The following is a 72089-nucleotide window of genomic DNA, read 5'->3' on the forward strand; positions in this document are numbered from 1 at the left end:
TGTAGGGTATCTGGTATGTGGCCCCTGTGAAAGTGTCATTCGACCCCAAGGTCTCGACCCACAGGTTGAGAACTGCTTATCTAAAGCTCTCCTTCCTCAAGTCGGTCCCTGACCTTGTCCAGCCACAGGCATATTTTAATCCGATGGTTAAGGCAGACAAGCCTTCCAACATTAGCATGCAGGACCAGAGGCAGCCAGAGCACACTTGCAAAGATGTCATGATTTTCCACTTTGGAAAGCAAGAGGTCAGTGTGCTTATGTGAGTCAATGCTGCTTCTCCAAGGCAACGTGCTCAGGAAGATAACGGCACCAGCTCCATCTGCAGAACGGACTAGCAGCTTGGGAGAAGTCAGGGCAGAAGCAACTGAGTCTCAGTCCTGCTGGGGACTGGCTTAAGCGAATGGCAGATATCTGTCATTTATTATAATGTAAGAGTAAAACATGGTCCAGCTCCTAGGTTTCTAGCCAAGAGAAAAGGAAATATGTGTCTGCACAAAGATGTGAGCATGAAGGTCTACGTCGGTAGTTTTTAGTAACCCCAAACTAAAAGCAACTCAAGTATGCATCAATACACAAGGGATAAAGAAACTAAGTCCCGCCGGGCGGTGGTGGCGCACGCCTTTAATCCCAGCACTCGGGAGGCAGAGCCAGGTGGATCTCTGTGAGTTCAAGGCCAGCCTGGGCTACCAAGTGAGTTCCAGGAAAAGGCGCAAAGCTACACAGAGAAACCCTGTCTCGAAAAACCAAAAAAAAAAAAAGAAACTAAGTCCCACCCAATGGAATAATCCTCAGGGGGGCTAACTTTTGATATAGGTAGCCATGTTGATGACTTTATTTTTATTTTCTTAATTAATTTTACTATTATTTATTTTCATTTTATATATGATTTAATTTTTTTATTTTTATGTTTAAGTGTTTTGCCTACATGGGCATATTGTGCACCATATGTAAGCCTGGTACCTGAAGAGGTCAGAAGAGGGCATCAGATCCCCTGGAACTAGAGCTATGGATGCCTGTATGCCACCATGGTGGTGCTAGGAATTGAACTTGGGTCCTCTGTGTAGTAGAATGTTTATTTAACTCTGGGAAGCTGTGTTACTGTGCCTGTCTAAAACACCGGATGGTCTAATAAAGACCTGGCCAATAGCAAGGCAGGAGAAAGGATAGGTGGGGCTGGCAGGTAAAGAGACTATATAGAGGGAGTAATCTGGGAGGGAATGGAAGATCTAGCAGCCAGAGAAGGAGAAGAACCCAGAGCCAACCACCCAGCTACACAGCAAGCCACAGAGTAAGATTAAGATTTATAGAAGTAAGAGAACGGGAAAAGCCCAGAGGAAAAAGGTAGTCAGGATAATTTAAAATAAGGAAACTAAACCAAGCTAAGGCCAGATTCATAATTAAGTATAAGCCTCTGTGTGTGATTTATTTGGGAGCTGGGCAGTGGGCCACCCCAAAAAAGAGCCAAAAAACACCACCACCTCTGGAAGAACAACTGCGTTGTTGTTGTTGTTGTTGTTTGTTTGTTTGTTTGTTTGTTTTCTGAGACAGGGTTTCTCTGTGTAGTTTTGGTGCCTGTCCTGGATCTCACTCTGTAGCCCAGGCTGGCCTCGAACTCACAGAGATCTGCCTGTCTCTGCCTTCTGAGTGCTGGGATTAAAGGCGTGTACCACCACTGCCCGGCTTAGAACAACTGCTGATTGGCACTCAACCATCTCTCCAGCCCTGGCATGAATGTTTTGCCTGTATGTATGTCTGTGCACATGCAAGCAGTGCCCATGGGGGCCAGAAGAGGATGTGGGATCCTATAGAAGTGGAGTTACAGACAGTTGTGAACCATTATGAGAGTGCTGGAATCGAACCCTGGTCCTCTGGAATAGTGGCCAATGTTCTTGACTACTAAGCCATCTGTCCCCTATTTTTCTTTTTGTTGTTGTTGTTGAACTTTATGTATTTTCATATGGGTGGGTGCACATATGCCACAGTGGGCAGGTGGGTTCCAAGGATCAAATTCAGGTTCTCAGGCTTGCAGTGAGAACTTCTACCCACTGGGTCATCTTACTGGCTCCATATCAGCAATTTTAAAAATTATGCAGAGTTAGAAAAAAGGGGGATCTTATATGCTTCCATGTATATAAACCTTCAGGGCAGGAGAGAAAGCAGCTAAGAGCACTTTATAAGAGGGAACCTTTATAATCCCAGCACTTTGGAGGCTGACCCAGAGGGTCTCAAGTTCAAGGCCAGCCTGGGCTACATAGCAAGATCCTGTCTCAAAAAACAATAGTGGCGAAGGCCTTTGATCCTAGCAGAGGCAGGAGGATCTCTGTGAGTTCCAGGCCAGCCTGGGCTACAGAGCGAACTCCAAAGCTACACAGAGAAATCATGTCTCGAAAAAACAAAACAATAGGGTTGGGGAGGTAACCCAGTGGGGGAAATGTTTGCAACACAACAAAAGGAGCCATGTTAGATCACTGGATCCACATTACAGTCAGGCATGGTGGCATGAGCTTGTGATTGTAGCCCTGGGGAGGCAGAGACAGGAGGATCCCAGGGTCTCACTACCTAGCCAGACTAGCTTTTTGTTGAGTTCCAGACTAGTGAAAGATCCTGTCTCAACAGCAAACAAACAAACAAACAAAAACCATGAATGACACCCACCAAAGGTTGACCTCTGGTCTCTACATGCACACGTGCATCTGAACACAAATTATTGAAAACCACTTCATTACTAAGTATTTTCCTTTTATTTCTCTCTTAAATTTGTAGACTTTTAATCCTAAATTTATGACTCACCCACTCATCTAACTCCCAAACAATCCTGGGTAGACAATGTCACCAACCGGATTTCATAGGCAAAGAAACTGAGCACTGCCCGGGTCATCTGGCTGGCTCACAAGCAGCAGGGCAGGAACTCAAACCCAAGAGTTCACTCCAGCATTCACACTGTCAGAGACTCCCAGGGTCTACCGTACAGCGAGCCTCCCACAGGATAGAAGATGCTCCTGGATATCGGTGGACCCTGAAGGTGCCATAGAGTGCATGTTTTGCAATCATCTCAGGAAATCTTTCTTTTCTTGGTTTTTTGAGACAGGGTTTCTCTGTAGCTTTGGAGCCTGTCCTGGATCTCACTTTGTAGACCAGGCTGGCCTCGAACTTACAGAGATCCGAGATCTGCCTGGCTCTGCCTCCCAAGTGCTGGGATTAAAGGCATGGACCACCACTGTCCGGCAGGAAATCTTTCTGAAGGAAATACTTTTATTGTGGTAAGATAAAGTACATTTTAACCTTTTTGTGTGTGTGTGGTTTTTCAAGACAGGGTTTCTCCTTATAACAGTCTTGGCTGTCCTGAAACTCACAGAGATCTGCCTGCCTCTGCCTCCCACATGCTGGTAAGATTAATGCCACCTCCGCCTGGCATCATTTTAACCTTTTAAAGCATGCAGTCCGGCAGTGCTTAGCATATCCAGCATGTTGCATAACCATAGCCACCATCTATTTCCAGAACATTTCATCATCCCAAAAGGAAAACCTACATTCCTCATCCCCACTGCCTTCAGCCTCCGCAAACACCTGTTCTCTCTCTGACTTCTCTCCTGGACAGTTTATATAACTGGAATCACATCCGACCTGAGACTGGCTTCCCTTAACTCTGCACATTTCCAAGGCTCATCTGCATTCTAGCATCTTATCGATTCATTCCTTTTTATTGCTCTTAATTTTTTTTAACTTTCTTTTGATTTATTGTGTCTTTCACATCATGCCTCCCGATCCCACCCATCTCCCCACTTCAAAAATAAAATAAAATTTAAGAGAAAAAAGGGAAGAGGGAAAAATAAAGTAAGGGGAAAGATCTCATCATGGCGGCTGCAGTGTGACGCTGAGAGTCACAGTAAATCCCGTTATCCATACCTTTTTACATGCAGCTGCTCATCGAGGCTCCTGGTCTCCGCAACACCATTGACACTGGGTCCCCACTGGGACTCTTCCTGGACATCCCATTGCTGTCCTGTGTCCTGGAGATCCTGCAGCCCCGGGTCCACAGCACCGACAAACCCCACTCCCCCACCCCCGTGCTCCAGCAGATCACATGTGGGGTGGGTGTTGGGGTGGGCCAACACATAAGCCTGGTTCTGGGCCTGGGTATTTGCAGGGTTGGTCAGCCCGCCAGCTCTCCCCTGTGTTTGCCACCAGGGTGCGCTCTCCAGCACTACCCTGGCTACTTCACCCCTGCAGCAAAAGGAAATGGGCGGGGCCAGTCTTTCAAGTCCTCTTCTGTGTTGCCCAGGAGAGGTGCAGGGACCACTGGTGAGGGGCCCCCTGATGAGGGACTGGGACCGCTCTCCCACCTGCCTCAGGCACTGATCCCTCCCCTGCCATGCTGCCACAGGACAGATGAGTAATGGGAACAGCGCTCTCGGGCTGGCTTAACCACACCTCCAACAATGGCCTTAATTTTTTATTGAAGTAAATTTCCTGTGAAATAAAACTCAACATTTAAATGCACACTTTCATGAAGCTTAGCATACTCACAATGTTGCATATCTACCAACCTACTCTAAAACATTTAACCACCACAAAACAAAAAAGCAAACAAAAAACCAAAAAAATCTATGCCTACTTCCTATCTGCTCCTCCACCACTCTCCGGCAATCATCCCATCTATTTTCTGCCTGTATTAGCTATTCCGAATATTTCATACAAATGGAACCATACACTGTGATCTTGTGTCTTCTTCTACTAACACAATGTTTTCAAGGTTCATCCGTGTTGTAGTGTAATATTAGTTTGTGTTTCCTTTCCATGGTTGAGCATTATTTCATTGTCTGGATATACCACACTGCTTATTGTTCCCCCAAGGGGTGATCATTTACCGTGTTAAGGTGCAGAGGGCTATGATGGCATTCATGGACATTTTTGTTGAAATATTTGTTTTCAACTATTACTATTATTATTAGTATGGCTTTTAGAGACAGGGTTTTCTGTGTAGATTTAGAGCCTGTCTTGAAACTCACTCTGTAGCCCAGGCTGGCCTGGAACTCACAGAGATCCACCTGCCTCTGCCTCCCAAGTGCTGGGATTAAAGGCATGTGCCACCATCACCTGGCTGTTTTCAATTATTTGGAGTAAATATGTAGGAATGGAATTGCTAAGGAAATTCTATGTATAATTTAAGAAATTCTCATTGAGCATGGTAGCACATGCTTTTAACCTCAGCACTCTGGAGGTAGAGGCAGGTGAATCTGTGAATTCAAGGCCAGCCCAGGACAGCCAGAGCTATCTAACAAAAAGACTCTGTCTAAAAAACAAAACTCTCAAAATGTCTCCCAAGCAGTACCATCCTACCTTCCCCCCAGAAATGTTCCAATCTTCATCTCCATAATCTTGTCAGTCCTAATATTTTTGTTTATAACCATCCTCATGGTAATGAGGTGGTCATCTTACTGTGAAAAGACAATTCTTTACTTATTTGCAGAACCTAGGACCTCATGGGTACTGAGTAGGTCCTTTACCGCTGAAAGCGGTACCTGACTGTGTTTTGATTTGCATTTCCCTAATGGCATTATGTAGCCTTTGTGTGCTTTTATATAGCTTCTTTGTTGAAACATCAATTCAAGGGCACTTTTAATACCTGTTACTCAAGGTAGAAAGACAGATGGATCTTTATGGGTTCAAGGCCAACCTAGTTTACAGAGTGAGTTCCAGGCCAGCCAGGGCTACATAAATAAATAAATGTCTACTCAAGTATTTTGCCCATTTTCAGATAGGATTGTCTTTTGTTGGGAGTGACTGACCTCAAATTTGAAAAACTTTTAAATATAAAGATATTGCAGTTTTATTTACAATAGTGGAACCTTGGCAAAAGGTCAACAATCAGAGATGATCTCCGTATTATATAGTTCCTGCTTGTTCTGAGTTAGATTGTGTCTCAGGCCATTGGAGCCACTATAATAAAACACCATAAACTAGGTTGCTGGTAGACCACAGAAGTTCACTGCACAGTTTCAGAGACTGTAAAGTCCATGATCAAGGCACTGGAAGGCAGTGTTAGACAGGTAGGTGTGGTGTCAGACAACGCCCCACCTGCTACCGTGAGCTGGAGAGGGCACTGGGATTTCAACACAGGAACTCTGGAAGGGCATAAACATTTCAGCTACAGTAGGTTGTGACCCCTCAGAACTCCTATGTTGAAGTCCTAAGCTTCAGTGCCCCCGAATATGACCTTACTTAGAAACAAGGTTGCTACAGATGGAATTACAGAGGTCACACTGCGGGAGGGCGGAACCTAAGCCAGTGTCACTGTTGTCTTTTTCCAACAGGCATGTGAAGACAGAAGCACACAGGGAGAACACTTGTTATGACAAAGACTGGGACTGGAATTACACTGAAGTAGCCAAGAGTTTCAATAAACAACCAGAAGCTAGGGAGAGGTCAGGAGAGATTCGCTGGACGCTTTAGTGGGAGCACAGCCCTGCTGACAGCTTGATTTCTGGCTTCTAGCCTCCAGAGCTGTAAGAGATAAATTTGTCCTCTGATACCACCTCGTTTATGGCACTTTGCTATGGCAGCCTTAGGAAACCAATACACCGCTGCTTACAGATGCTGCATAAATATCAGCATGACGAACACCAACCCACTCTGAGTCTCACTCTGCAGCAGGCTGTTTCCAGTGGTTTGACCTCTTGAGATTGCCTGTAAGGGAGATTCTGTAATTCCTACTCCATATTTAGGAAAACTGAAACAGAGTGGTTGAGTAAGTTCCCTAAGCTTATAAAGCTGGGTAAACAAATGAGAGACAAAAATTACATGTGTAGGTTTGACTTCAAGCTCTAATGCTTCGATCCAATACAGCGTGAAACTGTTACCATAGGTAGTCTGAGAAGTTCAACAGATGCGTGAATGGATATGTCTGTCAGTCTGGGTTTGGTGCCTGAGCAGAAAGTGAGGGCAATGAAGCAGAGAAAAGGTGAGGATGACTGTTAGGTGTCTGGTCAGATGGCTCAGTGAGAAGAGAAACCATGAATATATTCTTGTGATGCTTTTCGAATGGATGAGGCAGTGAATTGATGAACAGACTGTAGACAAATGCGTCTGGAACATTAGAGGCTTGTGGGCCAGAATTACAGGGATGGAGCCATCAATATACCTAGTCGCAGGGGTTTGGATGCAATCATGGAGGCAGAGTGTATAGGAAGAGAAAAACAGACATCTAGAATGAGCCCCAGGGAACCCTGGATGCTGGGGATTAGTGGAGGAAAAGAGGTCTTTCCTTTCTAGCACATTCTATCATGGAAGTACAAAAGTCAGGTCATGGTGGACTGAGGAGTGAACAGAAAACTAGTCGGAGGGTAGGCGTGCTGCTACAGCTGACAGGATGAAGTGGGGGAGATTATGCGCTGTGGCCGGAGAGTTGCAGAAATGACTAAATACAAGAGATCACAGAACAGTGGCTCCCACCACTGTTCATCCAATTTCAGAAAACTTTCAAGCTGGTTAGATAAAGTCAATATTAAAAATTAAGTTGTATGGCAGGGTGTGGTGGTACACACCTTTAGTTCCAGCACTCAGGAGACAAAGGCAGATCTCTGAGTTTGAGGCTGACCTGATCTACAGAGTGAGTTCTAGGACAGTCAGGGTTAACACAGTTGACACCCTGTCTTTAAAAAAAAAAATTATATTAACAACTAAAATAAATAAAAAACAAATTTGTTCTTGAAATTCATGTTTCTCATTATTTTACTACTCTATGTTCTTCCTTTGCTTAAGACAGGGTTTCTCTGGGTAGCCCAGGCTGTCCTATAACTCACTCTGTAGACCAGGCTGGCCTCGAACTCACAGGGATCCACCTGCCTCTGCCTCCTGAGTGCTGGGATAAAAGGCAGGTGCCACCATCACCTGGCCTGTGTTCTATTTCTTTAACATTTATTTATTGTGTGTGGGGGGGGGGGTGGTAGTTTGAATGTAACTGGCCCTCATAAGCTCATAAGGAGTGGCACTATTATGACGTGTGGCTGTTGGAGGAAGGATGTCACTGTGGGGGTGGGCTTTGAGGTTTCCTATGCTCAGGATACACCCGTGTCTCAGTTGACTTCCTGTTGCCTACACGATGTACGACTGACAGCTATGTAGATATGTATGTCAGATATACTCCAGCACCATGTCTGCCTGCACATTGCCACGTGGGCCATGCATGCCGTGACACGTGTGACAGTCAGAGAACAACTTGGGGCATTCAGTTCTCTCCTTTGACTGTGTGATCCCCAGGGATCAGGTGGTCAGGCTTGGTGGCAAGCACCTTTGTCCACTGAGCCATCTCTCCAGCCCTCACCTGGTTTTGTTTCATTGTTTGTTTGTTTTAATTTTTCAAGTCAGGGTTTCTCTGTGTAACATTCCTAGCTGTCCTGGAACTTGATCTGTAGTCCAGGCTGGCCTTGAACTCACAGAGATCTGCCTGCCTCTGCCTCCCGAGTGCTGGGATTAGAGGTGTGCACCACCACCAACTGTCTCACCTGTGTTCTTATATACTTATTTCACTGTATATGCTGGAGAACCTCAATAATTTGCTCACTCCCCAACTCTACCTTCAGTGACATCAACTGGAGTCCTCAAACCGTGGAAGCTGGCAAGTGCTACAAATGAGGGCTCATCCTCCCGATTACCTAGACTTAATAAATGTTAGGAGTGCAGGTTAAATGTAGATGCACACCATGTCCTCAACAATTATGTTGGGAGAGCACAAAATAATGCACCAAAAACTAAGGAGTCTACTTAGACTTTTAAGACTCATCTAGTCCCATGGAGACCTTACACACCTCCAATAAAAAACATTCTTTTTTTAAAGATTTATTTATGTATATGAGTGCTCTATTTTCATATATGCCTGCATGACCAAAGAGGATATCAGAGCCTATTATAGATGATTTTGAGTCACTGTGTGGGTGCTGGGTATTGAACTCAGGACTTCTGGAACAGTAGCCAGCCCTCTTACCCACTGAGCCATCCCTCCAGCCCCAATGAAGGACATTTTAGTACTGTCTTGACTGTTTTACTTCTGGGCCCTCAAAAGAAAAGTTAACATTCGTGTTGGTTTTGTCAGTTGCAACCACATACTTGCTGGCTAGAACATGAGGATTCTGTGGAGTCAAGCGCTTATATGGGATTTCCATAATGAATATTGCATATTCTACTATAAAGTGTTCTTATGTGAGTATACATGTACATGTGAGGATGTGTGTATATATCCACACAACTGCTTTTCCTTTAGACATTGGAAAGTCTCCTGCCTCCTAAGAGGCACAGCAATCTCAGACCAATGGGACCTACCATCAGAGGGTGTAACACTTTCAGTGCTGAGGGGCTACAAGTGACACTGAATTCACAGGATAAAACAAATGCTTAAGAGCTGGGCAGTGGTGGTGCACGCCTTTAATCCCAGCACTTGGGAGGCAGAGCCAGGCAGATCTCTGTGAGTTCCAGGCCAGCCTGATCTACAGATTGAGATCCAGGAAAGGCACAAAACTACACAGAGAAACTCTGTTTCAAAAAAACAAGAAGAAAAAGAAAAAGAAAAAAAGATATTTGAGCTGAGTATAGTGTCTCATACCTATAATCCCAGCATCAGGGAGGCTGAGGCAGGAGGACTGTTGTCTGGGTTATAGAATAAGTTTTTTTTTTTTTTTTTTTTGGTTTTTCGAGACAGGGTTTCTCTGTGTAGCTTTGCGCCTTTCCTGGAACTCACTTGGTAGTCCAGGCTGGCCTCGAACTCACAGAGATCCGCCTGGCTCTGCCTCCCGAGTGCTGGGATTAAAGGCGTGCGCCACCACCGCCCGGCTAGAATAAGTTTTAGCTTCTGAGATCTTGCCAGAAAAAGAGAGAGAGAAAAAACAACAAGCAAACAAATAAAACAACAACAACAAAAACCCTCCCAAAACCTTTTTAAGATTTATAGGATAGAAAACAAAACAAAACAAAAACAATCATTCAGAAGACAGGAAAAAAGCCAGGTATGGACTGAAGAGAAGGCTCAGCTGTGATGAGCACTGGCTGTTCTTGTAACAAACAAAAACAAAAAACCAGCGCACGCCTTTAATCCCAGCACTCCGGAGGAAGAGCCAGGCGGATCTCTGAGTTCGAGGCCAGCCTGGACTACCAAGTGAGTTCCAGGAAAGGCGCAAAGCTACACAGAGAAACCCTGTCTCGAAAAACCAAAAAAAAAAAAAAAAAAACCAAACAAAAAACCACCCCAACACTAATAAGTAATATATAAAGGATATATATATCCTTAGAACATGAAACAATCAAAAAGTCTTCTTGCTACTCACATATTTGACATAGCCAAGCTATTTGCAAAGACTGGAGGCAGAGGCAGGTGGATTTCTGTAGTAGGTTCAAGTCCAGCCTGATCTACATATAAGTTCTAGACCAGCCAGGGCGACATAGTAAAATCCTGTCTCCCCAGAAAGGGGGAGGACGACGGAGGGATGACCCTGAGGCCAAGAGCACCTGCTCCTGTGCAGAGCACTAGGGCTTGGTTCCCGGCACCCACATGGCGGCACACAGCCATCTGTAACTCCTATGCTGGTGGATGTCCTCTTCTGGCTTCTCAGCAGTAGGTATGCACGTGGTGCACAGACATACACAGGCAAAACATGCATACACATAAAAATAAATATTTTTTTTTTTGGGACAGGGTTTCTGTGTGTAGCTTTGGAGCCTGTTCTGGAACTCTCTTTGTAGACCAGGCTGGCCTCGAACTCAGAGATCCACCTGGCTCTGCCTCCCGAGTGCTGGGATTAAAGGCGTGCACCACCACCACCGGGCAAAAATAAATCTTAACGAAAAGATATGCCAAACTCAAAGCTCTCTCTTCTTGCCTATTTCCTGCCTTATCCCATGAGAATTTGATACTAGGAGGGCATGGAGTAAGGAACAAAGAGGCTATAAATTAACCTAAACATGACTCAAATATTTAATTTATGTATTCATTAAATTTTTACCTGTTATCAATCTTAGAGTTCCAGGTGTTAATAGCAACTCTAAATGAAAGTCAAATATAAGCATTTACATAAAAGCATTAGATGATGATTAATAGGTATTTCCACACAGCTGCAATCTATTCTGCACTTCTAGAGATGAAATGAAAAAAAAAAACAAAACCTAAAAACATTTACCTATGCTAATCCTCATGAAATTACAGAAAGAACACCCTCCAGTTTTCCACGCACTCAACTGCATTAATAGCTTTTTCATTACTGGGGTCATATTCCACATTTCCTGATTTTGAAAGGCATCACAATTGGGCACCCTTGAAAATTAGGCTGATTTCCGCATTATTCCTTGAATATTTATGTGTTGGGTTCCAGAAGGAAGGGAGTGATTAGATCAACTCATGTTAACAAATTCCCATTTATGTGTTTTAGCATTATCTGGAAAATATTTTCCAGTTGGTGGGGTCTAAACTTGAGATGCCCTAAGAAATAAGTCAATGGACTTAGGTAGGAAAAAAATATGTATTTTTTTCCATTAATGTGATTCGCTATGCTGACTGAAAGCCAGGTCACTGGCAGCTCAGATCCAGTTATGATTCCTAAAACATATCCAGGCTGGTTTTATCTGATGCCTCTGCAGGAATCGAGGCCACGCATTAATGCACTGAAGATAAAATCAATTTGAAAATTTCTTAAATCAAATACCAATCCTGGAGTAATACTCTATGTGCAGGAAAGGCAGCCAACAGTAATAAGAAGCCAATTATAAACTATAAACCACTCGGCTTGAATGCCCTGGTTTGTTACTGGCAAGGCCCATTACACACAGTTTGCACAAGCTGAAGCCACTGACAAGTCAGAATTGCTATACACATGCATATGCACAAGCATGCCAACACTCTCCTGCCCCCACATTTAATATAAAGATGCAGCTCAATTACCAAGGGCTCCTTTGCAGCATCCAATGCCTAAGAAATCCCCATCAGATCTCTTCCCAGTCTACAAAGCAGTCCAGCTGGGCAGCACAGGGCCAATTTCAGTCAGTTCCAGGATTAGCACACTGACCTTGCCAGGGCCTGCTCACTATTTTACTTTGTAGTCTCTCATTTATAAATGGGACTGGTGGTGAGGCCTAGGAAGACTAAATCCAATCAGGCATGTAAAACCCTGAGAGCAGCAGAACTAGACAGATACTGGTAGTGTTAGCCCCTTGTTTTTCCATTTTTCTTACTCCCTACCTTTAAAACCAGGGGACACCAGTGACAGCAGTGCCACAGTGTGCTACAACTGCCAGTGACCTCTTCCAGGTCAGAGGTCAGAGCTGCAAGCCTGAAAAATTCTAATTGCTTTCAGTCTAGGTGATCTGTGGAAAGGAGACAGGTGGGCACGGGAAAGGTTTACCACGCCTTTCCATGGCCACCAGTTAACTCCTTGACTTTTTTTTTTTTTTTTTTGGTTTTTCGAGACAGGGTTTCTCTGTGTAGCTTTGCGCCTTTCCTGGAACTCACTTGGTAGCCCAGGCTGGCCTCGAACTCACAGAGATCCGCCTGCCTCTGCCTCCCGCCTGCCTCTGCCTCCCGAGTGCTGGGATTAAAGGCGTGCGCCACCACCGCCTGGCAACTCCTTGGACTTTTAAAACTGATAATATACTGCTCACCTTTCACACAGACCTGCACAATGGTGGTGGGAAGTAAATTCTACCATAGGCCTCTCTTGCTCCCTTGGTTAAGGCCTGAAACTTCCTTTTCTTGGACCCTGGCAGTCCCATCATTAGCCACTAGGATTCCTCAGTGTCCACCCTCTCTGGTTCATTCTCATTCACTTGGCTGACACATACCACATGCACAGTACACATCAACCACACCTTACAAATATAGCCTCTAACTCAAGATTCTTACATAACCTTCTGTACAAAGACCTGACCTTGTAACTGCTGGGATTGCTGACCTTCAGTGGCTCTGCCCTGAAAAAAAAAAGCAGCAATCTGCAGTAAAGGCTCCTAGTCAGCTGACTTGTGTATGTTGGATGTAGTTCTGATTCTGTGCTCCCAGACCTTTGGAGACTGAGGCAGGAGGATTGGTAATTCCAGGCCAAACTAGGCATAATTTTGTCTCAAAAAACAAAACTAGTGGTACAGACTTGTCACACCAGCACTCAGCAGGTGGAGGGAGTCAGGTCAGGAATTCAACTCACCCTCCACTCTTCACAGCCAGCTCAAGGTCAGCCTGGGCAATATAAGACCACACCCCACCCCACCCCAAATATCAATGGTACCCAGACATGAATCTTTTGAATAAACCACAGGGCTAACCTACCCCCTCAAGAAATACACTGCCCATTTACTGAGATGCCTGCCATATAATCACATCACAAACTACCTTCCCACTGTCACTAATCAGTACAAATTTGCTTACCTTCCTTACTATACTATCAGGCTCTGCACTACTGTGCACACACATACACACACACATCAAGTAGGGTTTACACCAACCGCCTGAAAAATGCTGGTACTGTCGTCACATATCGTAGGCATGCAGTGGGCTCCTTCCTCATCTCCTGACCGTCCAATCTAACTTCATTTGTAGTCACCAATTATGCTCTTGCTCTTTCTTCCTATTTTCATAGCACTAAACACTACCTGAAAACTCTTACCTTCTCCAGAACTTACCAGTTTATTATGTGTGCCCTTCTGTAGTTTCAGTGCCTAGGACAGGTGGTACATACGTAACAGGTGCATCATTTTCCCTCTTACAGGAGGTTCAGTCACAGCATTCAACAAGCTGTGTTTAATCTTGAATCATGAATCGGGTTTTGTTTGAAACAGGGACTATGTAGCCCAGGTTCAACCAAGCTTAAAGCCTCAGCCTTCCAAATGCTGGAATTATCAGGTCTGTGCCACCATGATGAGCCTCTTTGTTATTAAAAAACCCCAGCTGGGTATGGAGGGAGAGGCAGGACCATTGAGAGTTTTGGGCAAACCTGGAAAGTTCAATTCCTGGGACCCACACAGTAGAAGAACCAACTCCTGCAAGTTGTTCTGACCTCCACACAAATGCTGTGGTGTACACACGTATACACACACACACACACACACACACACACACACACACACACATGATTTTTTAAAATTAAGGTTCAAAGCCAAGTTTAGTGATGCACACCTTTAATCCCAGCATTTGGGACGCAGGAGAAGGCATTCGAGGTCAGCCTTGTCTACCAAATGAGCTCCAGGAAAACCAGAGCTAGCTACATAGTGAGGCCATCTTGGGTGGGGATAAAACAATTAAGGTTGAAGCAAGGTATGACGGCACACATCTGTAATCCAGCACTACCACTAGGGCAGGCATTCCAGGCCACTCTGAGCCAGAATGAAACTTCCTTATAAAACAAAGAGTGGCCAGGCGGTGGTGGCGCACGCCTTTAATCCCAGCACTCGGGAGGCAGAGCCAGGCGGATCTCTGTGAGTTCGAGGCCAGCCTGGGATACCAAGTGAGTCCCAGGAAAGGCGCAAAGCTACACAGAGAAACCCTGTCTCGAAAAACCAAAAAAAAAAAAACCAAAGAGTGGAAGTTCTCATGCTATAGTTCCATAGATTTCCTGTGGAAATAAAGCCCGGATGTTGCATTTCCTCCTCCTTGGAGGTGGAGGGATCTTCCCTTGCTTTCTTTGGGTCCTAATACTGCCAGCAATGCTAGCTTGTGGCCCCTTCATCCATCTTCAAACCCAGCAACATTAAATTGCCCTGGTCCACCAGGTCACCTAGGAAATGCCTTTTTTTTTTTTTTTTCAATTTTTTAAAATTCTTTTTATTTTTTGTTATGTATACAGTATTCTGCCTACGTGCATGCTTGCAGGCCAGAAGAGGGCACCAGATCTCATTACAGATGGTTCTGAGCCACCATGTGGTTGCTGGAAATTGAACTCAGGACCTCTGGAAGAACAGCCAGTGCTCTTAACTGCTGAGCCATCTTTCCAGGACGGAAATGCTTATTTTAACACCCTTAATCACATACACCAAGTAGCCTCACCATCAGGTTCACATTCACAGGGCCCAGGGACTTATGATGTGTACAACTTTGAGGGACCATTAAGTCACAAAGATGAATTTCAAAGTGCCATCAATTCCATCATGTAGACATGCCCAAAGCTTGGAGAACCCACCACTGAACTAAGCACAACAGAGCTTCTGGCAACCTTTAAATAGGGGTAATCCCACCAGGCAGTGCTGGTACATGCCATTAATCCCAACACTCAGAGGCAGAGGCAGGCAGATCTCTGAGTTTGAGGATGGCATGGTCTACAAAACGGGTTCCACAACAGCCAGACAGAGATGTTATGCAGAGAAACCCTGTCTCAACCCCACCCTCCATAAAAGGGGGCAATCCCAGTGAAATCAAATCCTCACTGGGAGCCAGCAAGGTAAGTGCATGTCTGACACCCAGCAGGATGATAAAACCCAAAGAGACCAGTATGGTCTAAGTTATAGACCAGCTTAGACAAATTAAAAGACAAAACATAACAAAACAACAACAAAAAACCCAGTCACTAAAGAAAATCTTTGCTGAAATAGGCTCAAAAAAGGAACTATAGGTTCGGTTTTACTGTAAAGAGTTAAGAGTTAAGCTTGATGGTAGTCTTTGTCCAGCATGCTGAAGTCTTAAATTCAATTCCCAGTACTGGGGTGGAAAGGGGGGGGGGGGGAGACAGAGGAAGGAGGTGGATGTGGAATCCAACAGGTTTCTATCTTTTCACTTGTGTACCTGTGCTCACGTGCCACAGCACGGGCTCCAAGGATCAAACTCATCAGGCTTGATGGCACTTGCCTGTAACTTGCTGAGACAGCTCCTCAGTTATTCTTTTTCGTTGTTTTTTGTTTTTGAGACAGCATTTCTTTGTGTAGCCTTGGCGGTCCTGCCACTCAAACTCAAAAGATCCACCTGCCTCTACCTCCAGAAGACAGGAGCCACCACCTCCTGGCAGTTTTTTTTTTTTTTTTTAATGACAGGGTTTCTCTACATATCCCTGGCTGTCCTGGAACTACCAGCCTCTGCAACCAGAATGCTGGAATTAAAGGTATGAGCCACCAGGTCCAACTCTTAACTGTTTTTGTATGCAACAAACAGCACATTTATAGGTTAGTTGAGAACGATCTAGAAAGAAAATGAAAAGGACATCAGAGAAAGGAGTAAAGAGCCCCTCATTCAAATAAGGGATGAAACCAGATAGATGGAAATACTCGCCTGAAGCTTAAAAAAAAGAGTGAGGGGTCTGGGGAGTTACTTGGTGATTAAGTGCTTTTGCTGGTTCTGCAGAGGACTCAGGTTCATGAAGCACTAGTTCCAGGGGATCCAATTGCCTCTTTTGGCTTCCATGGACCCCTGCATATATGTGGTACACATAAACTCAGCAGGCACACATGTATGCTCATTTTTTAAATCCTAGATACAGTGTTTATAGAATGGGACCCTTTAAACAGGGGTCAGTATGTTGGTAGTAACAATTTAAGACAGTACCACAGGTGCCAACCAGAGATGGGTGAGATGTGGGTCAGGAAGTGTGAAGTTTCTTTTAGAGCTTTGGTGTATTGGCACACCAGCCAAGGCACAGTGTGGAGGTCAGGGAACAGCACTCGTAGTTGGTTCAAAGCATTGTTCAGACTATCCGGCACTATCACTGCACAGAGGTCTCCAAGAGAGCTAACCTAGGAGCTTCCAGACAGTTCCGGAAGTTCTGCTTTCCGTGTCTCCACAGGAGTGCTGGGATTACATATACCCAGCTCTTTAGGAGGCTCTTTAGGGATGAACTGTCTTTTTCCTGCAGAGCTGTCGTCCTGGCCCTTCCTGTTTCTAGGTTTAAAAACCAACCAATCAGAGCTAAAGTGAGCAAGGACAAAGAGCAAATGAGACAGATGTGGCAGGTCTGAGACAATGCAGGGGCCACAAGACTTTAGACTCGATGGCATGTAGAGCTGCCCAATTTCAGGGGAGGAGGAATAGTTGGCTTAACCAAGTCCAGTCAGAATGAAGAGAAGGCATAGCAATTTCCTGTAGAGCTAAGTAATTATCACAACCAGCCAAAGAATCTAAGGGAGCTAATGTAGAGGACAGGGTTAATGCTAAGCTCTGGGACCAACAGCTTGTAGATAGCACAGCACAAAGCCATCCATCCACTGTAATTTTGTTTACCAAGACAAGGTCTTGCCATATAGCCCAGGGCAGCCTTGAACGCCCTGATGTTCCATCCCCCAAGCTAGAGCTAGAGTGCTTAGATTACAGATGCTTACCACCACACCCAGCTTCCTTCCACCAACTCTAAGACTGAGGTCCTCTAAAGCAGGATCCATCTTTTAATTCTTTGTACCTTGGCACTTTATCTAGCTTACCAATGATTAAAGAGAAATTCTATGATACATACATAAAGCAGGTAATTCTCCACTTTTAAGAGTTTAAAGAAAAATTGTAATGCCTTATCCAAGCCTATGATGTAAGCAAACTCCTTAGAATTCCTTAGAATGAGACGCTGAATTCCTACACTGTTGTGTCCAAGAGGTGAACCAGAATATGTGTTACTTGCATCCGAACTAAGGTCAGGCACACCTAACTGAACACTTCTCACTTCACCTCCTGGAAGCACATTATCAGGACACAAATCAGGCTTTGAGAACACCAGAGAAAGGAGAGCAAACATAAACTCAATTTGGAGGTGGGGGAAAAAATGCACAAAGAGCATGTAAAATATGTTTTATTGTTCTTTAAAAGGGTTCAGGATTTGGTTTTAAATCAGGCTGCACACCTTTCAAAAGTTTGACATCTCTCACCATGCCAAACTGGCTTCCACTAGCAATACTTCATTAAATCCAAAAGAAAAAAAAAGTTTTAATTTTGAGGAGAAAAAAAAAGTCCAGTTCTGAGAACAGTTAACATTAGTCTTATTTAAAACAATATGAGGGCTGTTTTATGTTGCTTTATCCACCCTTCTCCTCACACAGAACCAGGAATGTAACTCTATCTCAGGCAGGCATTGATACCGATGGACACCTGCATGCACATAACCTCACGGGAACACATGTGCTCATGTGTTCTGAACATGTCAAGTGGAAAAGGGTTTGCTGGTATTAATCAAAACCCCTGGAGTCAACAGTCAATCTAAACTTAGAAGGTAAGATATTTTGATCTTGAGTCTATGTTAAAGCGATCTATTTGTCGTCATGTTCTGAAATAAGAGAATTTTGGGTTGTATCATCATTTTTTACTTTAAAATTCTAGAAACAATGTCAAAAAAGCATTATTTTTCATTTTCTGGGATGAGGCAGGAAGGACTCCACAGATTCGAATTTAGTTAAAAGCAGAACAATCCCAGCAATAGTATAGAGGCAGTTCACAAAGCTGCCAGCCACCGAGGTACCATCAATGAGATGTCGTCCATCCTACTGGCCTATCTGTACTAACAAAGCGGGAAGCTTAAGGCTCTGTACAATACATTTCCACTGGGACAAGAAGATTCTAGGCCTGCACTCAGGGCTTGACACTCACTGTCAAGTACGAAACATTTAGCTGAAGAGGGTGCCAGAGTCCCTGGAGATGCCTTTCCACTGCAGCCTGGTCAACTGTCTTCTGCAAATAAGGAAAAAACAGCTTTTCTGTATCAGCACATTTAACAGAGAACCCGAAAAATGCTACCACATGATGCCATGAGCGGAGTCCCCTTTGCTATTCACTTTATTGCTTGCCATTGCCTGTGGATACACACTCACTAGATATTGCTGGTTTTGACAGTGATTTCTTTTTCCTTTTTAATCTCAGAAGAATCTAGTAATAACAAGGTAATAGGTGGTTACACTAACTGTACATACAGAGAGTAATTTGGAAAACCACCATCACAGACATTCTCAAGACCAAAATACTGTGAATGTTCTGTTGCTCCTCTATTTCTGAAATCAGCCCTCAAATTTTAAGATATTGCTTTTCCCTGACATCGTTAGATAGCAAATCCACAACCCATAGCTCTACAGTTGTAGAAACACGCTAACTCTCCTGGACAGACCATCGATGGCCTGGAGCCATCTCTTCAATAAGTTTCTGGGATGCTCACTTCTTCCACTATTGGGAAAGGATCTCCTCTCAGCTAAGTTCCAGGAGACAGACTCCTCTTTAAGATGTCATTTCCTCACCACTTACCAAAACAAACTGCTCCTGGCTACCTTTCATGCCTACGTGAGGAAGAGGAACTAAGGTGAGCACCCACCATCACTAGACTAAACAACCACCTAGATCATAGAACAGATGCGCACTGCTTTTTCTTGGCTTGCTTTTTTGTTGTTTTGTTTTGGGGTTTTTTTTTTTTTGGGGGGGTGTTTTTTGGGGGGTTTTTTGTTGTTGGTTTCCTAAAAGTGCCCAGGTAGGCTTAAGGCTGCAGACACACGCACATCTACAGCAACAAGGGTTTCTTTCTATTCCATCTACATGTATTGGGGGGGGGGGGGGGGGGGGAGTGGGGGACCGGGACAGGAAGAAAGATGGGGATAATCTACCTCCCCCCAAATCCTACCACAAGGAGACCTATGTGCCAAGCATAATGGAAGTGTGTGCTCCCCAACAACTGGCTCCACACTGGTTAATAGTCTGCTGGTTTTCCTCACATATCTATTTTGAAAAAAGTTTAAAAAACACAGGAGATTTTGAAATAATTCAATCCTGGCAGAAGTCAAAACTCCAAAACTAGGACAAAATCATCTTTCACTAAATGAGCCCTTCTCCTTTCTTTTCTCTTTTCTTAAACATTTTATTCGTGTTATAGAGGGTTTCTTCATCATTTGCTTTCTTCTCAATCATTGGGAGTTGAGGAGTACTGAACCCATCACTACTTTGATGACACAGGTAAGATTCCAGATTCACATTTCCAGGTACCAAGAGTTCCCTCTAATGCCACGATCCGTTCAGCCTTCCTCTACGTCTACTGAACACAGCAATGCCCATTGGTATCTCTGAAGCGTAATCGCATCTTAGGTCGGTATTTCTCCAAGTAAAGCAGCTGTTTGGAATTGAATGCTCCCCTTCTTTTTCTGAAAATACAAGAATGGTACACTATCATGTAGCAAAGAACTGCACAGCTTACTGAAATGTACTATTTATGGCACAATGCCATCTAAGCTAGCTCTCCCCAGATGAAAACCTGCTTATTTCCCACACGACATCACTTTAAAAAGTGGGCACATGAACTTGGTTGTTTTGTTTGTTTGTTTGGTTGGTTTTATGAGACAGTGTTTCTATGTGTAGCTCTGGCTGTCCTGGAACTTGCACTGTAACCAGGTTGGCCTTGAACTCACACAGATCCGCCTGCCCCTGCCTCCTGAGTACTGAGATTAATGGTATGTGCTACTACCACCCAGCTACAGCCATGTTCTTCTGGGGTTTTTTGTCTGTTTTGTTTATTTTTTGGTTTTTTTGAGACAAGGTTTCTCTGTGTAACCTTGGTTGTCCTGGAACCTGGAACTCTCTGTAGCCCAGGCTGGCCTCGAACTCACAGAGATCCACCTGCCTCTGCCTCCTGAGTGCTGGGATTAAAGGCATGCGCCACGCCAGATGGGACATAAACTCAAGCCCCTCCAAAAGAAGTTTCTTTTCTTTTCTTTTTTTTCCCAGACAGGGTTTCTCTGTGTAGCCCTGGAACTTACTCTGTAGCCCAGGCTGGCCTCAAATTCAGAGATCTGCCTGCCTCTGCCACCCGAGTTTGTTTGAGTTTCTTGCACCATCATGTAGTTCATTTAAAAGAGATCAGCAGGGTTGATCAACACCACCTGACTACACTCTTTCCAATGAGATGAACAGTCTTCAGATCAGAATGAGAAACAAGCATTCAGTATGCTTTAAAAAACTAAAACTAGAGCATACGAAGACAGAGTCTCATGTTCAGGACAGACTAGAGTGGCGGTGGGACACCACTGTCTCAGCGCTGAGAACCACATAATACTTCAGGCCTCCTGTCAGTCTTTTCTTTCTCCTCCTAATTTTGTTAAAGAAAGGAACAACATGGCCTATTAATTCAGACCAGTGTCGGGGATGTCAGGTTACTACCATTCTAATTTTGTATGAGAACAGGTCATTCAAGAGTAACAAGTAGGGACTGGAGAGATGGCTCATTGATTAAGAACACTGACTGTTCTTCCAGAGGACCTGGGTTCAGTTCCCAGCACCCATATGGCAGCTCATAACTGTCTGAAACTCCAGTTCCAGGGGATCTGACATCCTTATACATACATGCAGGCAAAACACCGATGCACATAAAATTAAAAAAATGTTAAAGTACCAAAGTAATTAATCTGTTCCTCCATGCATTCCTTTTGCCTGCTGGTCATATGAAATTGCACTGGGCGCTATTATGGAATCCACTGAAAACAGCACTCAATCTACTCACTGTCAAGATTCCTAGACATCCAACCATATACTACCATGCCCAAATTTGACATCTAAATTAGAAGAACAATCTTACAAACTCCTGGTAGTCTTTGTCACTTGCCTTTGTCCTTTTCTCTATTTTCAAACAGTATTTTAAGCCCACTTAGCCACTTCTTACATATTTCAAATGTCTCAATAACCTCTTCCTCATGCGTAGCCCCACTTAGGGTTCTGCACATACAACTGTATATACTCACTGTCTTATGAACTGAACGGCATCTTCATACTTCATTCCACATTCAATCAATGCAAGTGCAACTAGCACAGGGGCCCTGCAAAGAGAAGGCCATCATGAGTATCCACAGTATTGGAGTCTAGAGTTTGCTCTGGGTTTTTTTTTTTTTTTTTTTTTTAAGATTTATTTATTATGTATATAGTGTCCTGCCTGCAAGCCAGAAGAGGGCACCAGATCCCATTATAGATGGCTGTGAGCCACCATGTGGTTGCTGGGAATTGAACTCAGGACCTTTGGAAGAGGAGTCAGTGCTCTTAACCTCTGAGCCATCCCTCCAGCCCCTTGCTCTGGTTTTTAACCGAAAGCTTATACATTACCAATTTGAGCTTTGTGCTGGGTGTGGTGGCACATGCCTTTAATCCCAGCATTTGGAAGACAGGCAGATCTCTGTGAGTTCAAGGACAGCCTGGTCTACACAGTGAGTTCTAGGACAGCCAGGTCTATAAAATATAAATATAAAATACTGAAACGTCCAACCTCATAAAAAAAACCTTAACATACTAAAGTGCTAAGCAGAGCTAATAGCCCAAGTCACCACCACCTTGAGGCAATGGCATCTCACAGTAATGTTGAGTCACAGTGCACTCATAAATTGGCACTTAACCTTCTGTTGATCCAACACACTACTGCAAGCGTATTTGGCAGAAAAGGTTCTAAAATCAGTCAATTCTCAGTGTCCATACATCACTGTTCAAGAGTTTAAAGTAACTTTGTTAGGTTCCCTTTCATTTCAATCCAAACCCAACCATGTACATATACTTTAATCTCTAAAACTATTTTAATTTTGTGGCCACTTAATGACTTAAGCATCTCTATTTCTTAAAATGGGGCACAGACCCTCATTACATGCAATATAGCATTAGAATCCGATCCAGATCCAACACAACTGGCTCTTAAGAGAGATTACACTGGCATTTGCTCATTTCCTTTCCAATAATTTAGTATCATGTAGTTACTAAATGCAAGTTCTACCACGGTGAAATTTTCAGTTGGCTTTCTTTTTTTCTTCTTCTTCTTTTTTTTTTTCCCAAGACAGGGTTTCTCTGTGTAGCTTTGCGCCTTTCCTAGAACTCACTCTGGAGCCCAGGCTGGCCTCGAACTCACAGAGAACCGCCTGCCTCTGCCTCCCGAGTGCTGGGATTAAAGGCGTGCGCACCACCACCACCACCAGGCTCAGTTGGCTTTCTTAGACACAACGAATTCAGAAAAAAAGAATTTTTACCTTCCCAATCCTGCCACACAATGCACTGCAACACAGCATCCTGGCTCTTCACGAAATTTGGTTTTTAGCAGGTTTAGCCAATCATCTACTATTTGATTAGGGGGTGGAGCTCCATCATCAAATGGCCAATCCTGAAAAGAAATGACTTCTTACATTCAACTGGTATGTTCTCAGGGACTAACATCCTAATACAGATGAACTGAAAATAGTAGCCAGGGCAGGCAGGCTTAACTAAAATAAATATATCACTTAAACCTATTCTTTTGTTTTATTCTGAGACAGTTTCTCTGTGCAGCCTTAGCTGTTCTGGAACTTGCTCTGTAGCCCAGACGGGCCTCGAACTCACAGAGATCCTCCTGCCTCTGCCTCTCAGGTGCTGAGATTAAAGGCATGTGCCACTACTGCTAGGCTCTGTACAACTATTCTTAACATAATTCTAATCACTGCTAAAAAACTATCCAAGACCAAAATTTGAATCTGTCAAGTTAAGCCTTCTCAAATGATCTATAATCAATGCCATCCATACACATCTAAAGACAATACATACACATAAACATTGCAAACTGAACCTAGGGACTTATAGGCACTAGGCAAGCATCCTACCACTTAGCACCCCCAGCCCTATCTTAACCAAGAACTGTTGTGTCACAGATCTAGAGCAGCTGAGACCACCAAGTGCCTGGACAGACATTGCTAACTGCTGTAGGTCCCCTGGAAGTGTGTGCCGGATGGAGTCTCACTGGTTCCTTCACAACTGCTTCTGAGGATTATCCCCTGGGCTATAAGATCTTTTCCTTAGAGAATGGTTTTCTGAAATCTCAGTGTTTTTCATTTCTTTTGAAATACTATCTTTGTGTGAATAAAATTAGAAGGGGGGGGTTAAACCTCCACCCAAATTATACATGTTATTTAGTAAAGACAGTGTCAATGATAGGCTTCTGAGATGATTTTCTTAAGAATCCTTTTATTCTCATGTAGTCTAAGCTGATCTTTAACTTGAGGATGACCTTGAACTTCTGATCCTTCCTACTTCTACCTCCCAAATTCTAGGATTACAGGCATGTGCTGAAATACCTTCCACTTCCTCTTTTAGTGAGGAGACAGGGTCTCTATATAACCCTGCCAGACCTTGAACTCCAGAGAATCCTCTACTCCTGACTGCTGGGACTAAAGGTGTGTGCTACCACAGCTCATTCAGCCTCCCTTTCTGTCTAGTCATCAATCTGGGTTGTCTTTCAGCTCTCCTTGCATTTACCAAACAGCACATTACTGCTTGTTTAATTTTCGTTGTTACATAGGCAAGAGTTCCTAATAACTCCAACACAAATGGGCAGGATTCATCACATTTTATGCACTCTTTCCCCACTCCTAAAGGACAAAAACGAAATGGGGAATGTTTTAAAGCTTCAGACTATTGTACTGAGACTAAGTAAGAACACTAGAAAAGAAACAAGCACTAAACTGATTCAGCAATCATTACTGGCACCAGTGGAACATTCTAAGTAGTCCATTGGCCATGATAGCAAATTATGCTTGAATTGTCAACTATACCTCATAATTAAAGTGTTGCCAGTGTTACTAACAATTGTCACTACAGTTAAACTGTAAACAAGCACCCTAATGGAGACCTTACTTCCTCTAACACTTCCTTAGAGTGCATCTGGAGAAGAAATAATGCACATAACATGCTGCCCTCACTGATAAGCAGTTTCTTTGTGTGTGTTTTTTTGTTTTTGTTTTTTTTTTTGTTGTTGTTGTTGTTATTGTTCTTTTAACATTTTTTAGATAGGGTCTCAATATGTAGCCCTGGCTAGTCTGGAACTCCTTATGTAAACCAGATTGGCTTCGATCTCAAATAGATTCACCTGCTGCTACCTCCCAAGTACACCACCATACCCAGCTCTTTTGTTAATGTAACTCAGATTGGCTCCCCCTTCTCCTGCCTCCGTTTCCCAAGTGCTGGGACTGCAGGCATAGGCAACATGACAGCTGTCTTTTTAAAAAGAAGCATTAAACAATTAGAAATAGCAGAACCTACACTACTGATACTGACATCACCACCAGCTAACTGGCTTCTCCCAAATCTTGCAAGACCATTTAAAGAATTGGAAGGTCTTTATCTGAGGACCACCCTACTAGAGTGACTCTTTCCAAAAGCTCTTTACTGGGAAAATATAAATAAATCTGTGTGGGAAAAGGTAACCTCCTCATTTTCTTCAAGTTTAAGTCAGACCTTTAATTTTATCTAGACACAGCTATTTAAAACAAAACAGAAAGCCAAACTTACAGGATTGGAATAATCCCAGATCTAGCATTATCTTCTACAAACTAATTTAGGTTCTCTAGTTCATTCTATTTTATGAAGGTGTTTACCAACATTACTGATTCAAAGACCATGGTCAATCCAAAGACTTCTCATGCTGCTCATTATCAAAACAAGGTGATTTCTCATGTATCCACTAAAGAACACACAGAGGGAAGAATTAACTTGTATTCAGCTTCATTTCACAATTTGAATATTCTGTTTTTTGAAATAGGGTTTCATTATAAGGTTGGCCTTGACCTTCCTTTATTGTAACCAATCTAATCCTGAACTTGTAATTTTCCTGCTTAGCTTCCCAAGCGATGGGTGAGAGATGCTCAAAGTTCAAAAATCTCAAAATCTTTCCTTAAAATACACAGGACTAGGCAAGCTAGATGGCTCCACACATGTACACAATATAATGAAAAAGAAAATTTTATTTATAAAAGTTGAAAGCAAGGCTAGAGAGATGGCTCAGTATTTAAGAGCACTTACTGATCTTCCAGAGGACCTGGGTTCAATTCCCAGAACCTTTATCAGGTGGCTCACAATCACTTGTAGCTCCAGCAGATCAGAACATGAAAACACTTATACGCACACATTTAAAAATATTAACATTTTAAAATTAAACCAAAAACACCACAGAACCAGGCTGGGGGCATGGCTCAGCTGGTAGAGCGCTTGCGGAAGCACTGGGCTCACCCTCCAAGAACTGCATAAAGCAACCGCAGCACACACACCTGTCCTCCCCAGCACTGGGAGGTAAAGGAAGGAGGGTCAGTTCAAAGTCATCCTCAACCACATAATGAGTTTGAGGCCTACCTATAACATGAGGCTGCCTCAAAAAAAATCAACTCACAGGGCTGCATTCTATACATGTATTCTCACCGACAGCAGTTCCAGCCCACGGACTAGTCTCTTAGAAAGAAATGCAAGCCAACTGTTTCAATGCCAAGCAGTGAACATTTTTTAAAATAATTTATTTATGTGTATTTATGTGCTTTGGTGTTTTGCCTGCTTTTATGTCTGTGAGGGTATCGGATCCCCTGGAACAGGAGTTAGGTACAAACAGTTGTGGGCAGACGTGTATACGGGGAATTGAACCGAGGTCCTCTGAAAGAGCAGTCAGTGATCTTAACTGCTGAGCCATCTCTCCAGCCCCGCAGTGAAATCACTAAAGCAAAAGTGAGAAAAGTGTGGGTCATAAACATGAAATGACTGACTACCTTACCAACAAGGAAAGGTACCTGCATCAACTGCCTTCCAAACCACTGACCAAGTCCATACCTGAGGAGCCACAGAACCATCTATCTACCTCTCATTACTTTCTTCCCAGTTACTCACAAAAGCTCCAGCTCTCTTCCTACTACATTGCCCTCAAAAAGGCACAGAAGACTGCAAGGTCATTTCATTCCTATGAGTTAGTTACTCTTGAGAGCCAATTATTCAGGGGAAATGGTAGAGGTTGTTTTTTGTTTTGGTTTTTTTTTTTTTTTCAAATAAGAATCTCTTATTGTCTGTAAAGAAGTTAGCATGCTTGCTTTGTATTCAAACTGAACTAGTCTAACCCTACTAGAGCTCCTGAAGAAGCCTACCAAAGAGTACTCTGGACCAAGATGCCTTCTCCTAGCCTTTAGCTTTTGCTCCTGCCTTTTTGTCCTCTACAAATGATCCACAAAATAGTAAGTCACTAAGCTCATACTTACAAACTGGGAGAGGATATTTCCATATGAAGTATTTCTGATGGAAATTATTATATTCAAATTAGTAGCCTAGAAACAAAAGCTAAATACTGCATTAATCCCCAAAATACAAAAATAACAATTTTCATTGTGTGTGTGGCCATGTGGGGGTTGAGACAGGATCTTGTTGTGGTAGCCTTCACTGGCCTGGAACTCACTGTGTAGATCAATACGACCCTGAAATCAGAGGGCCTCCTGCCTCTGCCTTCTAAGTGCTAGAATTAACTTTTTGAGACATGGTCTTTTTACTTGGGTTCTCAAGGTCAATCTCAGGTCCTCAGGCTTTGACAGAAGCATTTCACTCTGAGACATTTCCCAGTCCCCAGTTTCCATGTTTTAGGAGTAAGTGTCTACTCGATTCTGCTTTTCATTTGTTGAAAATATATTGCAGTTGTAGACTCCAAGGACACAATAAATGCTGCTGCTCATTTATTAATCCAAAGAAACTCTAGGAGATTGCTATCAAAACTGCCTATTAACTTGGCACTTGAGTATCAAGCTTCATAAATATTAGTGTTTGGAAATGTCAGTATGTATTTGTAGAAACAACAAAGACACTATATACTCACTAGAACGTGGATTCCTTCTTTTTCAACTGGAGCTTTATCATATGTAGCATCACAAACGCGAACCAAAGTTGTCACTCCATACTTCTTAAGTTCCTTTAAAGAAAGACAGTTATCAGAGAACTTGTTTGGGGATCTGAAACTGGTTTTCAGATCTGTACAAACTGAAACTATGCAGTGTCGTTCTTAGGCAAAGCTCAAAACTGATCTCACTGCAGCAACATGTAACAGACACACACACCTTGTGGGAAAAATCATCTTCATAAAGGGCAATCAGTGTAGTAGCACAGCACAAAAACTTTAAAAGTTCATACATACAACACTGACCTAGAAATTCTATTCTTGGGATTTCACTGAAAAGAAGTAATTAAGACAAAACAGCTTACACATCTTTATCATAGGTAGAACAGAATGGTAAACAGTTGAAATGTTTATTAACATTCCCCCAAAAAAGGGAATGATTAAGGGAGGGATGGTACAACCAGACAGGTAATATTATGACAGCTATGAAAGTAACACTAAAGAGATTGGGGGGACAGTTTTGGATATATGGTATGACCTTACATAAGTGTATTTATAAATATACACACGTGGGGAAAAAAAATCTAGAAGCCAGGTATTTAACAACTCAATGTTTTTTGTTGTTGTTGCTTTGTTTATAGTTTATAGACAGGGTTTTCTCTGTGTAGCCCTAACTGTCCTGAAACTCACTCTGTAGACCTCTGTGGCTGGCCTCAAACTCACAGAGATCCACCTGCCTCTGCCACCCAAGTGCTGGATTAAGGGCATTCAACACCATGCCTGGCTCTTATTTTGCTTTTCTACATATTTTGGCTTTTGTGTAATAAGCATTTATTGCTTTTCTAAAGAGTAAGTTTAATTTTGAAATTAGGAAGAAAAAGTGATTTAAAAAGAGCTAGTAAACAATTATAACCAAATGCCTTGCTCCTTTAAACAGAAAATACAGGTCAGGAATGGCTCTCCAGAGGCCAAGGCAGGCAGAACGCTAGAGGTTCAAGGCCAGACAAGGTCATATAGTGAGACCCTGTCTAAAAAAATTTATTCACATTTTTCATTTTTGTACTTTTGCTTGTGAACATACCACAGTGCACACATGGAGGTCCCAAAACAATTTTCAAATTTCAGTTCTCTCCTTCCATCATGTAGGTTTGGTGGTAAGTGCCTTTACCCACTGAACCATCTCACCACCTCCTGGCTAGGAATTTTAAAAATGAATATCAGGTGAGCCTAGGGGCACAGACCTAGATGGCTAGACAAAAGAATCACAAGTTCAAGGCCCACCTGAGCTATGGGATTAAATTAAGGCCAGCCTTCGAAATTTAGTGAGTGCCTCAAAATAAATAAAAAAGGGCAGGGGATATAGCTCACTGGCATTGTGTTGCTTGGCATTCATGAGGTCTTGGGTTCTATTTCCAGTACCACTGAAGTAGGGTGGGGAAAGGTCTCAAAATACATGTGCTGGAGATATATATAAGTCAGTGGAAAGGTCCATAGTAAGCCTGCACAAGGTCCTGGGTTCAATCCCCACTACCACAGAAATGGAAAAATAAAAAAAAAGAAGTTGAAACAATTTTCACGGTTGTCACTCGGCAGAAAATTGTGCTACAACTTTTTTACGATAAACATCTATTTGGCATCATCTTTGCCCCCATAAAACGAGAGTTCCAGCTTCGAATTCATATTTGATAGTACAATCTATAAAAGACTAAAAACTTTACATTTAAATATTTGCTAAAAGAGTCAAGAGTTTCTTAATTACCAAAAAGGGGGGGGGGGAGAACGGGACAAATGAGACTCTGTTCTACTACCCATGACCACTTCCTTCCCAAGTTTCTGGGTTCCCTATTGTGATAACTACTGTTACACGTGTTTGTTAGAGCATGTGTGTGGAGATCAGAGAATACCTTGGGGGAATCAGTTGTCATAGTCTCAAGGATTGAACTGAGGCTGTCACACCCGAGAGTTCTCCTTTCCCCATCTCATCCACCCCTTAACCTGAGTGTCAGTATGACAGGCTTAAGTGTCAGTTCTACCAAATACAATGAGCCACTGGGCAAATTACAGGAATGACTTTGAAGCTCAGTGGTATTATCTGTAAGAGGGAGGAGGGAACAAGAGTGCCTGTGTCAGACAGAATTTTTGTACCTTGACCTTAAAAACAAACAGTGCTCAGTGCTTACTGCAATGTTGAGTACATACTATGCTCAACAAATGTGTTTTATTACTAAAAATGACAAAAAAATACTGCTAATGAACACATAAAGAACACAAGATTTAAAGTACTAGATAATCTAGAGTAGCCCCAAAGTTTCTTAAATAGTCTTTCAAAAATTCTATAGTAACAATTCAACCCAATGTAAACTATTAAAAGATAAACATTCATAGTTAAATCACACAACTTTATTCTTATTTTAATAAGACTTTAGCTATAAGTCAATCCCAAAAGTAGACTATCCTACAATCTTACCTCTGTGAACTTGTTGAGAGTAGCATTGGTGGGGTTGTGAGTTATCAGAAAACGCATGTTCTCATAAGAGATCTCCACAGGGGCTGGACGGTTCATTATGGCAAATAAAAAGTGTGAGCGTGCGTGTGTGAATGTGGTAGGGAAAACAGGGGGGAAGGGGGATCAATAAATCTTGAAATGTTTCTCAGCAGAAAACATTAAAAAGACCACTAAAATGCCTATTATTGATCACTATTTTCTCTATTCAACTTGTTTATTCCTTATGAAGCTTCTCTCTTCAACACAGGCAGAAGTATTCAGAATCCACTTCAATCCAAATTCAACTTGGGCCTCAATGTCTGCAGATGGATACCTTCAGCCTCCAAAAAATCCAACTACATACAAAATGTAAGCAGCCTTTAAACTACATTTAGGCACTAGTGAGACAAGTTAAAAGTGTAGGTTCTTTTCCACTTTTGTTTACTTGATGCTTAATTTTACTGGAGTCATTAAAAGAAATATGCTTGCAATTAAAAAAAAAAAAAAGCCTACTACTTCTGAGGCCAGTCTCGGTGTCCAGAGTCTTCAAGGCAATGTTAATTATGGCACATATATCCCCCAAGCTCACTTGTCAGCGAAAACGCTGTGCTGAGCCTGGCAGAAGTCTGCCCTCACACTCAGAATCGCCATAAATGTGCAACGTATATTCCAACGAAAAACCTGGGAGAAAAAGCATACGTAACAGGAAGTGAGATTAAGAACCACGTAAACATGAAGTCTAAAGTAAAAATACATTCCCTAAGAGCCCAAGACTGGTCAAATGTCACCAATGATAAATGACTGCCACCTATAAAGACTACAAGGGTGCAAACACAAGAGTCTTAAACACCAGCCTTATCTTTTTTCAAAACTGGTTCAATACAGTTCATGGGGGAATAAATTATTTCTAACTCATTTTTCAATGCCTACATCTTAAAAATTCATTCAAATCATTATTACTTGAAGAAAACGTGCCATCGACTCTTTTTTTAACTGTTCAACTCACAAAAATACTGTATTTTTCTGCTTTTGATAGATCTTTCACATATATTCTTTGTTTAAAATAAGGTATCTATCTGTAATAGGCTGGAGATATTTAACAAAATTCTACTTCAAAGATTTCATTTTATTAAAATTCTATGCATTGCCCCTCCATTGTGATATTAATCCATTAAGCATGGTTAAATTTTTATTGTAGGGTGGTAACTGGCAGACTGCTTTCCTAGCATCCACAAGCCTAATTTGATCACCAACACCTCATAAACTGGATGTGGTGGCACATGTCCAATAATCCTAGCACCTGAAAGGTACAAACAGGGAACTCAGCAATTCCAGGTCATTCTTGGCTATATAGCAAGTTCAAGGCAAGCCTAGACAGACAGACAGACAGACAGACACACACACACACACACACACACACACACACACACAAACTCTCTCTCTCTCTCCCCCCAAATAGCTGTTATTTATGTGAAAAAAAAAAAAGAGAAGTGAAAGGATTTGCCTCAAGTTGCCTCAAGTCACATGAATTAACCGGGCCTCAATCTAAAGTCTTCTCCTGGCCATGTGGTTTTCATGTTTTATTTATCACCATTGTCTGCTGACTCCACTCATGTACAAACCCATCTTATTTCTGGTCCAGTTTACCCTTTTTACTATTTTTCACATCACTGCCTCAAGATTATAAAAATTAGCCAAGCATGGTACAGTACACCTATAATCTTAGCTCTCAGAATGCTGAGACAGGGGAATGCCAAATTTTAGGCCAACCTTGATTACATAGCTACATAGTAAGATCCTGTATCAAAAATAATGTAGGGGGATTTTTTTCCCCAAAAAATTTGGAGTTGGTGACATTTGCCTTTAATCTCGCACTTAGGAAGCAGAGGCAGGTGGATTTCTGTGCGTTTGAGGCAAGTCTGGCCTATAAATTGAGTTCCAGGCCAGCCAGGGCTACATTACATAGAAAGACCTGTCTAAGAAAAATAAACAATAATTTTAGGGCTGGAGAGATGGCTCAGTGGTTGAGAGAGTATACTACTTTTGAAAAGAACCCAATTTCAAATTTCAACACCTACACTGGGTGGCTCACAACTTCCTGTGGCTCCAGCTCCAGAGAGATTCAAAACCTCTAGCCTCCAAGGGCATCTGCACTCATGTGTGCATAGCCAGCAAACACCTAAACAAGTAGGACTAAAAGTAATAATAAAAGTAAATCTTTCAAAAAATTATTTTGTGGCCGGGCGGTGGTGGCGCACGCCTTTAATCCCAGCACTTGGGAGGCAGAGCCAGGCGGATCTTTGTTAGTTCGAGGCCAGCCTGGTCTACAGAGCAAGATCCAGGAAAGGAGCAAAGCAAAACTACACAGAGAAACCCTGTCTCAAAAAACCAAAAACAATTCGTAGCCAGGTGTGGTGGTGCACACCTTTAATCCCAGCACTCAGGAGGCAGAGGCAGACCAATCTCTGTGAGTTTCGAGGCTAACTTGGTCTACAGAGCTAGTTCCAGGACAGCCAAGGCTCCACAGGGAAACCCTGTCTAAAAAAAAGTTTAAAAAACTTTCTGCAGATTTATTAATTTTTATGTGTATGAGTGTTCTGCCTGCATGTCTTTACATCATATACATATACTGCCTATGAAGGCCAGAAGAGGGCCTAGAACTGGAGTTATAGATAGTTGTGAGCCACCTAGTGGGTGCTGGGGATTTGGGCTCTGTGGAAGAGCAGCCAGTGCTCTTAACAAGCACTGTACAATCATTTCTCTAGACCTTAAAAAAAATAATTTAAAAAGGGAAATATGAACTCTGAGGCTGGATAAATGTCTCAGTGGTTAAGAGCACTTGTTGGTTTTTCAGAGGACCTGGGTTTGGTTTCCAGCACCCACATGGCAGCTAACAACTGTCTGTGGCTCTGGTTCCAGAAGATCAGACCACCCTCTTCTGGTCTCTGAAGGCCCTTGCATGCATGTCAGGCACAGCTACACATGCAAGCAAAACACCCACACAGATTTAAAGAACAAAAAAAAAAAAAGTATAAGCTATCTGAAGGTCAGTGGTTACCACAGCACTCTTCTCTCCAAATATTATTAAAACACAAGGTAAGTCAGAGAAGTAGCAGAATCCATAATTTTATTTTAGGTCTGCTGCTTTGAAACAGTTTAAGATGTTTCATTACATACAGACTCAGTCAGATGGCAAGTTCCTCTGGAAACAGGGACATGGTCTAAGAGGTTCTTTTTTTTTGCCTCTTCTATAAGTCACCAATAACTAAATGCTTATTTGATGTTTCAGGGCTGAAAATATAACCCAGAGGTAGCATGGTTGCCCAAAAGGCATTAAACCCTGAGTTTGATATCCCAGCACTGCAAAAATTAAAGTAGCAATCATTTAAAAGCTGGGCACAGCAGCTTTTGTCACACGTCTGTAAATCCCAGTACTTGGGAAGCAGAATGACCACCAAGTTCCAGGCCAGCCAGGGCTACATTTTTAGACTTTGTCTCAAAAAATATATTAAATTTGTAGCAATAAATGTATTTGTGCTGAGTGATTTTGGTGATGAAGGGCTTGTCCAGCATGCATAAGACCTCAGGTTCTATCCCCAATACAGAAAAACTGTCTCAGGAAAAAAAGGGGGGTTGGGAATGGGGTGCCCCCCAATAAGTTCAAAGCCACCCTTGTTACACAGAAATTTTAGACCAGCCTAGGCTGCAGATCTCTGTAAGACCAGCCAGGTCTACATATCTACATAGCAAGTTTCAGGACAACCAGGGCTACATAGAAAGACCATGTCTCAAAAAAAAAGAGGGGGGGGGGGGCGTCAGAAACAAAACTGTCTATGACTACTATAACTCTTCATTCTAATTGTAACCTCAGACACAGGCACCTGAAGTTACACAGGACACTTTACAGAACTCTCCTTGTGTAGCCAAGGAACTTTAGAGCAATGTTAGGAGAAATGCAGATAAACTATTTTGACCTTTTAAAAACTCAAAGATCTTGGTTCAAATAGGTTAAATGTTTTGAGACCAACACTATTAAATTAGGAGCAATTCAAGACAAGAGCCTAGATCTCCTGACTCCTCAGTTATATTTTCCCTTCCACTTTGGATGCACCCACATATTCAAGTCCCATTCTCTCTGCATGCAAGTCTAGGTTTTCTTCAAGTATCTGCAACTGCTGACTTCTATGAGGAAAAGATTACAAGAAACTACTAAAAAACAATGGTTTGCATACAGTGCACAGCAAAACACAAGGAAATTCTAACCTGCGTTGAATCTTTTGGTTCAATGTTATCACAGTTTATGTGTATCAGCTGAGCAGAGGCACTAACAGGCTTGTATTGTAGTGGCAGCCAGAATTAAAAGCTTACAGTCCTGGCATTAAATTTTCTACCTAGTCTCCGGTGTTTGTCTGCTAAGCAAACAAAACAAGCTTTATCCTATCTTATTCCTCCCACTTCATTTTGGAAAGAACCATTTCCAGGGATGATGATAACTTTTTATTAGATTTTCAATTCTTAATACTGAAGAGCTCCAACAACAGAATTTCCGCCAAAAGAAACAGTAAGGTTGTATCAAAATTAACAGACACATGATAAAACCAAGTTTCTGTCCCACCCCTTCTCCCAAGAGTCCAACTACATACACATCAACAGTACGAGTTTTGCACCCATCATTTCAGCTGAACTAATGTTAACTGCAGTTGACACTCAATGCAAAGCATACAACCTGTTTTTAAATCAAAATCTCCACCATAATCTACCACAGCTAGAATGCTCAAACGTTGCAGAATTCAGTGTTCAGTTCCCAGCACCCATGTCAGGCAGCTCACAATAAAGCTAGCCTCCAAGAGCACTCTCACATCGGCATATGCCTCCACAGACATATACACATGGCTTTTTTAAAAAAAAAAAAAGTTATTTTGGTACAATTCCATTTTTTTTATGTAATATTTTAATTTCACTAAAACAATATATTTTCACAGATTTGAAAAGAATGGTTTGCCACAGAAATCCCTTTAATCTAAGTGGAAGGCTAGAAAGAAGGGACAGAGTAGAGGAAAAGGATGTGGGATTTGGAAGAACAGGCAAGCAAGCAGAGTCCTAACTAGCTGAGACAGTATGGAGACTACTTAAAACTCTGAGGGTATAAGACAATTTAAATCTTGGCGTGAGTATCCTACTGCTTGTATCCATCTAAAGGCAAATCTATAGCCAACATGTATGAAATAATCCAGTACTCATCCTTTAATCAGACTGTATGTATGTATGAATGTTTGTTTGTTTGTTTTTTGGAACAAAGTTTCTCTGTGTAGCCCTGGCTGTCCTCGAACTCAGAGATCCACATGCCTCTCTACCTCTCAAGTGCTGGGATTAAAGGCATGCACCTCCACTGAACAGCTGCAGGATATAGTCTTAAAATGGAGAACTAGCCGGGCGGTGGTGGCGCACGCCTTTAATCCCAGCACTCGGGAGGCAGAGCCAGGCGGATCTCTGTGAGTTCGAGGCCAGCCTGGACTACCAAGTGAGTTCCAGGAAAGGCGCAAAGCTACACAGAGAAACCCTGTCTCAAGAAACCAAAAAAATAAAAAATAAAAAAAAATGGAGAACTAGGCAAAGGTTAGAGAGAAAATAAATCTACATAATAAACAAATAGGTAAAGATAGATGAAAGACACTAGTTAGCAAACTAAATTTAAAGATGCATGTCAGAGTACATGGTCTGCTTTTAGAAATGCGTGTTTGCACTTTCACACCCATGGACTATTTGAAAGGTTACAAAGATAAGAAGGGTACGGTTTCCTGAAGGCAGAGAAAGGGTGGGGAGGGGCTAAAGGACAGAAGCATAATTTGCTTATCTTAACATACACCTTTTGAATGGTTTTAGCTTTTCCATGTAATACTACATATCTTTTTTAAAAAATTCTAGGATGATAAAAACCTCTAATGACTTAAATTTATGTTCCAAACAATGCTATAATAATCACAGGATTAGAAAAGGCCTCCAGAGGGCCAGTCCCTATGTCCCAGGCAAGCCTGTAACTACTACAGTTCTAGGAAGACAGTTTTCATATTTGTTAAAGACTCAGCAAACTTCATGTCATGCCTCAGCAACTACAGTCCTGTTCAAATGTGTATACAGCAATTCAAAAGCATGAGGATCAGCCCTATTTAATTTGATCCAATCTTACTATTACTAACATCAATCCACTCCCATCAAGCTTTCCGCCTCTTTCAGCTCCAAATTAAGTCATATAAGCCTCTAATGTGATGACCTATGCCAGTATTCACCAAATTAAAACAGCACATTATAATATAAATGCACACTAAAAGAATTCTAGACAGAAGCAAATAGAACCTACACCCCAAAGTCTAAAAAATAAGTTTATGTATTGTTATTTTTCTTAACATAAATTCTACAGGAAACCATGCAAATGAGTCTGATTATTCTCTATGATCAGGATACTTAAAGCCAAATGTACATTGTATACAGAGCCAAAACCTTGCAACACTTTCACTAAAACAAATCCATCTTCCGTAAACAAAAACATCTGTATTTCCTACTAAAATAAATACAACTGACCTAATCTGAATTTATCCAGATGAGCTAAAATTTCTTTATGACTGTCTACATAATAATATATTAATTTAAACATCTACTGGATATATACTATGTCACATATTCTTAAGGCAAAAAGCAATTAACAAGAAATTCCTATTGGGATGAATTGTATATTTTAGTGGGGAAAAAAAAAAAAGAAAAATACAATGCCACTCCTTGAAGAAAAATGCAAAGTAAAACAATCTGTAGTTCCAGAAGAGACTGGGATTCCAATTTTTTTAAGAAGAATTTGCTAGAAAAGTGACATTTTAATCAAGCCTAGAGGGTGTGAGCCAAATAGATACTCAGAGCATTTGACAAGCAGATAAGCTAAGCTGTAGTTACAATTATAAAGGACATGCTTTGAGTGTTCCAGGAAAAACAGGAGGGTCAGTGCTACTGGAAAAGAGGACAAAGAATGCAGAGTCAGAAGTGAGAATATTACAGGCTCCATAAAGTTTTGGCTTTCATTCAGAGAACAGTGACCCTCAAGTGAAGCAAATTAACAGTTACATTAAAAAATGACCATTTGTTTTAAGTAAGAGATCACTCCACCTGCTTTATAAAAGCAGACTGAAAAAATGATATGGGTAGAAGCAAAAAGATGGGAAAATGGGCCTGTTTCAACTATCTGGGAGATAAGGTGGCTTAGAGCAAGACAGTAACAATCCAGAGGATAAGTCAGTTTTCAGATACACTCTGAAGTAGAACCCAGAGGGCTGTGTCCACAAACTGGATATTAAAGGTGAAAGTCAAGGCCCTGAGTAACTGTCAAACTCATAGACACCTACTCAGACTACAGACAAAAATCATCGTGGCCATCAAAAATAGGGAGACTACTGAGGGAAATATCTGTACTGCTTTTTGATTATTTGAGAAAGCTTCTGAAGGCACACAATCTGAAGATAAATCATCTTTACCAATTAAACACTTCTCATTTAGTTAACTGTCTCAAACTGAAATTGCTCATTTTCTTGACTTACTCTAACCCATTTGAACACTGCTAAGACAACCAACTGCTCTCTCCAGCCTGGGTCACCTACCTTGCTTTATCCTCTATTGCTACATTTCCCAAACAAAAACTGGAGACACAGGTTCTTGAAACTTAGAAGATTCATATAGTTTCTCCCTCCTTCCACTGACTCTGATCCTAAACAGTAAATAAAGCATCCGCTGTGTTTCTATAAAGCAGGAGCCAAAATATCTGCCAATAGGACAAAACTAGCAGGACAGCTCCGTTGTCCAGTTAAAGAAAACAACTCTCAGAGTTACTCCGAGCTCGTTCGTACTCCTGCACTTACTTCCTCCTTTTTTAAGAAGGGAACTTGAGAATGAAGTTCCAGTACAGAAATCAATAATCCAGTCTATAAAAAGAAGCTATGACCTTGATGGCAGGAAATGTCTTAACATTTCGGAATCAGCAAAGACACATGGCCTGCCACTCAAAATGGAAAGGAAAGCAATTAACCAACAACCACACCTGCTCCCAAGAACACTGACAGCTGTTCACTCACATCCAGTGGGCTGTTTCCACCCAAATGAAAGGGAATGGTTTTCACATTTGTATCCTGGTGATTAGAAAATTCCCTTTTTTAGTAATATATTCCTCTACAAATAGCTTTAAGACAAGTGCTGCAGTATTTTCAAGCCATATTTGAAAATGTACTTTTCAATTGCATAATGTATTTTTCCTCTAAAGATTAGCATTTCTCCAGATGAACCTCTTGTCCTAAAATGTCATTTTTCCTTTTATAAGTAAAATGTATCTGGGCCTTGTGGCACATGCCTGTAATCCCAGCCCTCAGGAGGCAAAGACAGTAGGACTACCATAAACTGGAAAACCAACCTGGGTTACAGTCAGTTCCAGGCCAACCTGGACTACAGAATGAAACTTTCAAAACAAAACAGAGGCTGGAGAGATGGCTCATCAGTTAAGAGCCTTTACTACTCTTGCAGAAGACCCAACTTCAGTTCCCAGTATCCACACCTGGTAGTTCACAACCACCTGTGACTCCAGCCTCAGGGAAACTAACATCTGTGGCCTCTCCAGCCACCTGCACTCATGCACATGTGCACACACAATTTAAAATAATAATCACCATCTTTTTTAAAAAAGACACAAAACAAAAAAATAAAGCAATACAATTCACAGTATTATGGTCAATATTCACTTTTTCTTAAAAAAATTATACTAGTTAATAACATGAAAAGACCTAATGATATTATCCTAACAACGGGTGCTGATCCAATTGTTTTCAGTTAATCTTTTAAAAATTAAACAGCTGAGCCAGATGATGGTGATGAACTCAGGAGGCAGAGGCCGGTGGATCTCTGAGTTCGAGGCCAGCCTGGTCTCCAGATTGAGTTCCAGGACAGCCAGGGCTACACAGAGAAACCCTGTCTCAAAAAACAAAACAAAAATAAACTGCTGCTAAATTAATTAATTCTACTCATCTACACTTTCATTTGTAAAGGAAAGCATCAAGGCCATCCTTTTTATGGGTTTTATGCTTAAAAGACTAGTTATTAGCATTTTAAGACACCCAAGCCTCTTTTATTATAAAGTTATGCTCACTCTTTTTCTAAACAACTGTGGTAACCTTCTCTTGCAGTAAGAACTACCTCCCATTAGTTGCTTTGCCACAAAATTGACATATTTGTTTTTCTTGTTCTTTCTATCTTTATTTCTTTAATCTCACCAGACTAAATAGTTTTCGTGGAAAACAACTTAAATCTTAATCATTTTAATTCAGTTTTCAACTTCACCATACACATATTAATCCAAAATCTGTTTACTGAATTATTTCATTATCAGATACACTTGAGAGCTTAGGGTATTATTCTGTAGAAGTGCTTGACTAGTATGCTCAAGGCCTTGGGTTCAATCCTCAGAACCGAAAAATCTAAACCAAACCAATCAACCCACCAGAATTCTGACTTTCAACTGTTAACAGTTTTAATAAAGCAAATTCAGAAGCAAACTCCCAAAAGACACCTGGCTTCTGCCTGTCAACACCACTTTGAAATGTTTCCTAGGCTATCAGGACAGTTGAAATGGCTGAGCAGCTGCAAGTTCCTTGAGGTTGCAAAACAGACATTTGGAAAGGTTATTTGAATCACCTTTCAAAATAACCCACTGCACAGAAGCAGCATGCAAAGCAAAAACCCAAAGGCCCTTTTTAAGCATCTATAACACAATGTTTCAGAACTCCCCAGCTATGCATAGGTCAACATAACACTTTCCTTTCTCAGTTTGTAAAACACATTGACAACCACACTTTGTCCAGCATCCGCCCCTGAAAGAGAGACATTCTCTATGTTCAGGTTACCAAATAAGACATTCCAAAACCCATCTTGTCAGCATGAAGTCTTCTATTTGAGCCCCAGAAAACATTCTGCCGTTAGGGCATTTTTGTTTACTTTTCAACAAAAACTTGGTAAGTTACACTTCACTTCCTCTATGCTTGTTTTTATGAATTACATTTCAATCATCTATGTCTGTAGGTCTCTTAAGTATGTTATCTAACCACTAGCTGTCCAATAATGGCATGTTTATTTTCATTAAACACAGACATATTCCCAATTTAAAAAAAAAAACTCACAATGAAAATAAATGGTGTAGATTATGTATGAATGTGAAGTTTACTGGTGAAATCACTGACATCTTGCCAAGAATCAATCTTTTATTGCCACTAACTTAGTTTAACACCGGCTCTAATTTAACATAAAATCAAATCTTTCTTGTCCTCTTCTTCCAAATGCTTCCTCCATTTTTAAGACCTCACCACTCCTGAATGACACCAAAATGCGGCACACCAATCTATGACAAGGCATTTGTGTGGCTATGTGCACATCACACACACTCTACTGAGGATCAAGCTCCTAAAAGATCAAGATAGGCAAAAAATACTTGATAGGAAATAAATTTTCATGTTAACACTACATAGGTTAGGAAAAGCGTGAAAAGAGAAGAGGATCAAGACTTTGAGAGCCAGCAAAATGGCTCAGCTTGTAAAGGTACCTACTGCCAAGAAGAAAAAACACAGGGTCCAACGAGAGAAACCACCTCCACTAAATTGTCCTGTCACACACAAGTGTCACACACATTTACACAGGGACAGAAACACACACCTAATAAAAAACAAAGCCTCCTAAGTACAAGTATGAAACTGGCGGCAACTAGAAGAAATCAGTAGGAACAATGAAAGATATGATGTGACTTGAAAAAGATTAGCCTGTGGTTAAGCAGATTAACACTGGAGACAACCTTGACCATATGGAGAATTTCAGACCAGTTCAAATCACACTAAAGATTCTCAGAAATTCCAAAGTGGAGTAGTGGTCATAAGAGTGAAGCAAATGCTGTCAGAGGGGGGTTGCCTCTTCTGATAAGACACACAGGCACAGAGAGAGAGACAGACACAAACACAACTCCACAATAAAAATACATATTCTTTATACTCATTAACTCTGCTTGATCATTGAATTGTTTTCTTCCCTCAGAAACAGAAATGCATTTAACTAAAGATCTCATGTGACTAGAAATGCAAAACAAAATATAGCCTGGCTGGCTATGGTGGCACATGATGAATTCCAGGTCTCAGAAACTGTCACAGGAGCACTGACAGTTTGGGTCCTGGGTCCTGTCAAAACAGTCAGGGTTGAGGATACAGCTTAACCAGCATACGCGCAGAACACACACCACATGTGTATGCACATGTGACTCATGTTTGAAGTACTTATATTTACATAATTTAAACTAAAAACCAAATGAAAACTTGTTTGTAACCACACATGTGAAGTAGAGAATCATGTCACTAGAATCTATTGTCCCTCTATCACCTCCTTCTCAATTTGCTGACAAACCCTGCTGGTGACTCATATCCTTCTGCACTAACCAGCCACTCTGTTCCCTTACGATAGGCTTTTCACCGTAATGCAAAGTAGAAAACATATCAACTCATCCGGGTACTAACAACAAAAAATACCAAACATGCATATAGATCAAACATTCAAATATAATGACACAACCTAGTACTTCCTGTAAAACAATGAGGGGGGAAAAGATGGTCAAACTTTACCTAAAGCTGTAACACAACTAGAAGAAAGCAGAGCTGATTTTGAACTGTCAAATGATACATTACTTAGAGCCAACTTTTTTTTTTTTTTTGGTTTTTCAAGACAGGGTTTCTCAGTGTAGCTTTGCACCTTTCCTGGGACTCACTTGGTAGACCAGACTGGCCTCGAACTCACAGAGATCCGCCTGGCTCTGCCTCCCGAGTGCTGGGATTAAAGGCGTGTGCCACCACCGACCAGCTTTAGAGCCAACATTTTTACCACTGCAGAAGTAAAAATATAATTTATCAGAACTGCTAGAACAAATATATCAAGGGTGCATTTTATGCCAAAAGAATATCCTCTGAGAGGAATCAAATTTCAATCCAAGAGTACGATGAAAGGAATTAAACACCAGTTCTCTATAGGAGACAGCTCTACTGTTCAAAGTGTGTTGGTTCAACCAGGCTCAACTAGTAAAGAAAGCGCAGTAAAGCCTCTTTTCTTTTGGGGGGGGGGGTGTCGAGACAAGGGTTCTCTGTGTAGTTTTGGTGCCTGTCCTGGATCTGGCTCTGTAGACCAGGATGGCCTCGAACTCACAGAGAGTGCTGGTATTAAAGGCGTGAGCCACCACTGCCCAGCCCTCAACTTTAAATACTTGATAGATTTAGAGTTAGAAAAAGATATTTTGAGACATAGTCTCACTGTAGCCCAGGGTGATCTCAAAGCTCAAGGTAACCTCTGACCTTACATCCTCAGCCTTCTGTATTAAAAATTAAATTTCTGTGACTATTTTAACAATGGCCCAGACCTCTACAACTCCAAGGAGCAGGTTTATGTACATCACCCACTTCAGCTCTACACCAGACATTCCTTCATATAAGGCATCAAGGCCCAAAACACAGCCCAGGAAGTCAACTGAGTTAGAGAATGTAGTTCATGGATAACCACGTAGCTCACAAAGATACCAGACACAGATGTGTATAGTTTTGAAGTGGAAAACGGGGAAAAAATTCTTCATGTATCCAACAGATTAAACTCAAATGGCCATTTTCCAAAGTAATTATAATTAGTAGCATCCACTGCTTCAGCAGGGATGTAAGTGCTTTAATTCCAAAAGGAAAATAATTTTTACTCACCACCTTGTACTTACTGTTGTCTTAGCTTAGATCCCAAAACTTGTATTTCAACATTAACTCTATAAACCAATCTTCTTATTTGTAAAGATGAAAGAATATCATCATAAGGATCAATAAATTTAGAATGTGATGGATGACTTAGTGTTTTTTTTTACATTTGTGTGGGCCACAGCACTTATGTGAACAACTTGCATAGAAGAGAACTTGCAGTTCATCTCTCCTTCTATCATGTGAGCTCCGAGGATGAAACTCAGGTTGTCAATTGGAAACAAACACCTTTACCTGATGAACCATCACCTCGATGGACATAAAGGTGATGGTTTGTGATCAGACACAAAAAAGCCTCTAAATGCTGGAACCAAGAGCACTTAGGTTTAATGTTGTACTTTACACGCACCCAAAGCACATTCTACCACTATCCTCCTTACTAAAGTAACTTACCCTACCACTGAGTCCTGATTTCTACCCACTACTTAATGATCCCCAACTTCTACCTATGCATAACTTAGGTTTTGCTCTAACTGAAGTTTCCATCTCCAGAGTGAATGTCTAAAAGCCGTGTGTTGCTCTCTTGAAGCTTTCTTTGTCAATGATTTCTCCAGACACTTTACTGATCTCCTCCAACCACGAATTCCAATAAAATGTCGAACTGTAATGTAAATCCCTACTGAACTTCAACTTTGTGTCCAAACTGTAGTCTGCAATTATTACCAAAAAAAAAAAAAAAAAAAACCGGGCGGTGGTGGCGCACGCCTTTAATCCCAGCACTTGGGAGGCAGAGGCAGGCAGATCTCTGGAAGTTCAGGCCAGCCTGGTCTACAGAGTGAGTTCCAGGAAAGGTGCAAAGTTACACAGAGAAACCCTGTCTCGTAAAACCAAAACTATCTTTGAAGGACAGAAAAAGTTCTCTCAGAGGGTAGAGGGTGCAGCTATGTAGAGTGACAGGAAGCCCTAGGTAAAGGGGCCAGGGGTGCTAACTCAAGAAAAAAAAATACAATTTCCTCTGCTCACAATTTTCAGCAAGTATATAAATAACACATATGTAACTTTGACTTTAAAAAACATGCAGGCTGGGCAATGATGGCACACCCCTTTAATCCCAGCAGAAGCAGGTGGATCTCTGAGTTCAAGGCCAGCCTGGTCTACAAAGGAGTTCGAGGACAGCCAGAGCTGTTACACAGAAAAACCCTGTCTTGAAACTCCCCCCCCAAAAAAAGCAACACAAAGCAAAAAAAAAAAAAAAAAAAAAATGCAGAAGCATTCATTTACACTTCCTTACCTAATGCCACCAAAGTTCAGTGATGTTGTAAATGGTGTAAATGGTTTCTGTCTATAAACCTGGTACAATCAAATTAAATATTACTTGACTGACTCATGGAGGGAGTGGTCTGACTTCTGTTCTGAGTCAGAAAATACCCAGTTCAGCAGTTTTGAACTATTTTTCATCAATATAGGTGTTCTGAAATGCCAGCTTTTGTAGATGCTAAATGTAACAAGCTGTTGTCTTAGTAATACTTTGCATCTGGAGTTCAACTTATAATTAACAGAGTACTTTCAAGAGTATTCTCTTACATGTGATTTGCAATCTCTTGACTTAATTATCTGCACATCCCAAGAGAAAAACTTTCAAAGTGGCAACTTCAGTTGACTCCTCAGCTCCAATAAATGCCCCCACAACACACACAAAACCACCAAACATAAAGTCTGCTACATTTCTTTAATCAGACTTTCCTCCCAGACATATCCCAGGTGCCTCATAAAAACTGTCTCAAAGCACACACCCTGGGGCCCCAAGACAGTTTCAAGGCAGAATCTCCTCCCACATAAAAGCCTAGCTTAGGCCCCCAAAAGTCCCAAGTCAGCATCTCCTACACCCATCCTCCTGCCTCAAACACACTCAGCCCTCTCCATTAGCTTCCACAGCTCTCGTGTGCGCAAGCTGCTAGACCACTGTAAGGAGAAATTTCCAAGTCAGACTCACTAATAAGAGAATGGTTTGGTGTCCTGGAAAAATCAGGGGCTTTAGACGACCTTAATTTTTAATCCAGTTCTTATTATTTGTGACCTGGGACAAGTTACTGAACAAAGTAACTGCTCCTCATATATCTCTTCATCTCATCACTGTTAAGTCTAGAGGGGATCAGCAAATCCCTAGTGCCTGACAAATAGAAGCATCTCAAAAATATGCGAAACAAATGCCAATGAGGACATCCTCCACCTTTATTGTGGCCATGAGAATTAAATGAGTATAAAAAAACACCTGTAGCACAGTGGCACTTATCACTAATTACTCCCATCTTCCTGTGAATGACAATACTACTTCTCAAGCATTGTATGAGAAAAGGGACACTAAGCAAACCATTAATTTCTATCTAAGCTTGGAGGGTCATGCCGGCCATCCCAGCACTTGGGAAGCTGCACCAAGAGTACTACCACAAATGCCAGGCCAGCTTGAGCTGCAGAGTAACTGCCAGCTCGAGCTACAAAATCAGACTCTATATTATTAAAAAAACAAAAAACTTTTCACTTTTAACAAATATTTTATCAAATGTTACATATGCGTAAAATTTCTAACTTCAGTAACATACTAATTTTTGTCTGTAATTCTACACCCACTATCAAAAAGAACCACTTATTTTTACTTTCCTTATTCCCAACATTTTTTTGGTAGTAGTAACAGTGGGGATTAAACCTAGGGCTTCTCTATCCCGGCAAGTGCTCTCTCTACCACTGAGCTATTTCCCCAGACTCCCTTTTACTATTTTGAGATAAGCTCTCAAAGTTTCACAAGCTGTCCTTGAATCTTCCATCCTCTGGCCTCTAACTCCCAAGCAGCGGAGATTACAGAGCTGTGGCACCAGCCTCAGCTTTGCTTACTTATTTCCAATTACCTTCTATGATTACATCATTAAAGTATAAAACCTGTACCAACAGTTCATCTCGAATCCCCAATTCAGCCTACTTACACATCTATAATCTAAAACTTGGAAGACCAAGGCAGGAGGATCAGAGTTCAAAGCCAACCGCGTTACAAAGAGTTTGAGACCATACCGAACTACAAGAACCACCCTATTTGGAATTTCTAAAAATAGTAAAATGGAACAAAATAATTCTTTCTTCAACCCCTGATAGAGAAAAGTCCATTAACAATCATGTCGGATCATTCAATCTGAAACTAAAAATGTCCGGATCAGAAAACAAAGCCCTGATAATGTGTTCTTCCATAGCCTTAGTTTCCTTTTGCACACTAGCAAAGCTTAACTTCTCTCACTTCCTGTCTGAAACTGCTCAGTAACACAGCGCGGAAACAAGTAAATATCATATACTAATCCAGCTACAGCGACGCATTTGCTGAATGCCTACAACGACACTAGATTAGTCACTTTGTATTTCGTGACAAATCGAAAGAAGAAATCCAACTATGGCACTTCTTCGTCTACATTTATACTATGACTGTTTCTTAGGCGCTTTCCTGCAGAAGGGTAAGAGAGTCACAGCCTAAAAGATACTGCGGTTTACCTCACTAAATATCCTTGACCCGAACACTAAGCATTTACCTACCAAAAAAAGTTTACGTTTCCCAATACGCTACTGGCAAAAAACTCAGGACCCTGGGCAGGAGAGTCAAGCTGGGTTAGTGAGCTTGGGAAATGGGGGTTGGGAGGATCGCAAAGACATCTCTGGAAACTCAGAAATTTACATAATTTTTAGGAAAGGGGGAAAGAAGCGCCAGAGATCAGCGTCACGGGAGACTCAAACCCTTTCCTCTTACTTGACCGAAACTCACGGATCCCACGCTTCTGAGCGAGTCAGACCCTGGACACGGAGGTTCACTATCAACACAAAGACCAAGGGGCCTCCAGGATGTCTGTGCTCACGCGCCGGACGAACGCGGCGCACCCCTGTACACCTCCTCGCCCGCCACGCTCCTCCTCGCCCCCACTCGCTCTCGCCACACCTTCGCCCCCACAAGGACACATGCTGCCCGCACACGCACCTTCTCCCGCATTCTTTCACGCTCGCTCGCTCGCTCGCTCGCTCCCCCACCTCGAGCCGCGCTCCCCGCCCCTGGCCCGGCCCGGCCCTCCTTCCGGGGACGTGTCTCGGGCCTGCTCTAATGGCAGCGGCGCCTCCCGCCCTCCCCTGCCCGAGGCCCGGGCGCCGCGCGGGGCCGCCCGGGAGGGGCGCACTCACGCTGGCGAGCTGGGGACTGGGCATTGAAGGCCGGCGGAGGCGGGAGCGAGGAGGCGCCTCTCTCCTCAGTCACCTCGGCGGCGGCGGCGGCGGCGGGAGCGGCGGCGGCGGCGGCGACGACTCCCCCCCAGCCTCGGCGCGCGACACCCGGCCCGGCCCGGCGGCGGCGACGGCGCGTGTCCACGAGTCCGTCTTGCTGCTGCTGCTGCTGCTGCTGCCGCCGCTGCCGCTGCGTCCCCCGCTGCCGCCGCTGCCCCCGTTACCGCCGCTGCCTGCTGGCGTCGCCTCGCGCCGTTCCCGGCCGCCGCTGCCGCTCCAGCCGCTCCCGGACGGACGACGGTTACAGCCTGGCCGATCGCGCCGCCGCCACCACCGCTGCGCGCGCAGCCGGACCAGCTCCCGCCGCCGCCCCTCAGGGGGCGCTGCGGGGCGCGGCGCGCGCGGCCGTGGCCCCGCCCTCGGCGCCACTGATTGGTTCCCGGCGGCTCGCGGCGGTTGGCCCCGCCCGCCCTGCCGACGGGGCGCTGACCCACTGCCCTGGGCGCCTGCCGCTCTCCGCCTCCTCGTGGTTCGCAGTGCTCGGCCCTGGGGGCGACGGAAGGCGCATCCATGTGACCGGCGCGGGGTGGGGGAACCGGGTGACGAACGTGGCCGAGGAAAGCGCCCGCCCACGCTGCGGCCCGCCCATCCGCACCTGGGTCTAAGTTAGAGCCTCTGGCCGCCCAGTGACCCGCAAGGTCGCGGGCGGATTCCCGTTCCCTGGAGGCGCGGCCTCGGGCCAGATCCCGCTGGGACTGGGACTGGGCGGCGACTGAGCTCTGTGCACGGGTATTTCCTGCTCAGAAGTGAGGAACCGAGTAGTTTAGTGCTTGGCTGCCCTTCCTTGAGGCCTCGAATGGCGTGTACTTCTCCGCGAAGGGTCTTTCTGCCCTGCTCCCCAGCCCCCTCCCCGGCTAGCAAAACACAGAACTCTTCTTAGGCTGACGGAAATACAGACTTAAGGAACAAGTTTTTTCCTAAGTATTCTCAACTATGAAGCGAAAATAATCCCATCTTCACAGATGCTCTTCAGTACCAATATAAAGTATGAAGAATGAGCATGATTTAAAACAAAACTGTGGAACTGAGTCTATAGCTCCTTGTTTGTGAGGCCCTAAATTCAATCTTGGCACCTCAAAAAGGTGGGGTGGTTTGGATTGGATGTCAACATTGCCGATCTAATGTCCGTTTTAACGAGTTAAGATAATCCTAGAGATCCTCCAATGGAAAGATTTTTGCTTTTTGCATTTGGAACCTGGCCAGAAATTCTTTGCCAGATCATTCATCCTGAGTTCTGGTTAGGAAAATGTGGTTACCAGTGAGTTGGGAGACTGATTTGGGCTATTGCCAGATGGAGCAGGAAAAGGCCCTGGAGGCTGGTTTGAGAAGTGGGTAGACTCCCCCAGAAAGAAGGGAATGAGGAGAAAAGTCTGCTCATTATCCATCCTGGGAAGTCTCACCTGGCCAGAACTGACACCTATTTACAAGAAAATGAAAATGCCGCCGTGAGCTGTCTATCCCCAACGCGGTCATCCTGCCCTTGCCCGTGAGGAAAAGCAGTGGTCAGTGGTCATTGGCCCTTACCCACAAGGCAGACCTGGAACATTGCTCCTGACCAGAGCCTTCCATTAGAACTTAGTTTTAAAAGGAAAGGAAAGATCTTAATGAGTCAGCCTTATCAAGCCACAGCACAGAACTCAGGTTGTTTACCACCGGCAGGTGGCCCAGGAGGGGGTTTTTTAGGGCAAGGCTGACTGGCCTTGCTGCGTGGGAGTTAAAAGGCCTTGAGGAACAAGAGAGACTGCAGATTAGAATCAAGGCCTCTGGCAGATGGTGTGGAAGCTCTATGGCTGCCTGCATTATTCTGCCAGCCCCCACCAGGCAGTGTTTTCTCGAAGGACAGAGGAAAGAAAGAACTAATTCCACTGCAGAACTTTCGCAGCATTTCCTGGTTACTGATGCTTCTTTTACGATCTCAAAACACCTTAGTATGCACACTCTAGCATAGCACATACAACATACTATAAATGCTTGTTTTCATGGATTCTCCTCTGCTTGATGGGTCTACTTGGGGCCAACTAGTAGATAGCTGAACGAATGAATCTTCCCTCCCACTGGCTCTCAGCCTGGCCCTAAAACATCAGTAAATAACATAACAACATAAGGATAACAATAATAGCTACACTAACAGCCATTTTTAAAGCATCTCCTCTACTCCAAGCTCTGGGCAAGGTGCTTTTAAATAAATTACCAGATTTATGCTTCTAAATAACCCTATGAAGAAGATATTATTAACTCGTTTCGAAAGAGAATCAAGGCTCAGAAAAAGGAAATAACAGAAGCAGAACTTGGCCCAGGTTTGTCTGCCTCTGGGACACAAATGATCACGTTAGTCTCTGACTTCCCTCAATAATTGGTGTCCCTCAGAGTAAGCTGGAAAGTCTTCAAGTCTTCCGAGACCTTGGGCTCCCACCTCTAAGAGACCACAGGGTCGCCTTCACTTTGCTCTTACCCACAGGCCAGCAAGGAAGTGTGCTGTCTGTCCTATCAAATCTAGATGTTTTCCCAGAGAAGGCTGTAATGCAATTTCACTTCCTCCTCACCATAAACAGATCAGGAGCCAGGCGGCAGGTGCCTTATTAAACACAAACCACCCTTGGCAGTGAGCTCCACACGTCAGTACCCTGAATTTACCCAGGGCCTTTGCTGAAGCAGTCCAAGTGCCATTAGCTTATTAATCCTCCCAGCACCCCTGTGAAGCTAAGCTGGCGGTATTCCTAGCTCATTTTATGGAGCATGATCTCCTTGGAGGCAGAAGCTGTGTGGGCCTGTCATACACAGCAGTATCAAAGAAGAATTGGGAGCAATGGCAGAGAAACTGAGGTGCTGAGGTCAGGAGACAGCCCAGGTATTTGGTTCCCATTCTGTGAGTCTATACCCTTTCACTCGGCATCCTTGCATGACCATGCAAGTTGCTATGCAACCCCTTGAGTCCTGGTTAGATTTTTGTGTGTGTGTGTGTCAACTTGGGACAAGCCAGAGTCACTTGGGAAGAGGCAACTTCAGTTGAGAAGATGCTGCCATTAGAATGGCCCATAGGCAAGTCTGTAGGGCGTTTTCTTGATTAATGATTGATGTTGGAGGGCCCAGCCCGCTATGGGTGGTGCCAACCCCTGGACAGAATGGTCCTAGGGTATATAAGATAGCAAACTGAGCAAGCCAGTAAGCAGCACCCCTCCATGGCCCCTGCTTCAGTTCCTGCCTCCAGGTTCTGGTCTTGAGTTCCTGCCCTGACTTTCCTTCAAGATGGGCTGGAAGTTCATAAGGTTCCTCTCAGGTTCCTTTGGGTCATGGTGTTTATCACAGCAGTAGCAGGCAAACTAAGACTTCAGAACCTTATTTCAGGTTTCAGAGTCTCAGTTTCCCCTTCTATAAAGTGAAAAGGTGGGGCTAAGGAGGAGCCTTAGTAAAGTACCTGTGGTCAAGCCCCAGAACTCATGAAAAAAACCAGGTGCAGTGACAAGCACTTGAAATCCCGGCATTGAGGAAGTGGAGACAGGTATATCCCTGGGGCTCACTGCCTAGCCTGCCTAGCCTGTTAGAGAGTTCCAGGCCAGTGAGAGACGCTGCCTCAAAAAAGACAAGGTGGCCAGGCATAATGGTGCACACCTTTAATCCCAGCATTTGAGAGGCAGCTCTCTGAGTTTTAGGCCAGTCTAGTCTACACAGCAAGTTCCCGGACAGCCAGAGCTATATAGTGAGACCCTGTCTTGTATGCCCCTTCCCCTCAAAAAAGACAGAGTGGGTGGCTCCTAAGAAACAACACCCAAGGTTGCCCTCTGGCCTCCATGCTCACCAGCACACATACAAAATAAAAAGATAACTTTTCATTTAGTGACATGCCGTCACTAAAAAAATTAAGCAGGGTTGGGGATATAGCTCAATAGTAGACCACTTGCCTAGCATGCACAAGGCCCTGGGTTCAGTTCCCAGCAACATAGAAAAAAAAGGTTAAAAATTAAAAAAAAAAAAGATTGCCACAAGTTTGAAGCCAGCCTAGGCTACATAGTGAGTTCCAGGGCAGCCTGGGCTACAGTGTGAGACCTTGTCTTACCCCTATGGTTTCAAAAAGAGCAGAGACTTCATACTATAGCTCTACATACTGAGAGTTTAGCTCTTGAAACTTAAAATTCCTGACTGCTAAAGCTTCCTCATCTATACCAGAGCATGGTGGTAACATCCATTTCATCCTAGCTGTGGGAAACCTACAAATTAAGGACAACATATTTAAGTATCTGGCACAGCGGCAGTGGTCCATCCTTTTTACAAACAAGCTTTGCCTTTCAATGACCTCAAGTAAAGGAAGTAATAGGGTGTGGTGGGAAATATATGCAACCAACAAAGCTGAGGTTATTCCAGGCTCAGCCACTGTGTGACCAGGTGGAAGTTACCTATCCTTTCTGAGCCCAGATTTCCCAGCCTCTGATACTCAATATAAGCTTATAGGCACCTAAGAGCACTTGGGTGCTCGCCCCATTGCTAGGGGCTACCCATGAAGGGCCAAGTTGGGAGCCACAGCTAAAACTCTTTGGCCCGAAACCAAATGGGTCATGAGCTGCAAATTAAGTCAACCAGGCCCTACAACGTTCAGATGAACATGGGAAATTCCCGCCTAGCATTGCTCAGCTTGTCCGGCCCCTGCCAGTGAAGCGGTTAAGAGAGAAGGGCTGTGAGAAGTGGCCCAACCCTCCCAAGAGTGATAACCCACGAGGAGGAGGAGGCAGGGGGAGGAAGGAATGTACTGATTCACCGCCCCACCCATCCCCTGCCTCTAATCTCTCTTCCGGAATTTTACAGCCCTCTTTCACTGGGGTGAAGTGGAGGGGGCAGGGCTCTGGTTCCAGTCCTCTGCGGAACCCGCTCTCCCCCACCCCCGCCCTGCAGGTCCTCGGGTACAGGAAGCCTGGGGGCCGGGGTGTCAGACGCACACCCGGTGGCGTGCTCGCAGCACCCTCCCCTGCGCGCTTGGGTTTGGGGGAGTCCCGAAGGGAGTAGGAGGAGCTGTAGCTTCTGGAAGACAGAGTTCGTGGTGTTGGTGCCAGTTGGAGCAGGAACGCTTTGGCTGGAGCCCACATTACACCGGATGGGGCACTCACAAGGCGAACTTCTTTCCCTGGGCAGTCAACAATCCGAGTGCCCATCTTCGCGGTCAGGTGTAACTGGATTTCCGCTAGAGAAGAAAAACGGCTTTAAGAGCTGTCAGAAGAGGGGGAAATGAGAAATGAGGCGCAGGCACTGTTTTGTCTTAAAGCTGAAGCAACTGAGGCCCAGAGAGTGCCTGATCTGCCCAAGAAGGTCCTGAGAACCAGACCTAGACCCCGCGCTGGTATCTGCCCCCTTGGGTTCAACTCACAGCATTCTCTGATGCTTCACGACTCGCTTTCCCTGTTTGGCAATAGGAAAATGTCAAAGATTTATTAATAACTGAAGCTAAAACTGTTGGGATCAGCAAGTCTCCCTACACCCACAAGGGATTCGGAAATAGTAGTTCGCAGCTAACCCTTATTAAGTACTTTCTGAGTGCCAAAGCCCTGTTACTCTAAACATTTTATATATGCATTAATTGGCGGGGGGAGTTTGTTTTGAGACAGGGTCTCACTATGTAGCTCTGGCTGTCCTGGAATTCACTATGTAGATCAGACTGTCCTCGAACCTACAGAGACCTGCCTTCCTCTGCCTCCCAAATGCTGGTATTAAAGGAGTGCAGTACTGTGCCCTGCTTGGTTTGGCTTTTTTTTTTCTTTGTTTGTTTTTTCTTTCTTTTTTTTTTTTTTTTCGGTTTTTCGAGAGAAGGTTTCTCTGTGTAGCTTTGGAGCCTATCCTGGAACTCGCTTTGGAGACCAGGCTGGCCTCGAACTCACAGAGATCCGCCTGGCTCTGCCTCCCGAGTGCTGGGTTTAAAGGCATACGCCACCACCGCCCGGCTGTTTTTTCTTTTTTAAGACAAAAGGTTTCACTATGTAGTCCTGACAGAACTGTAATTCACAAAGATCCACCTGCTTCTGCTGCCAATACACCCAGCATTACATACGTATACACACGCGCGCGCACACACACACACACACACACACACACACACACACACATATATATTCCCCCCAGGGTGGCCTCAAACTTGGAAATCCTCCTGCCTCTGCCTCCCAAATTCTGGGATTAAAGGTATGCATGATCACCACCCAGCTAGATATATTAATTTTAATAGGCCCAGAGAGAGATTAGTCGTATTCTTTTTTAAGATTTATTTTTAGTTTTGAGTGTGTAGGTACTCTAGAAAACCCCTGGCTCAGTTGTCCCTGGAGCTGGGGTTGTAGGCGGTTGTGAGCCTCCTGATCATGGGTGCTGGGAATTGAACTCCAGTCCTCTGGAAGAACTGCAAATGTTCTTAACCACTGAGCCACATCTCCAGCCTGTTTTCTTGTTCTTACCTTTCAAAAATTAACATTTATTTATTTTGTTAGCGAGATGGGTGGAGTGCTACAGAGTGCATGGTGGAGGTTAGAAGACAGCCAGCAGGCGTCCCTCTCACCTTCCAACCTGTAGGACCCGGGATCAAACTCAGGTCACCAGGTTTAGCCCCAAGTGCCATGACTACTGAGCAATCTTGGGGTTCCCCCGCCCCCCGATTCTTACCTTTTAGTCAACTAATACATGATAGGGACAGGAGGATTTGAACTCCACGGGTATTTTTCCAAGGAAAGTCAAGCACAGTGTGTATTTTTCCGCAGCCCCACACCTCAACAACTGTGTACTTAGGCTCTACCTATGCTCTGGACCTCAGCTTTAAACAGATAAACTCTCTTCACTGGGGCAACCTCTTCCAGAGTGCTTGGAGATTATCGGTGCTCCTGTAAATCTTTTATATGTGCTCCCTGTCCCGGATCATGTTCTTATTCTTACACCCTGAGACCTCAACGCGCCAGGTTAGAGGCAATCAAGGTCAGCCTTTGAAACTGAGGAGAGTCCTTTCACAGTGCTCAGCTCTAGGCTCCAGCACCCATTGCTAGACATATCAGAGATCACTTACCTCTGTCGTGCTTCCAAAGATGCTGTGAAAACTGTCAGTCCACTCCTCCCTTCTGTCCTCAACGTGTCCCTACCCAGTCTTCAGCTTACATACATAGAAACTGCCCAATCGTAGGAGTCTTTTTTGGTTTAAAGCCAAAGCTGGTATGCCATCTTTTCTTCCAATGCAAACACCGAGAGAGAAAAGCTGAGTTTCCTCAACCATTCTCATTTAACGAGAATGAAATTACCAAGTCTTCCCTCCCTAAGCACACACTTTGGCAAAGAAGAGACCAGAGCTACCAACTCCCCTGAATTCATATCTGAAGGAGCCTCAGAAGTCACCAAGTACAAGCGCTCCTTTTAAAGGCCCAGGTGAACTGGGCTGAAGAGTACTTGCCGCTCTCCAAACTCTCTGATTTCAGTTCCCAGCACCCATGTCATCCTGAAGTGAGTGGCAGGGGGATGCCTCTGAATTCTGCACACACACACACACACACACACACACACACACACACACACACACACACACAATTACAAATAATTAAAAATTTTGTTTGTTTGTTTTTGTTTTGAGACAGGGTTTCTCTGTCCTGGAACTCCCTTTGTAGACCAGGCTGACCTGGAACTCACAGAGATTCACCTGCTTCTTCCTCCTGAGTGCTGAGCTTAAGAAAGACCCAGGAAGGGCTGGAGAGATGGCTTAGAGGTTAAGAGCACTGACTGCTCTTCCAGAGGTCCTGAGTTCAATTCCCAGCAACCACATGGTGGCTCACAACCATCTATAATGAGATCTGGCGCCCTCTTCTGACCTGCGGTCATACATGCTGTATACATAATAAATAAATAAATCTTTAAAAAAAAAAAAAAAAAAAAAAAAAAAAGAAAGACCCAGGAAAATAAGGTGCCCAGATCACCAAGCGATATTGAGGGCCTGGCACAGGGCTAAGAGAGAATGGACTCATGGAGGGGAAGGGATTCAGTTAGTCTCCATGTCGTAACAGAAAGCCTTTCTTCTATTGATATTTTTGGGAGTGTTTGTTTGAGGCAGGACCTCACTATTGCTCAGGCTAGCCTTCATTTTGTGACCCTCCCGCCTCAGCCTTAATAAATAAGTTTGCTTTACACGATGAGGGTATAGCTCTGTTGATGGAGTACTTATGCAGTGTTCACATAGCCCTGGGTCTGGTCTTCAATACGACCTCAAAGTGGGTGTGGAGGCACTCCTGGTATCTAACACTGGAGGTAGAGGCAGAAAGATTAGGAATTCCAGGTCATCCTCTACTGTATAGTGAGTTTGAGGCCAGCCCGAGCTATATGATACCCTGGCCAAAAATTCAAAAGCAAAATATTATTTTTAGTGGTTGGGTATTTAGCTCAGTAGTAGAGCACTTACCTAGCAAGCACAAGGCCCTGGGTTCAGTCCTTGGCTCCAAATACATATATTCACCAAATAATTTGCTCTAATCTCGAATAAATAGTAAAAGTATATGTATACCAAATAATTTAAAAATTCTTTCTTCTATTGATGTTTTTGGGGGTGTTTGTTTGAGGCAGGACCTCACTATTGCTCAGGCTAGCCTCCATTTTGTGACTCTCCTGCCTCAGCCTTTTTGGTTCTTGAGACTGCAGATGCGCGTCACTGCACTTGACAGGACATGCTCCAATTTTTTTTAATTACTATCATCATTACTGAGAGATGAATGTTTAATAATGGGAAAGATCCCTGAAAATCTGTTCTGTCCTAGAGAAAGAGGCACTATCAACAGTCTGGATTATGTTACCCTTCCAGATTTCCTGCACATTTCTCCCCGCCCCTTCCCCTCTGTGTGTGTGTGTGTGTGTGTGTGTGTGTGTGTGTGTGTATAGCAGAAATAAAACCATTTTCCTTAACAATGTGTCTCTAGCAGTTGTCCACACCAGTGCATTCAGGTCTGCTTGTTCATTGTAGAGGCTGCCTACATAACATGGCTGAGCAGCAGCCAACAGGTTCCCTATTGGTTGGTAATTGGACTAGTGCCAATTTTTTTGCTATCACAAGCAGCAATGCAGCACATTTTTGCACAAACATCTTGGTCATCTTCAATGTTTTCCTGGTAGATTGACATTTTGAATCTATAATCATCAATGCTAAGAATGCCACTTTGGGGACTGGAGAGATGGCTCAGAGGTTAAGAGCACCGACTGCCCTTCCAGAGGTCCTGAGTTCAAATCCCAGCAACCACATGGTGGCTCACAACCATCTGTAATGAGATCTGGTGCCCTCTTCTGGCCTGCAGGGACACATGCAGGCAGAATACTGTATACATAATAAATAAATAAATCTTAAAAAAAAAAAAAAAAAAAGAATGCCACTTTGATAAATATGGAATGCAAAATGGCAGAAGCATAGACCCACTTCAAAAATTGTTAGACCTCCTGTCCTAGTACCATGTTCGTGTAGGGCTGGCAAGATGGCTCAGTAGATAAAAATGTAGGTGGAGTCTTTTGTCAGGACCACCTGCTCCCAAATAACCACACAGAGACTTAATATTAATTATAAATTCTTGGCCAATAGCTTAGGCTTGTTACTAAGTAGCTCTTACAACTTAAATTAACTCATATTTCTTATTTATCTCTACCATGGAGCGGTACCTTTTTTTCTGCATGGCGTAGATCTTGCTTCTCTCCACATCTGCTGGTGACTCTCCTCCCTTCTTCCCCGTGCTCTCTTTTTGTCCGCTAGTCCCACCTGACCTCTACCTGCCTAGCTATTGGCCATTTAGCCCTTTATTAAAGCAATGAGAGTAACAAATATTCAAAATAAAAGTAAAGAAAAAAATGGTAATAAAAAAATTTTAAACTCATTTTTTGGGAGAAGAGATATGTTAAAACAGAGTCTCATGTAGCACAGGCTAGTCTTCAACTTACTATGTAGCTGAAGATGACCTTGAACTCCTGATCCTGCCTATACCTGTATGACACCATTCCAGGCCTCATTTAATGATTTTTTTTTTTTTTTTTTTTTTTTTTTTTGGTTTTTCCGAGACAGGGTTTCTCTGTGTAGCTTTGCGCCTTTCCTGGAACTCGCTTTGGAGACCAGGCTGGCCTTGAACTCACAGAGATCCGCCTGGCTCTGCCTCCTGAGTGCTGGGATTAAAGGCGTGCGCCACCACCGCCCGGCGATTTTTTTTTTTTGTTTTTTTGTTTTTTGTTTTGTTTTGTTTTTTTGTGTGACAGGATTTCTCTGTGTAGCTTTGGAGCCTGTCCTGGAACTCACTCTGTAGACCAGTCTGGTCTCGAACTCACAGAGATCCACCTGGCCTGTCTCTGCCTCCCAAGTTCTGGGATTAAAGGCGTGTGCCACCATGGCCCAGCGTGATTTTTTTTTTAAATTTTCTTAAATGAAACTCAAGTCAGCAATTTTTCATGCCAAGCATTCTAACACAGTACAATCCAAACACACATTAATTTGATACTTACAGCTGAGGAAAGACAGTAAGAAAATATGAAGTCTTTGCTTTCTGTAATTAAACCTTTATGTTTCTGTAAGAGCAGAAAGCTTTGTATGTACAATAAAACACTGCAGTTCATAACATTGATCTCAAATCTAAGCCAAGATGTTTCAGGCAAATGTTGGTGTTGTGTGGCATGGCTGTATGAGCACTACAGACTATACATGCTATATGTTCAGAACCAAGGTTATAGTGGACTTGTACAGTGCAACACAGATGAATATGTGATGATGAATTAATTTTTGGTCAGTGTGAAAGGTTTACAACACGCCCCCACGGTCGGGCGTGTTCGCATATGCCCAACAGACACTTCCACCTAGCCAGTTCCAGGTCAGGATAGCCATTTCCGGGTCAGGGCATCTTGCGTGACCAAGATCCGTGACGTTCCATTGGCTACGTAGGCGCGCAACGTGGCCATGTGATCTACGCGCTTGCGTGTAGTAGTGACGCTGATCTGTCCACGCCCAGCCTTTAAAATCCGGCGCCATGTTCCCGGTTCCTTCTTCTTCTTCTTCCTCCTTCTTCTCCACACACGTGCTTCCCGCAGGCCTGTTCACTCTCTGTCCCTTTACTTTTAATAAAACTCTTGTTAGCGGATTCTGTCGTATTTCGTGACATTTCCTTGCAGGGTAAGAACACAACGCAGCCGAAAAACTAACATTTTGGTGCCGAAACCGAGCGGGCGCTTCCGGGTGCCCTGCGCCTGGAAACCCGTAACCGGGGACTGCAACACTCTGCTCCGTACGCGACAGACCGCTCTCCATTTTGCCTGACCGCAGAAATTCCATGCAACACCGCTTTCTCCGATTGGTGAGTCCCCCCCATTTTTCGGCCAGTGTAAACGGTTTCCTGAATCTGTGAGAACAACCGGTACCTCACAAGTATTCTTGAGACCGGGGAACCCCCGACCACGGTCTTCATTGGCTACCGTCGGCCCCTATCGCAGGCCTCAGATTTCTAGCCCTCTCCCACGTCTGCAGCCTGAGATATTTCTTGCGTTGGGACCACCACCGTTGGGTGCGTCCTGGGGGCCACGTGGGGCCGACACGTTCATCCGACTTGACGAAGCGGCAGACGCTGTCCGGATTCCCGGGGAATCCTTTCCTCACGCGGCAGGGGCCCCCGCTTCTGTGGCTGACGAGCCAAGGAGCGGCTTGTGCCCGGGATCCGTCCTTGGCCTTGGGGACGCCTGGGGCCTTGGCTCCGGATCAAGTTTGTTTTTTTTTCTTTTTTATTTTTTTCTGCCTCTCCGCTGCAGACATGGGAAACAAGGCTTCCAACCCTGTTAGTCCTTCCTCTCCGTTAGGTTGTCTTATTGAAGCTTTAAAACCTCTCAGTTTAATGCCTTACATAAAGATTCCTAAGATAACTCGTCTATGTTCTAAAAAATGGCCAAAGTATGCTTTAGAAAACAACAAAAAATGGCCGCCGAGCAGCTCCTTAGATCCCGATATTTTACGGGAGTTATCTAATTACTGTCAGTGCTCAGGCAGATGGCAAGAGTTGCCCTATGTTATAGCATTTTTCTTTCTCAGTGCTAAACCGTCTCTTCTGGATTCCTTCTCTCCTGCTCATATGCTCCTGGCTATGCCTGAACCGGAGGATTCTCTGACTCCGGAATCTCTGACTCTAGATCCTGCTAACGAACCTCCACCTATTCGACCTCCAGCTCCAACTCCTAGAAAACCGTTCCTTCCGCTCCCCTTCCGGATTCTTCTTCTTCTAAAGCTGCTCCTTCCTCGGCAGCAGCCGGTTCCAAAGGCCCTGCCCTAGCTCCAAACTTCACTCCTCCTACCACCCGCTCTTGGGCTGCTAAATTGCCAGATTCCAGCCATCCAAAACCTTCCACTGTTCTCCCTTTGCAAGAGGTGGCTGGTGTGGATGGACTGATTAAAGTTCATGTTCCATTCTCTCTAGCAGAACTCTCTCAGATAGAAAGTAAGCTGGGTTCTTATACTTTTAATTCTGCTGCCTTTATTAAACAGTTTCAATATATAACTCAATCTTATAGTCTTACCTTTCATGATATATTCATGATACTTTCTAATAACTTACTTCCTGAGGAGCGCAGGCAGGTTTGGGAGCAGGCTAGGATTCACGCAGACGAAATTCATCAAACTAACCTTTCACACCCACCAGGAGCTGAGGCGGTTCCTGACCGAGAGCCACACTGGGATTATAACACCCAGGGTGGCTGTCTAGCCAGAGATAGGTTTATTATCTGTCTCCTGACAGGTCTCCGTAAGGCTGCCCTAAAACCAGTAAACTATGAAAAACTAAAAATGGTTAATCAAGATAAGGACGAAAATCCGTCTCATTTCCTAGAGCAGCTCACCAAGGCTCTACTTCAGTTCACTAGCTTAGACCCAGAGAGCCCTGAGGGCAGGCAGCTGCTAATAACCCAGTTTGTCTCACAGAGCTTCCCTAACATTAGGGATAAACTTAAACATTTGGAGAACGGCCCTCTAACTCCACAGGCAGATGTGCTGGTGATAGCGTTTAAGGTGTTCCATGGTAGAGATGAAAAAGCCCATAAAAGGAGCTGCCAGATGCTGGCAAGCACTGCCCGACCGGCTCCCCGAAAGCCATCTGGTCCCTGCTTCAAGTGTGGGAGAGAAGGCCATTGGGCCCAGGCTTGCACCACCGGCCCATGAAGGGCACCGACAAAGCCTTGTCCAAAGTGTTGCCAAAAGGGTCACTGGTCAGCTGACTGTCCTAATGTCCCAAGCGACATAGGAACGCCAGATGAAGACCACCCTCCAGCTGACTTTGTAGGCTTGGCTTACAGCGAGGACTGCTGCTGCCTGGTTTCTGCCCCGGCCACTCCCATCTCACACAGGGAACCTAGGGTAATTATAAAGGTCAATGGGCGACCCATCTCGTTCCTTTTGGACACCGGAGCTACCTACTCTGTCCTGAGAGAGTTTTGGAGGCCCACCTCTCCTGCTCGTCTCCCTATTGTCGGGGTTGGGGACAGCCTTATCTACCTCATCAGACACCACCACTCAGTTGCATTTTCAGAGGCATCCCTTTCACACACACATTCTTAGTGGTGCCAAGCTGCCCTGTACCTTTAATGGGGAGGGATCTTCTAGCTAAGGTAGGAGCGTCCATTTCTTTCGCTCCACACATTCGCCTCATCCCAGATGCGCCAGCAGCTCCTTTACTTCTCCTCCTAGCCACTCACTCTTCTGACTCTAACAATTCCTTTCCCCTACCAGTCTCTCAGGTAGACACAGTCTCTCAGGTAGACACACAGAGCCGGAGGCAAAAAGGACCATCAAAAATATCCAGGCGGTAAGGAATAATGTAATACAATAATCTATCATTGTTCGATACTCAGTAACTGATAACCTGCATTTCCTAAATGCTAACCTAATAAGGGAAACCGGTGCCTTAAATAAACTACCTCTAATAAGGCTTGTCTCAGATAGAAATTAAGCAGAGTACTAAGGCCAGATCTACCTCAGGTAAATATCACATGTCTCTATCTGGACAGGCCAGATCTACCTCAGACAAATGCCAACTCCAAAATAAAATAATAATGATTCTTTCTCTCTAAGCTTTTTCTATGTCAACAGTATCTTGTCAAACACAAGGTTCCCAGCCACAGCACGGATGGACAGCCGCAGAACGAGGGGACGGCAGAACTTCATTCCAGGACCTGCCCACCAACATCCCAGGACTTCACAAGATACCCTCTCATCCCCCTGCCCCCCAAGAGCCAACCAACGCCCACTATTCAGCTGGAAGCAGTCTTTGAGAGAAACGTCGCCCCCATACCCAGGCAACCACAATTTTTTTCTTTTTTAAAAAAGGAAGAGTCAGGGATGAAAGGTTTACAACACGCCCCCACGGTCGGGCGTGTTCGCATATGCCCAACAGACACTTCCACCTAGCCAGTTCCAGGTCAGGATAGCCATTTCCGGGTCAGGGCATCTTGCGTGACCAAGATCCGTGACGTTCCATTGGCTACGTAGGCGCGCAACGTGGCCATGTGATCTACGCGCTTGCGTGTAGTAGTGACGCTGATCTGTCCACGCCCAGCCTTTAAAATCCGGCGCCATGTTCCCGGTTCCTTCTTCTTCTTCTTCCTCCTTCTTCTCCACACACGTGCTTCCCGCAGGCCTGTTCACTCTCTGTCCCTTTACTTTTAATAAAACTCTTGTTAGCGGATTCTGTCGTATTTCGTGACATTTCCTTGCAGGGTAAGAACACAACGCAGCCGAAAAACTAACACAGTGGACACTCAGAAACATTTTACTGTTGCCAGTCTTTTCATGGCTTCCCACATTCAGTTCTGAGGCCCCATGTAGGTTCATCACCCACAGACTAAGAACTGGGGTTGGAGAGATGGCTCAGCAGTTAAGAGCACTGCTCTTCCAGAGGACTCAGTTCCATCCCCAGCACCCACATGGTGGCTCACCACCATCTGTAATTCAAATTCAAGGGGATTTGATGTCTTCTTCTCTTCACACGCAGGGCATGTGGCACACACATACATATGTGCTGGCTGTAGGCAGAGTTTTTCATCAGGACCACTGGCTCCCCAATAAGTGCACAGAGACTTAATATTAATTATAAAAGCCCAGCTGATAGCTTAGACTTGTTACTAACTAGCTCTTTCAACTTAAATTAACCCATATTTCTTATCTACGTTCTACCATGTGGCGGTACCTTTTTTCAGCTTGGCATGCTCATCTCCTGCTTCCTCTGCATCAGGCTGGCAACCCTGTCACTCCATTCTTCTTTTCCCCACCGTCCTCTCAGTTTGGCTCTCCTGCCTAACCTCTTTCTGCTTAGCTATTGGCCAGTCAGCTCTTTATTAAACCAATCAGAAGGCGCCTTGGCAAAGACACATCTTCACAGCATACCAAAAGATTATTCCGTAACAGCTGGCAAAACACCTGTACACATACAAATGAGTAAAGTCAAAATAGAAAGAGGAAGCAGGGGCAGGGGCGATGGCTCAGAGCTTATGAGTTCACACTGTGAATCAAGTTCAGTTCCCGCACCGTGTCAGACCTCACAGCTACCTGCAACTCCAGCTCCAAGGAGATTTGACATTGGCTTTCTCAGCACCGACATTCACATGCACACACCTCCCCCACAAGCACATACAAGGGAAAATACACCTTTTTTAGAAGCTGGGGGATATAGTTCGTATTTAACAGACCGTCATTATTTTCTGTCTTTGTTGCTTTTTGTTCGAGACAGGGTCCCATGTAACCAGACTGACCTGAACTCTTTTTTTTTTTAAGATTTATTTATTTTTATGGATATGAATGTTTTGTTTGCATGTATGGGACATGTATCATGTATGTGACTGGTCCCCTCAGAGGTCAGAAGAAGGCACCGAATCCTCTGGAACTAGAGTTACAGAGAGTGGTGAGCTGCCAAGTGGGTGCTGGGAACTGAAACCCAGCCCCTCTGCAAGAGCCACAAGTGCTCTAAGCTCCTAAGTCTCCTCTCCAGTTCTCCTAGCCTGAACTTTTGATCCCCCTGCCTCAGTCCTCCAAATGCTGAGATTATAGACAAGCATCACCATGCCCAGAATGTTCATTATTTTCAGGCCCATCAATCCCATGGTTTCACGATATCATTAATCTATCCCTTTAGCCAACATTTATTGATGAGCTACCTCATGATGGGGCTGAACATACAGCAGTGAAGGGATGTGCATTCTGTCTTCAAGAAGTAAAGGCCCGGCGGGGCGGTGGTGGTGCACCCCCTTAATCCCAGTCTTGGAAGGCAGAGGCAGGTGGATCTCTGAGAGTTCAAGGCTAACCTGGTCTACAGAGCGAGTTCCAGGACAGCCAGGGGTGTTACACAGAGAAACCCTGTCTTGAGAAAACAAAAATCAACAACAATAACAAAGAAAGTGAAGGCCCAAGTGACATTGGGCTCAGCCTGACAACAGGAGTTCGGTTTCCAGGACCATATGGTGGGAAGAGAGAAGCAATTCCTGTAAACTCTCCTGTGATCTCTACATGCATGCCATGGCACAAGTATACACACACACACACACACACACACACACACATACAACACACATATACAATAAAGAAATGTAATTTTGGGGTTGGGGATTTAGCTCAGTGGTAGAGCACTTGCCTAGCAAGTGCAAGGCCCTGGGTTCGATCCTCAGCTCTGGAAAAAAAAATGTAATTTTAAGACGTTTAAAAAGAAATTGTATTGGGGTGATTACAACCCCCCACAATGAGAAAACAAAAATGGTAACTGCAGAAGAATAAGGAAGGGACATGCAGTCTGCCCGGAGGTGAGAAAGGCAGAAGAGAAATGTAAGGAGCGGTCACAGCCTGATTCATCAAAGGCACCACCCTGTGTGACTTGGGGTCCTGGAACTCTGGCTAGGGCAGCGAGGGAAAGAAGATAGACACCCACACAGGTGACCCTTGAGCCCTAGGGTCAACTGGGATTCTCTAACCGCTGCCTGGGACCCACCTCAGTGAGTTGACTGTGTACAGCACAGAGGTGGGGGGTAGCTAGTCTTGGTAGTAGATCCCTATAGGAGAGCAACCTCAGGCTGTGAGCATCAGGAGCGGGGAGCTGTGGCTGCCAGTCTTTGCTCACACTGGACAAGGGTTCACAGACACTCATACTCGACTCCCAAGGAAAGCCTTGCCATTTCTCCTGAGCCTGGTCCATAGGAGTTGTGGGTGCCCACAAAGATTCCAACTTGTGGTTTGTTTCCATCTTCACTGAAGATCAGAGAGTCTGAGTTTGCTTTGCCCTACAAGGCTGCATAACAGGATGTTTTGGCCAAAGGCGTGGTTATAAGGTGTCTTATACTTCAAGGCCTAATTCCAAGATGCTTTGCTGTAACCTTTGGTTACCAGGTTGTGGTGATATTGTGTTCCCCAAAATACTGTACACCCTAATAAACTTATCTGGGGTCAGAGAACAGAACAGCCACTAGACATAGAGGCCAGAAAATGGTGGCACACACGCCTTTAATCCTATCACTTGGGAGGCAGAGATCCATCCGGATCTCTGTGAGTTTAAAACCACACTGGAAACAGCCAGACATGGTCACTCATGCCTTTAATCCAGGAAGTGACGGCAGAAAGCAGAAAGGTATACAAGGCCTGAAAACCAGGAACTAGAGCCTGGTTAAGCTTTTAGGCTTTTGAGTAGCACAGTTCAGCTGAGAGGCATCCAGTCTGAGGAAACAGGATCAGCTAAGGAACTGGCGAGGTGAGGTTCACCCCAATACCTGGCACCAGGTTCATTTTTATTAACAAGACCTTTTAACATTCGTGCTACAGCAGGTGTTTTGAAAACTAAGGAAGGGTCTACACTTGTTTGTACTTTGTACCTTGACCTTAAAAGGGGGAGGTCTTTTGCCTCTCCCCTTGCTGGTGTTTTTATACACCATGAGGAATAAATTTGAGGTGACTGTGGTATTGACCCAGAGCCCTCCTGATGCTATTCTGTGTCTTTGTCTTTTTCTTTTATGTCTACATCTCTATTTTTCATATCTATTATTTCTCGATCCTCATTCCTCCCTTCAAGGACTGTTTGGACTGGGCCCCGACAATGGGTAAGAGCTTTGCCAAACTGTCCTGTAAATCTGAGACCTTGGAGTTTTCAACATGACCATTTGAATGTCAAAATACACCTTCACTTAGGCTCACTGAGGCCTCCACTTATCCCTGCACAAAGGAAAGGAAATGGGTGCACCAGCTGCCAGATCTAACTAAACAGGTGAGAACTCTATCTCCAAGAGATACCCATAAGAAAAGCAAACCAGCCAGGCGGCGGTGGCACATGCCTTTGATCCCAGCACTCGGTGGATCTCTGTGAGTTCAAGGCCAGCCTGGTCTACAGAGTGAGATCCAGGAGGCACCAAAACTACACAGAGAAACCCTGTCCAAAAAAAAGGAAGAAAAAGAAAAGCAAATGAGGGCTGGAGAGATGGTTCCCAGCACCCATGTCAACTGGGGATCTGATGCTCTCTTCTGGCCTTCTAGGGCATCTGCACAATGCGAATGCATTCATACAGACATAACAACACACACACACACACACACACACACACACACACATATATATATATAATTTAAGAGTAGCAAACCACCAGCATTGGTGGTGCACACTTTTAATCCCAGCATTCGGGAGGTAGAAGCAGGAGGATCTCTGTGAGTTTGAGACCAGCCTGGTCTACAGAGTGAGTTCCAGAACAGCCAGGGCTATGCAGAGAAACCCTGTCTTGAAAACAAACAAACAAGGAAGAGCAGCAGACCTGATCAGAAGTTTTCAAATGTCTGCCCTCTGTCTAGAGCTACTGCCTGAAAGAAGGAGAAAAATATGAATAAAACGGTGAAATCTTTTTTCAGAGTCTCATAAAGCCAAGCTGGCCTTGAACTTGCTACGTCACTGAGCATGACTTGGAATGCCTGGTTCTCCTGCCTCCACCTTCCAAGTGCTGGGATTACAGGCATGTGCCACCATGTCCCCGCTTAAAGTGTGTACATTTGTGTGCTAAATGCTTCTGTTTAAGGCCACCTCACTAAGAGAATGAAACCATCCTCCTTTTTGGGGTCTGCGATTGTAAAGCGATGGTTGCCACACAAGGTAGCTGTGTTTATCTGCCATTTGTGGTTTGCAGACTAAAAGCTCTCAGACGTCTCCATCTCCCTCTTCATTTTTCCAACTTTCAGATTTGATAAAGTCTAAACATTGGAGAATCTCTGAGCCAGATGACTTCTAAGATTCTTCCCATCTTTGTGATAATAAAATTCCCAGCTCGCCGGGCAGTGGTGGCGCACGCCTTTAATCCCAGCACTCGGGAGGCAGAGCCAGGCGGATCTCTGTGAGTTCGAGGCCAGCCTGGTCTACAGAGCGAGATTCAGGAGAGGCACCAAAACTACACAGAGAAACCCTGTCTCGAAAAACCAAAAAAAAAAAAAAATTCCCAGCTCAGCAGTGATTAAGGCCTGGAGCTAAATAGAGTTTAGAATCTTCGAGCCAACTCCTTTCCGACAGATCCTGGACAAAAATAAATACTGAAGTGGTCGGGAAGGCAGGAGGGGACAGGAACTTGGTACCCTCTAAAACGCTCTTTATTTTTTGGCTCCCACACCACAGAATACCTCAAGCATCCATCTACACTTGCTGTCCTGCTCTGAGCAAATGCAGTTCTAAAGAAGGGAGACCGCAGAAATCAGAGAGAAGAGACTGGGGGGAGGAATCAATTTGGTGCAGTTTTCACAAACCTTTAAAATTGAGCGATTTAAGTGATGATAGGGTTTCATGACCAGCGGCGGCTCTGGAGGGAATGCTCACGTCTCCTGGCATTTCTCTGAGTAGGTGGGAAAGGAAGGGAAATGATTTTTTTTTTCTTTGCCTCCCCTTCCACTTAGAAGAAAATGGAGGCAATGAAAAGCGAAAGTCTCCCATAATGTCCCATCACAGAGGACAAATGAAAAGCCGCTTTGTAGGTCCTCAGCCGGGCACTGCACAGGCCCTCCCCTCCACGCTCCAGAAACTAAGTATTCACCAACACACCTGGCGCTGCTGTTACCATGGTGACACTTTTTACATTACTCTCACCTTTTGCGTTCCTTAAGTTGGGGGCGGAGGCTGGTGCAGGGCACAGTTGAGTTTTCATTTTTTTCCCCAGCTTCTGGAAAATGGAAGAAGGGATGAGGGGGAAAGGATTCTGATCTCCTTTGCCTTGGCTCCTTGTTTCTCAGTTCCTCTACTAGACCTTGCGAGCCGAAGGACCTAGGATGGAGGCAGAGGATGGAAGAAGCTCTGAGGGAGCCCAGTAGACCTGGGTTCAAATTCACAGCTCCTCCAGGAATCCATGTGTCTATCTGAGGGAAGAGTCGGTCAGCCACAGAGAGCTGGCAGTCCCCAGGGGAAAGCTGAGTGGGCAGATGGGATGAAGGATGAGCCAGGATGAAAATCACCAAACTAGGTGCTGGTTCTGTTTCTCTCTGTCTCTGTCTCTGTACCTGGGATTGAACCTGGGGCCGAAGCTTGCTGGCAAGCCCTGTGTTACTAAGCTGAGCAGTTCCGCTCCACATCCCTTACCTCAGCCTGCCACCAGGCCTCTCTAGGTGCTGTCTCTGTTACTTCCTGAGAAAACAGAAAGATGTGAAACCCAAACCAAACTGAGAGGCATTCAAGAAAAGCCACACACTTAGGAGTTAGGTGTGTGAGCTCAACAAAGCTAAGGATGAGAAGACCAGCCAGGCATAATGGTGCTTGCCTATAATCCTGGGACTGGGGAGACCAAGGCAGGAGGGTCATGAGTTTGAAGCCAACCTGAAATTCTCAGCAAGTCCCTGCCTTGAAAACAACCAGCTATGCGGTGGTGGCGCACGCCTTTAATCCCAGCACTCCGGAGGCAGAGGCAGGCGGATCTCTGTGAGTTTGAGGCCAGCCTGGTCTCCAAAGTGAGTTCCAGGACAAAACACTCACACCCAGCATACAGATGCAGACTATCCAAAGCTCAACTTAGCAACCTTGGATAGCTCTGAACTTTAACCCTTCAATGTCTTTCCTTAAAAAAGGATGCTCCTAATCATACCAACCCTGAGGGGTGTTGCTGGAATTCAGTAAGATAGGACCTATAAACCACCCAGGGTCAGTATACAAAAGGTGGCTGCTTCGGAATCGGGAGTCTCTGACCAAAGCAGCCGCTGCTGCTTCCTAAGCTGGACTGCACCGCTGTTACTGTTTCACACGTATGGAACCTAGCTTCTGGCTGACACTCCGAAACACGACTTCCCAGGCTTTTTGGACTGTTTCCTGTGGCCGCTTCACTTTTGCCCTCTCCGCAGCCTTCAGACTGTTGGGTAGCTCTCTTGCAGGTCCAGAAGGACAGACACATACAATTCAGTCCTGAGGCCCCGCCTCAGCTTCCCCTCTTCACCAGCATTAGCCTAGACCCAAGGGAGAAAAGAAGGTCTGGGGCCGGTCGGTCCAGGGCTCGCATTGCCCTCCCCTGGGACAAAGGAGGGAGGGCTTCTCGGAGACCGAGATGGGGGAAAGGCAGGGTGTGCGTCAGTCCTGATGCAATCGTACTCTCATTTCTTGGCTCACTTCCTCCTCCTCAAGTGTTTACTGAAGCCTGGATTCCACAGAAACCTCTGGAAGTGTGCACTGACAAGAGAGGCAGGCATAACTGTCCCCGCTCCAGGCACAGTTCAGGAAGAAAGTGACACTGTGCCCTGGGCTCAGGGACACTGGAGAGAGAAATCGGGTGTCTGGGGAACCCAGTGGGAGGGGCAAGGAAGGTAGGCCGGAGGAAGGAGGCGTGGCTCAGGGACAACTTCTGCTTCACGCCAGATCCAGCTTCCAGAACCCGCTCTGGGGAAGCTAATAAATAGACTCTTTATCTAAGCTGTGTGGAGGAGGCCACCAAAAAGGGTCTCCAGTGATGCGAGCCTCAGAAGCGCTTAGAGGCTCCTCTCTTCCCTGGCAGCGGAACTCCTGGAGGGAAAGCGGCTTCTTGGAAGGGCCTTGTTTTTTAGCCATTTGCCCAAGACCCTCTCATCCGAGGGTCACTTGTTCCTCAACCACAGGCTCCACTGGGTGGCCTGGAGACATCCTTAGAAGTGCAGGGTGCATCGTGGTTCAGGACATGGAATCTGGGCAGCCACTCGCTGGCTGCCCCAGGCTAGCTGTTTCATCTGACTGGCAGCTTCCTCCTGGCAAAAGGCAAATGGTGAAAGCTCGCCTCCCAGACCCGGCCTCTGGGCCGCAGAACCTTTCCTGGCAAGGTTACCAGCTCTCAATAGCCCCTAGAGCAGTGGCTCTCAACCTTCCTAACGCTGCTGCGACCCTTTAATACGGCTCCTCGTGCTGTGGTGACCCCCAACCATAAAATCATTTTGCTGCTACTTCATAACTGTAATTTTGCTACTGTTATGAATCTTAATGTAAATATCTGATAGGCAGGATATCGGATACGCAACCCCTGTAGGGGTCGTAGCCATGATGGTATTCTTATTTTATTTAAGTATCAAGGCTTGGAGAGTCTTTTTTTTTTTTTTTTTTTTTCTGAAGCTGGGGCCCAAAAGTGATGCTTTTGTCAATATCTAATGACTATTCCCCAGTTATCAGGAGAGATCAGGCTTCCCCGCCCCCAGAGCTGTGAAACCTATTACCTAACCTTGCCCAAGCTCCTGAGTCACGCAGCAGGACAAGCCCAAGATAATCAGATCAAGGAAACTCAATTCGGAGGGGAAAACCCAGCCACAGGGCTGGGGCCTTCTCATAGGATAATTCCCACCTTGAGCCGGAATGAGCTTTCACGGTGGACAGCCCAAACAGAGCAGCAGCTGACACCTGGGGAGGGCACTGGAGTTCCCAGAGCCAGGCGTCAGGGACACCTGACTCATGACAGCAGCCAGCCCTCCCCTGGTTTGACACAAATGCTGCTCTTTTAAATTTTATTTTCTTTTATGTGCATTGGTGTTTTCCCTGGATGTAGTGTGTGTGTGAGGGTGTCAGATCCCCTGGAACTGGAGTTACAGACAGTTGTGAGCTGCCTTGTGGGTGCTGGGACTTGAACCCAGGTCCTCTGGAAGAGCAGCCAGTGCTCTTAACCACTGAGCCATCTCTCCAGCCTCTCCTCTTGCTTTTTTTTTTTTTTTTTTTTTTTGGTTTTTCGAGACAGGGTTTCTCTGTGTAGCTTTGCGCCTTTCCTGGGACTCACTTGGTAGCCCAGGCTGGCCTCGAACTCACAGAGATCCGCCTGGCTCTGCCTCCCGAGTGCTGGGATTAAAGGCGTGCGCCACCACCGCCCGGCCTTCTTGCTTTTTTTTTTTTTGGTTTTTCGAGACAGTGTTTCTCTGTATAGTTTTGGTGCCTGTCCTGGAACTCACTCTGTAGACAAGACTGGCCTCGAACTCACAGAGATCCGCCTGCCTCTGCCTCCTTTTAGATGACTCTCTTTTCCCCCCATCCCCCACTGCTGGAAGAATCGACACCCTGATTCTCATCCTCACTGCCCACTCACTCCCAAGCCCCTTTGGTTTCTGCTCAGCTACCCCACTAATAATCTCTGATCCCACTCACTGGTTTGTTAATTGCCAAGACCGAAAGGTCACCTCCACGCCTTAGCTTTTCTAAGTGCTTGGCACTCTTGACAACTTATTGTTTATTTGGGTTGGGGTATGTATGTACACACACGGCCAGAGGTTGGTGTGTATCTTTCTCAATTGCTCTCCACTGTATTTTCTGACCAAGGGTCTTTGACTGAACCTGGAGCTCACCATTTAGGTAGACGAGCCGGCCAGCAAGCCGGAGGGATCCTTGTCTCCACCTCCCCAGTGCTGGGATGACAGATGCATGCCACCACACCTGGCTTATGTGGGTTCTGGGGCTTGAACTCACGCTTGAACAGCAAGCATTTTGCCAACTGAGCCATCCCCCCAACCCCTGTTTTGGTGTCTGAGACAGGGTCTAACTCTGTAGTAGCCCAGGCTGGCTTCAAACTCTCAGTAATCCTTCTGCCTCAGGTTTTAAGGTGATACAATTAGAGATGTAAGCCACCATCCTGCCACCTTAAAACCATGCCAGCTGGACTTCTGCAGGGACTCCACCCCTGTTGTCCTACTGTGTGCAGTCAGGCTGTGCTCCACACTCTAAGCGCTGCTCCTCACAGTTCTGCAGGCAGTCCCTCTCCGTGCCCGCCTCACCCTTCCGACAGTTAGACTGTGTCCCTGGCTCTGACTCTTCCCTCCTTGTGAGGACTTAGTCCGTATCTCAAGCCCTCAATTTCCTCCAAAGGGTGATTGCTACCATGTTACCCCTTCTACACAACCCTGGGCACAGCACCGCAACCTCAACATTGCCAAAATCACCAAAACCAGCCTCTGTATCTCCTCTCCAGACCTGCTCCCTTCAGTGATTTCCATCTTTTTTATTTGTTTGGCGCGAGGGCGGGGGGAGGAGGTTGTTTTCATTTTTATTTTGAAATAAGGCCCTGTGGCCTGGAACTCCCAGAAATCTGCCTGCCTCTACCTTTTGAGTGCTGAAATTAAAGGCACATGCTGGTTTGGTTTTTTATGTTGGTTTGTTTTCTAAGATAGAGTCTCTGGTTGCCCAGGCTGACCTTGAACTCACTATATAGCTGAGGATGACTGTGCACTTCTGATTTTTCTGTTTCCACTCCCTAAGTGCTGGGGTTACAGGTGTATGACCCAAGCCTGGCTTATGTAGATATGGGGATCCACAAACCCGGAGTTTCATGTGTGCTAGGCAAGTGCTTTAGCACCTGCATTTCCTCCCTAGACCCCTCTCCCACATCTCTTCTGGAAACAGGCTCTCATTATGTCACTCAGGCCGACCCAGGAGTCACGGTTCTCCTACCTAAAATGCTGGGATTGCAGGCATGTGCCCTTGTGCCTTGCCCCGGGTTCCAGTCTTGATGAACTACCTTTTTAACCTATCGCCTAGGGCAGAGCGGCTTGCCCCGTCCCAGTCCAACTCACAAACACCTTGTTTTTCACAGTGTTCA

General features: G+C 44.4%; 1 protein-coding gene across 1 annotated transcript; it reads right to left on the reverse strand.

Annotated features, from left to right (window-relative positions):
* Positions 1-19330: 19330 nt before the first annotated feature.
* Ptp4a2 (protein tyrosine phosphatase 4A2) lies at positions 19331-47374 on the reverse strand. Its single transcript, XM_052716082.1, has 6 exons — positions 46995-47374; positions 29992-30690; positions 27507-27599; positions 22894-23024; positions 21634-21708; positions 19331-20043 (listed from the first exon to the last, which is right to left on the reverse strand). Exons 2-6 carry the CDS (start codon positions 30085-30087, stop codon positions 19935-19937), a joined length of 504 nt encoding a protein of 167 aa, XP_052572042.1. The 5' UTR covers positions 30088-30690; positions 46995-47374; the 3' UTR covers positions 19331-19934.
* Positions 47375-72089: the final 24715 nt, after the last annotated feature.

The sequence above is a fragment of the Peromyscus californicus genome, unplaced genomic scaffold (assembly GCF_007827085.1).
Source record: "Peromyscus californicus insignis strain IS unplaced genomic scaffold, ASM782708v3 Scaffold_5__1_contigs__length_169319896, whole genome shotgun sequence".
Classification (NCBI taxonomy): domain Eukaryota; kingdom Metazoa; phylum Chordata; class Mammalia; order Rodentia; family Cricetidae; genus Peromyscus; species Peromyscus californicus.

Bases quoted from the DNA above. Each gene is read 5' to 3' on its own strand.
- Ptp4a2 (XM_052716082.1), bottom strand. From the start codon at position 30,087: ATGAACCGTCCAGCCCCTGTGGAGATCTCTTATGAGAACATGCGTTTT. The intron at 27,600-29,991 runs GTAAGATTGTAG...CTTTCTTTAAAG, and splicing joins CTCTCAACAAGTTCACAGAG to GAACTTAAGAAGTATGGAGT. The intron at 21,709-22,893 runs GTAAAAATTCTT...TTCTCTTTGCAG, and splicing joins TGTGTGGCAGGATTGGGAAG to GGCCCCTGTGCTAGTTGCAC.